The following is a 66,322-nucleotide window of genomic DNA, read 5'->3' as shown; positions in this document are numbered from 1 at the left end:
TCCAAAGGTTCAACCAGTTTCTATGCTGGGTGCTGGGGAAGTGCCCAGCGTCGCCCTTCCCAGCTGCAAGGCCACTGTTGGGCAAGGTCCATCCACCCCAAGGCTGAAGAAACCTCAAGTTGCCCAATTTTTGCCGCCAGCTGGAAACCGGCTGAGCTGTGCCAAGCTTCAAGTACCCCAAAAGCCGCAGCTGAACGATGCTCTTCTGCCTGAAGCCCTCTCTTCACCCTCCCGTTGGGGCTGGACCCTAAGGGGTAAGTACTGCAAATATATTAGCCTGTAAATAACTTCATTCCGATTCAGTGCCGCTATGATGGAGAAAAAAATTAATTCCTCGGCTTATAAGCTTGCAAGATGGTCCCGTCAAGGCAGCTGCTTCTGGAGTGGGAAACCCCTCCCTCATCGATCTGTCCCGTATCGCTGTCCCCCCTTGGCGGGAGGACGCAGGGGCGGTGGTACGGCTCGAGCGGTCCAAAGGAGGGAGGATGAAGAATGCCGTTCCCTTCGCAGCGGTGGTGGGGACCCTTCTCCCCCTCGCTCGGTGGGGATGTGGGGCGGCATTGCTGTCGGGGATGGAAATTACAACGTGACAGCGGCTTCCGGAGAAATGCAACCGTTTCCTGCACAGCAAACGGCGGTGGGGAAGGGGGAGGGACTTGTGGGCGGTTTATTCTGGTGCAAAAAGGTCTTGGCTACATCTTCCCCATTAATGGTCCCAGGCCCGGGAAGGGGAAGCCACCCTTCTTTAGTTTTAGTTTTGTTCCGGATCTCTTTCCAAAGCCACGAGTCTGGTGAGAACCGGACTGGGAGTAAATGTTTCCAGCCCTCCGGTATCTCCCCACTGTAGTTTTCAGCTGGACGTGCATAATTTCAGCAGCGTTTGGGGAAGGAGCGTAACACGGAGAGAAGCTGGCTGGTTTCTGGGCTGGATTCTTTTCCTTTTCGTCAACATAAAGTCAAATATTTGTGTACAAGAACAACAGAGAGAGGTTGAAGTTTGGGAAGGCTTGAGCACTCCTAACCCCCCGGTGTGCACAGTCAATCCTCTCTCCAGGGTAATCTCTGCCTGAAATTATTTTTTCTTTAATTTGCTTCCCTCCTTACCCCCAGTTTTTGACTTAAAACATGCTGCATTTTGAAAAATCACTGAAGTTTTTTGGAATACCATCTCTCTGTTTCTTTCAGAGGGGGATGCTGTACGAGCACCCCCCAGCAGCTACCAGGGCGAGCCGGCAGCCGTGTCCCTGTCCTGCCTGGATCTGTGTCGGGATGTGACAGATTCAGGGAAACTGAGGCAAAAGGAGTGGCAACGGTTCACCGAGGTCACAGGGTGAATCTGGGAAAGCATCCAGCACAGAGAGCGGTTTATTTCCTGGCTGGGGGCCGTAACCGGGCACACACTTTGCAACTTTTATTGTCGGATCAGGGATGGGCACTGCAGCAGGGGACAGACCCTGTGCCACATCCTCAGCTCCTGCATACTAAAAACCAGTGCTCCCTGTCCCCGTGTCACCACACCGTTACCCAGCCTGGTTCCCTTCAACACGGGGAACTGGCTCGTCTCATTCCCCAACTCCCCGCCTTCGGTGACACGGGACTGATGCTGCACCCACCCTTCTCCAGTCCTGACCCCGGCAGCACCCACGTCCTTGGCTGCTATTGAGGGTTCCGCGCCAAATTAAACCCCACGTGCCTTCCCCGCCACAGCCAAGCCTCTGATGACACACGCCTGGAGTCATCTTGAACCCGAGTGAGTCAGATGGTTTCCTGCTCGGCCGGTTCCTCCCCATCCTCGCCCCCCCTCCCCGGGACGGCAGCTGAACCCCACGCCGGAGGTGGAGCCTGGCACCCATGGCGAAGAAATCACGCTGTGGAGCATCAGCGGAGGCCGGGGACCTGTCCTTGGGTGACCCCGCAGCCCCACGAAAAGCCCAATTGAACCAGGAAAACATTCTGGTTTCCAGCTCAGGAGTCGGAGACGTCAAACTGCTCCCAGCTCCCACCGGCCCTGAGCAGCCCCAGTCGGCCTTTGAGCTGGCCCCCTGCCCACGCACCCTCTTTCTCTCCTGTTTGGAACCCAGAAGGTCTCTGGGGCAGACAGAAGGGGCACTAGACCCCTCGTATGCTGATGGATCGGGGCGCCCTGCTGGCACCGAGACACACACACCCCCCCCCCGAGATGCTGGGAGCATCCCACCGCGCTTGGGGAAACTGCGGCTGCACCCGTGGCAGCTCAGAGGAGACGCCGAGGAGCAAGGGGATGCGCGACAGCTCCCCAGAAATGCCAAGGGTGGGAAAGGCCATCCTCCCGCTGACCTTGGCACATTTAAGAGTTGTTAGTTGGTTTCCAGGAATTTGCAATCAGGCGTCCCTCCCACAGCCGCAGAGGAGCCTGTGAGAGGCAGCCAGGGAGGAATCAGCTAGATAAACCTAATCCACCTAGGAAAGGGAAAATAAAACCAGAGACAAACCTGCCCCTGCATCTGGGAATGGCTACAAATATAGGAAAATTAACTCCATCGCCAGTTTTTCTTTCTTTCAAAGGAACAATGGGGAAGAAGAGCTGCCAGCCCGGTTATTTAGCTCATTCACCTCCCGTCACATGACAAGATTGAGGTTTGGGGACCAGGAAACCCAGCACGAGCCGGAACATCCGAAGGGAACATGGTTCATGCGCGGCAAACTTTCAAGCCGGGATCTCAAAGGACGCGGCTGAGGTTAATTAAAGTTTGCCCAATCCGTTGGGGGTTTAGATAAGTTAGTACGGCACCCACTTCCCAGCTGGGCAAAGCGAAGGACGGGGGTTTGGGGACGTACGTGACATACCCCCAGGTGGGCAGCAGAGCAGGTAAAGCTGCCCCATGGCAAGAATTGGAAGAAAAAATCCTATTTGGGAGGCTATTTTCAAGGCCCTGATGTGAACACAAACCACAGCTGTTGGAAAGAGAACTTTCTTCCCACGGCCGAGCTCCTTTTCTGCCCAATCCAAAGCGAAAAGATGCCCAACTCGAACACACCCCAGGCTACTGCCCTAAAAATCTTTTCCCAAAGGCAGTCTTAAATTCTGGGTGAAGCCTTTGGGTTTGATTAAAAAAAAAAAATAAATCGCAGCTTTCCAAGAATTTCAGTCCGTACATCTCCCTGTGCTGTGGACTCCCCCCTCCTTGCCTGGGAAGATTTATAAGCCAGGAATAATTTTTGCACCCACGGTGAAAGCATCCAGCTCAGAAACCCAGCTGCTTCCCCTCTTCCCCTTGCAGCGAAGCCGAGCTCCGTGCTCTCGCTGGAGGCTGTGCCGACCCCAGCTTTCCTTTACCTGGAGGCTTCACAGCCATTTGTTTAAAAATAACCTGGAGAAATCCAGTTGTGGAGGCAGCTGTTTAGGGCTGGGAGAGCAGAGCCATCTCCCGCAGCAGCCATAACCCTGGATGACGGCTCCTGGATATTTTTTCCCCTGCACGTCTCAGCAACCCATTTTGTTTGGGCTTCAGAGCTGGGAGGAAAATGAAGCCGGTTCCTGAGGCTTTGCACACCCTTTTCCCAACAGGTAACGAAGCTGAATACCTTAAACCAAAACCTTCCCTCTCCATTATTTCCAGCTCCCGATAAGGAACTCGTAAGCTGCCCGGAGCCTGAGAGGCAGAAGTCGGGCCGTGCCGCTGGCCTATTTCTGCCATCGGGTTACACAACCCTTTCCCGTGGATTTGGCTGTTGCACAACCCTGGGACACTCGCGAGCGGAGGGAGAAGCCGAGCCGTATTTCCTTACAGATCGCTTTGCATTGGGAAGTTATTTCTACGCACTTTGCTTGGTGGTTTGCTTTTTTGGTTTGGTTTTTTTTTTTTTAATGATCTTTCTTGTTTTACTTCCTATTTAATGCAGCTGAATGGCCAACGTGGCGAGTTTTGTTTCTCCGTCGGCGTCCCCAGCATTAGCTGATGGAACAAGCTGGGGCTCTCTGCAGCCATGCATTTTGTGTTGTTTTTTTGTTTTGTTTTGTTTTGTTTTTTTGGAAAGGGGGCATTTGCAAATCACGACCCCCCCCACACCAAGGCACCGTAAACCCGGTAACAGGAACCACTGCACAACCTCAGGACTCGGAGCTGAAACCCTCTCTGACATATCCTTAGATGCCCCAAACGCTGGAGGAATAGCCTGAGCCTTCACGCGCAGTCTCCCAGCCAGCATTTTTTTTCCAGGAATCATTTATTTAATACTTGCTGTTTCGAGCCTATGCGCTGTCCTGCCCAAACAAAGGCCGGCTGCTTTGCACCAGCCAGAGGAGAGCAGAAACACTTGCATTTTTCAAGTGCCTGAACTCATGAATTACTGGTGACAAACGTTCCGCGCATCCCAACGGGACACTTTGACTCGCAGTTGCGGTCCAGAAACAGGCTCCGATCGTTCAGAACCCGTAAATTAAGGGAGGGGGAAGGCAAGAAGCTGTTTTCCATGGCAGTGCGGTGGATGGGGGAGCACAGCCCGGGGAAGGGGAGCCCCAGGCGCTGCATTTGCCTCCGAGCTCGGAGCAACACCCGCCCTCCCTCCCCCGGCACCCCCCGCCCTGCCCCGGGCTAACCGGGAGGGCACAGCCGGAGCCAGGGCCCCGCTTCCCCGCAGGGACCTCGTCTCGTCGCCCGCAGGGGTCCCGCCGAGGGGCTCCGGGGGATGCTCCGCGCCCGCGGATGCTGCGCGCCGGCGGGAGGAAGCGGCGACACGTGCTTGCGCGGGGGACCCAACTCCCGCGGGGGCCGCCGGGGAGGGGAGCGAGACACACACACATCCCCCCCCCCCCCCCTTCCTCCTCCTCCCCCCCCGCCCCGCTCCGCGCCGCCGGCCCGCGGGGGGCGCCCGGCCAGGCGGGGTCCCGCAGCCGCCCGCCGCGTCACGTACCGCACGGCCGCCCCGGCGGGGCAGCGGGCGGGCCCGCAGGGCGGCCGCGGCGCCTCCCGCCCGGCCCCTCCGCTGCCCGCTGCTTTTACCGCATTTCCCCTTTTTTCCTCTGTGGCTTTTTTTTTCCTTTTTCCCATTTTTCCTTTTTTCTTTTTTTTTTTTTTTAACTTTTCCCCCCTCTCCTCTTTTACTTTTCCCCCCTCTTTGTTTTTCTGTCTCTTTTTTCCTTTTTCCCTTTTTTCTTTCTTCCTTTTTTTTTTACTTTCCCCCTTTTTTTGTTCCTTTTCCCTTTTTTTCTTTTTCCTCTTTACTTCCTTTCATTTACTTTTTCCCCCCTTTCCTTTTTTCCCTCCTTTTTTCTCCCTCCCTTCCCCAATCTGTCCTCGACGACCCCTTTGTTCCACGCATCTTCCCCCCCCCGCCGCCCCCCCCCGCCCCTCACCTTCTGCGCCTGGTCATGGTTGAGCTCTGTGAAGAAGTACGCGAGCAGGTGGGAGGCGATCATCTTGCGCGGCGGGGTGCGGAGCGGTGCGGAGCGGAGGCGGCCGCCGAGCCGAGCGCGCGCCGCGGTACTCGCTCCGCGACAATGTGGCTCATTGAGGAGGTTCCCCCGGCCCACGAGTGACGCGCCGCCGCGGCGGCTTCTCATTGGCTGAGCCGCGAGGGTGTGTGCCCGGCGCGGGGCTGCCGCCCGCCGCTAGGGGGCGCCGGCGGGAGGGGCGAGATGGGGTGAATGGGGTGAATGGGGAGGGAATGCGGGGTGAATGGGGGGCACTGGGGTGAATGGGGGGCACTGGGGTGAATGGGGGGGTGAAGCGAGGGGTGCTGGGGTTAACTGGTGCGGGGTGCTGTGTGGCGGAGGGGGAACAACGTCTTGGATGGGCACGGGGAGGGTGCAGGGAAGGTGAGTGTGGGTGAACTGGGGAGGGGGGCTGAGGGTGCGCTGGGAGGCGTTGTGCGTGCATTGGGGGCGCACTGGGGGGTGCGCATGAACTGGTGTGGGGTGCTGGGTGACGGGGGGGCGAACAGGAGGGTGCAGGGGAGATGAGTGTGGGTGAGCTGGGGGGCGTGTGGGTGCACTGGGAGGAGGGTTACATTGGGTGTGTACCGGGGGTGTGTGCGTGAACTGGTTCGGGGTGCGGGGTGGCGGAACAGGATCTTGGTTGGGCACTGAGTGGGTGTGGGGGAGATGAGTGTGGCTGCACTCTGGGGGGTGTGGGTGCACTGGGGGGGGTACATTGGGGGTATTCGGGAGGGGTGGTGTGTGCATTGGAGGGTACTGAAGGGGGTATGCATGCGTTGGGGGTGCACTGGTGGTGGGTGTATATGCACTGGGTCTATACTGAGGGGGTGCATAGGGGGTGTGGGGGGGGTTGCCTGCTCTAGGGGAGCGTGCACGGGGCGCGGGGGTGGATGTATGCACCGCTGTCTGTGTGTGCACACTGTCATATGTAGACCCGGGAGGGCACACAGCGGCCGTGTGTGAGCGCGTGCATGTGTGTGCATGCACGGCCTGGTGTCCACACGTTGGCGTGTGTCCATGAACACACCCGTGGCGGTCACCGGCATCTGCGTGTGCCTTGGTGTGCTCCTGCAGCTGCCGGGCTGTGCGCGCGCACACACACACACACTTGCAGCCCGTGTGCATGACATCACATGCGCATTAACGTGCGCATCCGTGTGCACCCGTCAGTGTGCATCCGTCAGCCCACAGCCCGTGGCAGTTCCTCTGCCTGTGCGCGTGTGCTCCGCTCCCTGTGCACAGGGAAAGGCTGGCAGGGGGGTGCTTGACGCACCCCGAACCTTTGGGAAGCCTCCCCCCGGCGTTACCCCAGGGATCTGTCTCCACCATCCCTCCTTCCTCCATCCCACCTCTCTTCTCCAGGCTCCGGCTGGGAATGGAAGGGCCGAAGCCCTGCAGAGTCCGGCAGCTGGGTGCTGTCAGGAGCCCTACGAGGGCCGGGGCACGTCCTATGCCTTCCTGGCCCTCTGGAACAGCTCTGGCTGCCCAGATCCTGGCTCCCAGAAGAGCCGGTCTCAGCAGCCCTGGGGCAGGAGTTACACAACCCGTCTGCCTGCTCCTTGTCGCCCTTTCCCAACCAGTTCTGAGCAGCTCAAACCCTTCATGGCTTTACATTGTAATATTTCTTTCTAAGTGGCCATTTACATCTTTCTTTCTTTTTTTTTTTTTTTTTTTTTTTTCCAGGGGTTGAAACTCCATTTCAAAGAGAGAAGGGGGAGAAGCAACCGAAATAGAGCCAGGGAAACGGAGCCGAGACAACTCCACTGCCAGACTCACTTTCCCGGGTAATCCAGTCCTGCCGGACCCTGCCTATCCCACCCGAGCTTGGCCGGGGTTTTGGTTAAAGCCCTGTATCGGCAGCTGACGCTTTTTAATCTTTTTTCGGTGCACCTCCATTTCCATTCACCCTCTCATCCAGCTTTTTTTTTTTTTTTTTTTTTTTTTTTTGCTAAATACCCAAATTCTCAGTGGTTAAGATGAAATTAAAGCGGCGTTTATCCTAAAAATAGCTGGGCGCATCTGTCCACCTTCCCCATCTGCTGCCTGCCCAGCTGGATGAAGGAAGCGACTGTACGTGCAAAATGAGGGGTCTGTCTTGTCCTTCCGTCCCACTCGGGAGCTCAGTTCACCTCTGCAAAATCAGTTTATTCAGGGAGGCATATTCCCCAACACTCGATTTATTTGCTGGATAACACCCTAGCCAAGAAAAGGCAGGAGGGGCAGGTCATCCATCCGTGTGTTCCTCTAAACAGCACTTGCTTTTAAAGTGATTTTTTTTTATTATTATTATTATTATTATTATTTAAAATGAGTTTTTCTAACACATTTCATAATTCCTTTCACGTAATAAACCTCAAAATCTAAATCTTTTCAAGCCGTCCCTCCCAGCTGCTTCCCGGCTCTGTACGGGCTTGTAATAATCTATCGGCATTTAATGCCGCGTTCCTTAGCAAAAGGAAATGAGCTGATTGCAGGGATTGAATTTACAACCGGCTCTAATTTCTTTAATGCGATTCTTTAAAAATGAATGACTGCGGTAATGACAACGTCGGAGCTTGAAAGGAAGGGCCATGCCCAGCGGTCAGAGGAGGGATGGAGCATCCTGGAGTCCTGGGACAGGCTCTGGATGCCAGTGAGGCCAACCTGAGCCATGGCGCAAGGAAAAGCCCCCCGGAAGCGCTGCCGTTCCCCAAGGGAGAGCGCTGTAAACCTGGCGAGGGTGATATCCCCCTTTAATACCAGGGAAACCGAGGCATGGCTCAGGATGGGGATAGAGGAATTGGGAACCAGCTCGGGCGCATCTGATTTTTCCAGGCCGCTGCGCAGCATGAAGCAACCAGGATGATCTTGGAGCTGGAGCCGCTCCAGGAGAGGCGTTAATTCATCTTAGATCACCTGCCCTGTGATTCATTGCTCCATCGGTGCTCTACATAGTTTCCAACAACGTTTCATTTAACGCGCGCCCGCGCGCACACACACACATCCCAAATGAACCCATCGGCAGAAGAATGACACCGGTGACCACTTATTTACTTTGCCTGGTCACCCAAAACACCGGAAACCTTGAACTCGGCTGGACCCAACCCTCACACAGGGCTGGGAATAGAAAACCGGTCCGAGAACTTTTCTTTCTTCGGCAGCCGGGGGATGGAGCATGTGACCTTGAGGCTGAGCTGGGTGAAACAGCCTTTCCCCAGCTCCGCGGCGGGGGCTGAGGTTCACCCATCCCAAACCACTCCACCGAAGGTGGAAGAAGAGGGGAGGATTGCGCTGTGTCTTGGCCGGGTGGAATCCGTCCATCCATCTGTCCTACCACCGCTCCTCTGAGGGTCCTCGTAACCCCGACGTTGGCTTCCAACCCCCCCATCCCAAAATGTCCAGCTGCATCCCAAGGCCATCCCCCTCCGAGCAGCCAGCCCTCCCCAAAATGGCTGGAGGGAATCCCCGCCAGTCAGGTGGGGACCAGGAAAGTGGGTGCCCCCGAGCTGGTCCACCCCGAGCTTTTGCAGCCCAGTCTTCCCACCCCTGCACAACCAGGTTAATCTCCATTATACAGACGGAAAAGGGGAGATTAAATTAGATTAGATGTAGCCACCTAATTTTAGCTTCCTCACATGTTCCAGGCGCCCTGCTCTGCTCTTGCCTTGCTCTCCTCAAACGCTTTCGCTCCCCTCAAAGCCATGGGGCCACCAGCCAGGACAGGAGGAAACCAGACAGGGTTTGGCCGGCAAGTGGCAATCGGTGGGGGGTGCGAGTGTGTGATATGGGGGGGCACTGGAGGTCAGTGGACCTCTGCCGAGAGGGGACCAGTGGTAATGACAGTCATCGTCTGTGGTTGATGGCCACCTTCCGCGGGTGATGGTCACCCTCTGCAGGTGATGGCCATCCTCCACTGGGTTATGGCCATCGTCTGCTGGTGATGGTCACCCCCTGTGGGTGATGGTCATCTTCAGCCCTGGGAGCATCTCCATCCCCACACCGCCTCCCCTGACCAGGAGGATTTTTATAGTGGGAGCTTCAGCACTGGCAAATCCAGTTTGCCCCCTCCGTGCCAAGCTTCAGCCGCGGCCTGTCCCTCTGCCTCCTGCTGAATTACTGCAACATGAGGTTGACATTTCTTTTCTGCGGCCTGCCCTGACCTCCCTCGTGGTGGTGCCAGCCCTAAGCCCTTGGCTTGTCCAGCTGCCATGGATTCTGTCATCTCCATCAAATGTCTCCTGATCTGAGGGGACATCAGATCCCCCATGGGACCAGCCTGGAGCGCCCCAGGATCAGCCCCGTCATGCAACGCGGAGAGGAGACATCTGAGCCCCCTGCATTTCCACGAGCTGCACTGTCCCCAAGTCCTAGCAAGGTCCTCAAGCCCCAGAGGGGATGTCAGAGCTGGCAGGAGCCCTGGTAGGAAGGATGGTGTCCCCAAAATCTAACATGGCCAAACTTAGGGAGAGCTGGGGACCATCCAGCATCCCAAAGCGGGTCCTGGGGCTGGCAAGGGCTGTGCCGGGCACATGCGAACCTGGCACACCTCTGAGGTCAAAAGCCCTGGCCGGGACACAGGATCTTGAGTCACGCCACCCTGGGATGAATAAGTCGTGCGTGCGGCACTTTCTCAATCGCAGCGGAAAGAGGAGGTTTCTCCAGCCTTCCCCAGGCGCTTTCCTGGCAGCTGGGTCACCGCCACATCCCGCAGCGTGGGGCAGGCATAAATCCCCGGTGTCACCGAGCCGGAGCTGGGGCGTGAGCAGGGCGAGCAGCAGCAGGCAGGCTGCTGAAAGAGCAGGCAGGAGCAGGCAGGGGGATGCTCAGCGCCAGGGGCTTTTCCCTCGCCTCCTCCAGGGGTACAAGCAAGCCCAGGGGATTCACGGCCTGTGTTAAGTGTGCGGATTTTGGATACTCAAAGGTCCCCTGTTATTTTCCCCCGCCACACCAGGCTCCCTGAGCAGGGTCTCAGGGGTCCCACCCTGGAGCGTGCTGGCAGCGGGATAACCCTGCCATTACCCAGGACCCCCAAAATGCGCCTGTGCCATGGCTGCATCCAGCCCAGGCTGGGTGCAGGACGGGTCTTTGAGCCCTGGCCAGCAGAAGCTGGGAGCACGTGGGAAGCCTCTGGTTCTGCCCCAAGGTGCCCCCCGGAGCCTCCCCCCTGTGCCAATCCCTGCAAAATCCTTTCAACCCAGCACGGACGATGGGAGGAAATAACCCGAAACCTGGTGTTGAGGAAGGCGTGGGGGCACAGTTATGGCAAGATCCCACCCTTTAGCCCTGCCAGTGCAGGGGCAAGGACCAGCGTCCATGTCACGGCAACGAAGCCGCATGCGGATAGATGCACTTCCCAACCCATCCTTGGTGTTTTGGTGAGACGCTGCCGGAGCCGGTGAGGGAGCAAGGAGCCGGGCAGCCTCTTAAAACCTGGAGCACAACAGGGGGGATCCCCATCCAGCAGCTGGGGGGCTCCTGCTCTCCCAGCCCTTCCCGCTGCTCGGGTGAAACGAGGAAAGGTTGGAAATGAAAAACGGCTTCTTTTTTTTTTTTTTTTTTATTGCGCTTTCCAGCGATTATGGTTTTGAAAGAGCGAACAGCTGCTGAGGCACGGGGGAAAAGCTGCTTTTCCAGGGAAACTTCCCAAACAGTGGAGAAACTGCCGGGCAGTCCCAAACCAAGCACAGATGCTCAGCATCCTGACAGGGAAACACTGCTGCTCCCTTGGCCGGTTCTGGGGTGAGAAAAGCAATCCCTAACCCTGGCCCACGGCCTTGCCGGCTCTCCCTGGGATGCAGGAGCAGAGCTGGGCTCTCCCCCGGACCCTTGCTCACCCACGGCAGCATCTCACATCTTGCCCCTGAGGTGAGGACCATGTCTCAAAGCCCTCACTCACATACTTTTCTTTCAATTCACTCCACCAGACAGAAAAACACCCCGAATATTACATCCCGCCTTGCTCTGACATCATCCCACCTGGCTTGGGGCCAGAGGTTTGGGAAACAGCTCTCCTACACCCGTCCACAAATTATTTTGCCGTCCTGTGATCCCCTGCTACCCGCAGCGACTCCCGACGAGCAGAACTGGCCTCGCATCCCTTCGCGCCAGAGCCCGTGGCGGCTGTTTAGCCAGGTGCAAAGAGAGAGAAAAAAAAAAAAACCCAACAAACCTCAAGTCCCAAATCCAGGGAGAAAATCCCCTTACCTGGCTGAAGACTTTGCTGTCCATCCTGTCCATCGCGTGCTCAGACGTCATCCTCAGAGCAGCCGAGCCCGTTTGCTAGGATCTTGTGCCCCACGATGAGCCGGGACCGGGAGAGCTTTATCATCTCTGATCCCTGTGGAGGTAGGTCCTGCGCGTCAGTCCCCAGGTCATTGGCTGGGCACCGCAGAGATAAATATGGGATTTTAGCAGCACCAGGGTAATCTTGGAGCTGCGAGATGAGCCTAACAGAGCTGCCTGGGATGTGATGCTTCACGCGCAGTGCTGGTGGGTTTGGGCTCCTCCTGTCCTGCACCACGCACCATCACCCCCGCCAACACCTCCCGCAGAGCATCCCTCCGTGCCGTATCCCTTTGCACGGCAACAAATAGCAGCCGGATCATGGACCAGCCCGTGGGCGACCCCCACAATGCCCCGTCCTCGTGGGGGGATGCCTTGGCTTGCTTGCCCCCAGCCTGAATTTTGGTGCGGACAGTTTTACCAACGAATCCTCGCTCCTTTTTCCCGGCGAGGGAAAATAAAATGGGGAAATTAAGGCTGGGGCAGGATGGAGGTGTTTGTAAAGGGGTGTTTGCTTGGGGCTGGAAGCTCCAAGCTGTGCCAGGTCCAGATGGCCCCAATCCTGGTAAGACCCGTGGAAGTGGTCCCGGGACGCCAGGTTTCATGCGTGTGCATATACGTGTGCACGTGTGCGTGTTGCATGTGTGTGTGCACGTGGGGCAGGGACATGTGGCCACCCACGTGGCTCTTACCCAGCGAAGGGCTTAATCGGGATCTGTGGGCATCTGGCACGGCGGCGGCGGCGGCTCCTCTGCTTATGCAGAGCTCTGGGGCCCTGGACAACCCCAAAAGACCCAGACGAGATGCAGAAAGACGGGGGGAAGAGCTGCTGGGCTGGCCTGGCAGCCTCCCGAGCCCCACGGCTCTGTCCCTACGTGACCATGGGGACATGAGTCCCCCTCTCCCCGCCGCAGGAGAGGAGCCGCAAAGCAAAGAGGTTTAAGGTTGATGCACTTACTAATTCTATCAAACGGGGATTATCTGGCACGGAGGGCCGGGCAGCACTGGCGATCAGCGCCAGCGTGGTTATCTGTGACAGACAGGCAGAACTTGCTGTTGGGGAGGAGGACGGAGCTGAAGTCCCGGGTTTCCCTGTCGCAGGTGGCTGGGCTGTGACAGGGGCTCGAGAGAAGGGGCCAGGCAGGTCTGGGGGAGGCAGAGTCCCCGTCCGGGCTCAGGCAGCGCCTGGATGTGCTGAAGCCTTAACCCAGCCCTAAACCTCAGTCCGGCCTCTAAGCTCGGCACCTTCCCTCTGCAAGGTGCTGCGCGAGTTGGGGAGAGCGAGGCAGAGCAGAGCCCCATCCCTTTCCGTATCCCATCCCTGTCCCCATCCCGACCCTGTCCATCCCTGTCCCCATCCTGGTCCCTGTCCCAATCCCGTCCCCGTCCCTGTCCCATCCTCATCCCTGCCCCTGTCCTTCTCCCCATCCCTGTCCCCATCCCCATCTCCAGCCTGGTCCCTGTGCCTATCCCATCCCCTTCCCTGTCCCATGCCCATCCCTATCTTGGTCTCTGTCCCCATCTCATCCCCATCCCCGGGGCATGTGGCCGACGGTGGCAGCCCAGGACTAAACCAGACCCTGGGGTGGCTGCGGGACCCCCTGTGCTCAGAGCCACGCTGGCTGCGATGGCAGCCATGCCATCAGCCGCTCCCCTGGCAGCCACCTGCCTCGTGCCGGGGCAGTTTGGCGACACCTTTGGCTGTCGTAAACTTCTTTTAACTCTGAAAATTCCTTGGATGGGGAAAAAAGCCCTCCACCAGCCGCCGGCTTTTACAAAAAGACTTCTTCAAGTGTGGAAGGACAGAGCTGCCTTTGTGCCGTCCCTGCTCCTTTTGCTGCCGGCGCAGAGGAAACGTCACTGAGCCCTCAGCGAGCTCGTCACCGAGCTTTACAATCCACTTCCCGGCACATCTGTGCTGGGAATCTCCAGGAAGGGGAAAATAAAATGAACTGCGAGCATCGGGTGGTGGGAGATGTGCCGGGGAGCCAGAGGGACTGGGGGGGCCAGGAGCGCCGCTGGGGGTGCCGGCAGGTATTAGCTCCCTGCTGCCAGTCCCAGAAGGACTTTATTTATTATTTTTATTTAATCGAGTTGGAATTGTTTCATCTCTTGCCGTAATAAAGGATAGGGTTGATGGGAGCCAGGCGTTGCTGAGCCCTGTCACCCGGCCGTTCCCAGCCCATCCCTGCCGGAATCCTTGTCGCGGTGGGTGCCAGAGCTGGCCAATAAACCCCGTTATTGTCCCTCCTGACTCATGTTTAACCCAGCACATGGCGGGGGCGAGACCTGCCCTTTCCCAGCATGGGACCCTCCCGGGGGACCTCAGCGGGTGGCCAGGGACTGTCCCCACTTCACCAGCGTGGCACCTCCTGCTTTTCATTAAACTTCTTTATAATGAGGCGGTGGCGGCGCGGCCGGGATGCAGGCAGGACGGCGGCGCCCCCCAGGATGTCCCCCAGCCCCCCAGGCATCACACTGAGAACCCGCTGGCTGCAACCCCGGCAGCGTCCAGCTCCGGGGCTGGGGGCAAAAGCAGCCTCTGGACTTTTCCTCGCAAATACGCCTTCACATTTCCAGCTCGAACAGCCGGATGAGCCAGGAAACCTCAGCCGAGACGGAGCTCTCTGCCTCCTGCCGGAGCCCGGTCGTGTTTTGCTAAGATAAGGCATTCAGGAGACGCAGATATCAGTATCGCTGTCAGCATTGATGGCAGCGAGAGAGATGATTTTATGGCTTTAATGGCAGGATAAAAGCTTTTAAGGAGGCCTCGCCGGCTGCATGGCAACCCACGCTCCCCCGTTTCCCACACTGTGAGCCCCACTCCCAGGCACCAGGTGGTCCTGATGCCGAGCGGGGCTTGGACCCCCAGTGAGCTCAGGGACTTGGATTTGCCGATTCGGCGGCAGCAGCCCGGTGAGGAAACCTGGCTGCCAGCGACGCCACCAATTCCTGGGTGCAGCTGGCCGGGAGAGAGGGCGTCTTGGGAGGTTCGATTAAGTGTTTTATGAAGGCGGTGGCCAGCCGTGGCCAGGATCTGGCCAGCCAACCCATCACGGGCGTTCGTGAGCAGCACGGAGCCAGCATGAGGCCGGTGGCTCCGGGAGGGACTGGCCATGTCTGAGGCGTTTGGGGCCATGCCAAGAAAGATTGGGCTTAATCGCACGTCAACAGCTGCCCCGCGCCAGGAGCCGGCCACGCCGCAGCCCTGGCACCAACCCTCTTCCCTGACCTTGCCGGCACTGACCCCGCCGCAATAATTAGAAACTTTTTCCAGTCTCGTGGTAGTAATTTTTTTCCGGTCTTGTGATAATGGCAAATATCAGATCCTGCCGGAATGTCGGTGCTGCCAGTTGGGCTGGGGGCGGGATGGAGAGAAACTAATGGGATAGGGAGAGCCAGCTTCAGGGAGCAGCCCAGGGCCAGGGCTTTGGGACCTGAGCCTGGCTCTTGCTCCGGCCGCACTCAGTGCAGGGAAAATAAACGGGGTAACTGGGCATGTTTTAGCCATAACGGTTGGAAAACAGCCTTGTCCCAAAGCGTTCCCGACGGGCAAACAGTCCCCGGGCTGCCGGCATGTTGTTTTCCGGGAATTCAGCCCATATGCTTCCCAAGCTCCCATCCCTGCCGGAAGCAAAGCAGACCGCGACCCTGGGAAGGGAAATTGGGGTTAATCCCCCAAAACTCAGAAATCCTGGGGTTGCCCTGAGCCCCGGTTTGGGGTGACTCGAGCCCTTATCCGAACCCTCTGGAGAGGCTGCGCTGCTGCAGGTGCTCTGCCCTTTCCCCTCGGCCTTTCCCTTCTGCTCTCCTCCAGCTCACCTCGCCTCCGCGGGGCTGCTGCTGGTTTTAGAGGGGCCACGTCCCAGGCTGGCAGATGCAGAAAATGAGGGGGGGGGTGTGTGTGTTGGGGGGGGGATAAAATAAACTCCTGTCTGGCTTTGCGACATCCTCGTCCACTGCAGGTGGTCCCCAGCGCTTGCTGCGAGCAGGGGCTGATAACTGTGACCCCCCCCTAATAACTGTGACCGCTGAGAAATATGATCTCCAATAACCATGAACCCTAAGAAATACGGTCCCTAATAACCGTAACCCCAATAGCCGTGACCCCTAAAAGACGTGGTCCCTAATAACCCTGACCCCTAATAACCCTGACCCCTAAAAAACACGGTCCCTAATAACCCCGACCCCTAATAACCCCGACCCCTAAAAGATGTGGTCCCTAATAACCCTGACCCCTAAAAAACATGGTCCCTAATAACCCCGACCCCTAATAACCCCGACCCCTAGAAGACGTGGTCCCTAATAACCCTGACCCCTAATAACCCTGACCCCTAAAGAACACGGTCCCTAATAACCGTGACTGCCAATAATCATGACCCCTAATAACTGCGACCCCCTAAAATCCACAGTCCCTAATAACTGTGACCCCTAATAATTCCGCCCCCCTGCCCCCCTCCCCCAGGTCTGCTCCCATCCCCATGGGGTGAGGCTCCTGCAAATCCCATTTGCACCAGCAACCCCCAAACCCTTACGTCGCCCACCCCCCCCTGGAGCCTCCCCCCACTTCCCATTTTCCCCTCGATTTTTTCATCCCAAACCAGTCAAATCTGGACAATTTTTCCCAGGTATAAAACAAGGGGAACAGAGCGATCCCCTGGGAAATGGATTCCTTCCACCGTTGAATAAAGGCGAGCAGGCGAGCACAGCCCCTGTTTTGGGGGCAGCTTTAAACCCACCTGCCCTCGGATTAATTAGGAAGATCCGCTCCCCCCCCCCCCCCTCCCCGATTGGGGCAGTAATAATGTGATTATCCGGATCCAGCTGCAGGATAGGGAAGCTCATTATGGAGCATTAAAGAGGGTAAAATGGGGTTTTCTGAGGTTCTATTAAAAGTTCGTTTGCCTTCAAGGCATCTCTGAAGCTCATTTTGGGGCTCACTTGGGTTTTTTTTTTCAATTTGCTGCTCCAGCCCCGCTCTCCCTCTGGGCAAGGAGGAAAGTGATAGGACCCCGGTGTTGCACCAAGGGATGGTTTTCAGCCCCCTCAGGTGCTTTTGGCTTTGGGGAAACTGAGGCACGACGGCCACAGCCCTGCACGGGAGAACACGTCTGTCCAACCCCCGCAACCCATGGGGCAACTGCGCTCCACCAGCAGCCCCCAAGCCCCCCCTGGGAAAAGCAGGCCAAGCTGCTTTGGTGGGGTTTTCTCCCCAAAAACATCGGAGGGGTGGAGGGACAGAGTCTCAGGAGGGGGAAAACCATCCTGGGCATGGGGCTGGGACGAGGTTCCCCCCGGTGAATAACCCGGGGTGACTGCTGGCCTCAGTTTTTAGTGGGAAAAGGGGATTTTTTTTTTTTCCCCCTCTTTCCAGCTGCGCCGAGGTTTCTGCCCTCGCAGGGACTAACACTGCCATCTACCGAAACGGCCCTTGCCGTTATTAAACATCTCCCATTTTTTTATTTTCCCCACCCAAAAGCGCTTCCCACATTTTTCAGGAGGCTCGAAGCCTTCCCAGCAAACCCCTCTTCCTCCCTGGGGGGAAAAAAAGGCCAGTTGACCATTCCCAGGGCGCCAGGCCTGGTCCCCCGGGACTGTTCCCCCCGGGGGGGATGGTTTTGGGTCCCTTTTTGAGTCAAGGCTTTATGGCAACCAGCAGTTCGGGGCCCCTGCTGTGCCTCAGTTTCCCCACTCAGCAGCTGAGCCCCTACCTCTCCCCGCACCGCCCCACTCGTTATCCCCCACTGGGCCCCACCTGCAGCTCGTTGGGCTCCCAGGGTATTTAAGGCCCCCCTTTTTTTTTTTAAAAAAAAGCAGTTTTCCATCTTTTTGGGTTGTGGTGCAGCTGGGTGAGGTTGGAGCGTGGGATCTGTCCCTTCCCTAGGTATGGGGGAGGCTAGCAGAGATGGGGGGCGGCCGGTGGGGGTTCTGCTGCCCACCCCAGCCCCTGAGGTGCTGGAGATGGTGCTGAGCCAACGCTACGGCCCCCTGCCCCACGCCGCCGCCATCGCCCGCCTGCGCAGGCAGCCAGCTGGGGGCTACCAGCCGGCCGGGGACCTGGCTGAGATGCTGGAGCGACGGCAAGCGGCCAACGCCAAGGAGCGTGAAAGGGTGAGGGGACCCCCACAAAACCCCTCTGCACCCCCCCCAGATCCCGGGGGGGTGCAACTGCTGCTATCCTGGGGCTGTTCTAGTCGAAGGGTAAACCGGTAGCAACACCCTTGGCAGCAGGTTATGGGGGGGGATTGCCTTTGCCTCTGTATTTGGGGGGTCCCCGGTTTAATCCTGGGGTCCCTGTTTTAATGGGGGGGAGGGGAGGGGGCTGGCTTAATCCTGGTGAGCCCAGTTTAATCCTGGGGGGTCCCCGGTTTAATCTGGGGCAGGGCTGGGTTAATCCTGGGTGGGCCTGGTTCGATTCTGGCAAACCCAGCTCTGTCCGGGGGGGTCCCCGGTTTAATCGGGGGGGTGGTCTCAGTTTAATGCTGGGGGAGCTCTGTTTATAGAATCATAAAATGGTTTTGGTTGGAATCCTGGGGGGGGGGAGTTTAATCCTGGGGGGCTGATTTAATTCTGGAGGGGCCTAGTTTAATCCTGGGGTTTGTCCCGGTTCGATCCTGGGGTTGCCAATTTAAGAATCGGGGGGGGGGTGAGGGGGTGGGGTGTTCCCCTCGTTTAATCTTGGGATCCCTCAATTAATCCTGGGGGGGGAGCCCCGTTCAATCCTGGGGAGCCCAGTTTATAGAGTCATGGAGCGGTTTCGGTTTGAATCCTGGGGTGGGGTGTCGCGTCACCGGTTTAATCCTGGGGGGGGGGGCGGGGGGCGCGCCTGGCTCAATCCCGGTGAGTCCAGTTTAATCCTGGGACGCCTCATTTAATCCTGGAGGGGCTGGTTCAATTCTGTGGTCCCTGATTTTAATAATGGGGGGGGATGTTTAATCCCGGGCTTCGTCCCAGTTTAATCCTGGCAAGACCTGTTTAATGATGGGGGGGGGCGGGGGGGGGGGGGGGGGTCCAGGTGTAATTCTGGGTGGGGCTGGTTTAATCCTGGGGTCCCTGATTTTATTGGGGGGGGGGCAGTTTAATCATAGGGGTCCCTGCTTCAGTCCTGGGGTGGGGGGGGTGGGGACGCTGGTTTGATCCTGGTGTTTAATAATGGGGGGGGTCCCCAGTTTGATCCTGGGGGGTGGCGGCGGGGGGGGGTGGAAATGGGAGGGCTGGTTCAATTCTGGCAGGTGCAGTTTAATCCTTGGGGGTCCCTGTTTTCATCCTTGGGGGTGGGGGGGCAGTTTAGTGCCGGGGTCCCCCCCCCCGTGTTCCCACGGGGCGTGACTCGATTCGTTCCTTCGTTCCCGTTCAGATTAAAAACCTGAACAGCGGCTTCTCGCGGCTGAGGACCCTGGTGCCCCTCGTCCCCCGCGACCGCAAGCCCAGCAAGGTTGACACCCTGAGAGCGGCCGCCGAGTACATCCGCCTGCTGCGCCTGGTGCTGGATGAGACGGGGGGCTTCGAGGTACTGGGGGGGGTGGGATGGGGTGGGTCACCCCCAAAATAGAGCCCCTGCATCCCAACCCCCCCCCTTCTTACACGTGCGTGTAAGAATGGGCTGATCCCCGTTTTCTTGCTTGCCGTTTTTCAGGGTGCGATTAATTTTAAAATTAAAAATGAGAAATGAAATTAATTATTAGTCCGGGGAGGGGGGCGGGAATGTTATTCCTCATCCGAGGGTCCAGAACAGGGGGGGGAAAAAAAAAAAAAACAAAAAAACCCCAAAACCTCAAAATAGCAATTTGTGATTTTTTTTTTTTTTTTAAATTTTATTTTATTTTTAATTCCCCTTTGCCCTTTTCTCCCCCGTTTTCCCAGCGGCAGGACAACGATGCTGAGCAGGAGCTGGGTGACAGCGGGCAGGGGGACCCCGGGACCTGGCCTGGCGGTGTCCCCACCCCATGCCCGTGGGGTCCCCCCGTCCTGCCCCTCTGCACTGGGCTACCAGAGGAGAGTGGGGGGCCGGTGAGTTGGGGGTCACCCCCCGAGGGTGACTGGGTTGGGCGCACCCTGGAAGCGGGGGACGGCACCCATGGGCCTTGCAGGGAGCCCCCACACATGGGCTCGGGGGTTTTGGGGAGCCTCTGGCTTATATCAGCATAAATGGGGGTTGCTTCAAATCGGCTTTTACCACCCACCCCCCCCATCCCCCCAAAAAAAATCCAAAGGAGGGAAAAATCTTTTTCTTTTTCTTTTTTTTTTTTTTGAAGGTTTTCCCAACCAATCCCTAAAAAAACCCGAGGTGTCCCGCAGAGACCCGCGGGGGAGTCAGTGTGATGGCCAAGTTCAACGCTCCTCAAGCAACAATTTTTTTTATTTTTTTTTTTGGCGGGGGGGGAAGGGATGGCTCCTGGCCCAGGGCCGGCTCCAGCCCCCCATCCCATTAAACCCAGCAGCCCAACCTGCGCTGTCCCTAAAATGGGGGGCGTTGGGGAGGGGGGAGGGGGGAGGGTATCCATCACCCCTAAAATGCGGGGGGGCGAGAGCTGTAATTAGTTGCTCTATGCGAATGTAATTAGCACTTGGCAGCGCTGCTCTTCCCCTCTGCCAGGTAACGGCTTATTTCATCCGGGTCCCAATTAACGAACTCGCAATAAAATGGGGGGGTTTGGGGGGTGTCTCTGAGGGTTCTCTGTGTTTCCCCTCCGTGTTTATCGGCGCTGGTGGAGTTTACCGGGGGGGGGGGGGGGTGGGTATGTGTTGTCCGTGGGCTCCCCCCCCCCCCACCTTGGCTAGGGCGGGGCCAGGCGTGGCGTGTCGACAGAGGGAGCTGGACCTGCGCGGGGGGGCGGGGGGGGTCTTTGTCACAGGATGCTCTGAGGAGGAGGTGGGTGATGGCAGCATCCTCCCGGCCGCAGCACCCCCCGGGGAGGGTGGGTTTTGGGGTTTTTTTTTTTTTTTGGGGGGTGGGGGGGTGGGTGTAGGACCAGCTGGGTGCCCCCGCCTTTTTTTTTTTTTTTTTTCTTTTCCTTTTCTTTCTTCTTTTGTGTGTCCGCGCCCCCCCCCCTTCCCCCCCCAAGAGGGCTGCATGCAGATACGGGGGGGCTGCAGCGCATTCCCCGCCCCGGCCCTTCATCCTCCGAGGGCGGTGGGTACCCGACCCCCCTCCCCCCATCCATCCATCCATCCATCCATCCATCGGGGAGGCGCAATGCTGCAGCTCCCCTCCCCCCCCCCCCCCCCCCAAAAAATAAAATTCCGTATTTTATTTTTTTTTAATCATCGTCCGCCATCCCTGCGGCTGCCGCAGCGCTGGGTGCGGCGAGGGTGGAGGCGGCCGGGGATGCTGGGGGGGGCGGGGGGGGGTGTGTGTGTCTTCGCCGGTACCGAGTGATGGGGGGGCCCTTAGAGACCCCTCTGCTCTCTCCCTCCTCCTCTCTTGGGGACCGGGGGGTGTGTGGGGGGGAAAATCCTACCGGGATGCTCAGGACTTCGCCGCCGCCTGTCGCTCACCCGCCGACGTGGGCTGGGGGCCACCGTGGAGACCCCCCCCCGTGAATTTCACCTTGGCGAAGGCTCCCCGCTTCCCTCTGAGCCAGGTGGGTCCCCAGGCAGCAAAACGGAGGGGGGGGGGGCTTTGTTGGGGGGTGCCCCCCCGCCCCCCCCCGTATTTTGGTGGGGGGGGAGAGGGGGGTGGTGAGTGGTGACCCGAAACGCACCACAGTGTCAACACCTCGACGTCACACGGCCCCGATTCGGAGCTGGGCGTCGCTGGTGCTGCTCCCATCGGTGCACTGAGCTGCAAGTTCTCAGCTGGTGCTTCTCCCGGGGCGGGGGGGGGGGGGGGGGTGGGGGTGGTGGGGTGTGATGGGGGCCAGACAGCGCAGGCAGCGGGGGGGGACGTTTCCCCTGCTCCCTGCCAACTCATCACACCGATGGGTCATGCCTTCAGGCAGGGCGGGGGCTGGCTGGGCTTATCTAGGTGGCACAGCTGGGGCTGTTTTCGGTGGCGGCAGCAGGGACCGACGCCGTCCGTCTGTCTGTTCAGGATGAGCACAGCCGCCAGCCCGGAGCCCCTGCCCTCCCCCCCCGCCCCTGGACCCCGTTACTTGGAGCGTTTGGCCGAGGAGGACCCCGATTTCCTGCGGGCGCGGAACATGGCGGCCGACCTGCGCCAGGACTTCAACATGATGGAGCAGAAGAAGCGGGTCACCATGATCCTCCAGAGCCCGGTGAGGGGCAGCACCTCTCGGTGACCCAACCCCGTCCCTCTTGGTCCCCAACCCTGTCCCTCCTGTCCCTTGCCCCAGTCCCTCCCATCCCCAAGCAAATGCCACCATGCGTTGCCTTGGGGCACATCCCCACCTGGCTGGTGGTGCCACTACCGTGCCACCAAGCCGGTGATGTCCCTGCCACCAAGCCTGTGGCGCTGCTATCACGCAGTTGCCAGCGCTACCAAGACAGCGGTGTTGCTGACACCAAGCTGGCGGTGCCACCATCACCGTGCCACCAAGCTGGCAGTGCCACCATCGCCGTGCCACCAAGTTGATGGTGTCACTGGCACCAAGCCAGCCGTGCCGCTACGCCAGCGGTGTTGCTGCCACCTAGCTGGTGGTGCCATCGTCATCACGCCACAATGCCAGTGGTGCCACTTCCACCAAGCTAGTGATTGTGCCACCACTAATCCGGTGGTGCCTCCTGCCCCGGTGCCACCGGATGGTCCCTGTTCGGTCACCACCCCCCTTCCCTGGGGGAGGTGACACTGGCGGGGCTGGGATGCCGCAGTCTTTCAGGGAGGAGCTGGAGAGCCTCATCCAGGAGCAGATGAAGAAGGGAAACAACTCGTCCCACATCTGGGCCCTGCGACAGATTGCTGACTTCATGGCCACCACGTCCCCTGCCATCCTCCCCACCTCCCCCATTGGTACGACTGCACCTGCCAAGGGCTTTTTTGGGGGGGGGGGGGGGAAACGCAACAGTTTGGTGAAATTCTTGATTGTTTTTCCTAATTTGTGGGGTCGTAGGGGAGAAAACATCCCGCAGGGCTCCGTTTTCTTGTCATTTCTAGTAGAAAAAGCGGGAGAGGGCAAGGGGAGGGGCGAGGTGATCGGCGACTGTGGGGACAGAGGCAGACCCCCAACCAACCCCCCGCCCCCGCCGAAACCTTTGGGGACCGCCAAATGTGTGGGGCCAGCGAACCCGGCTCCACAACCCTCCACTGCCCCATCCCTGGGGAAGCCCCTGGGGTTGGAGGCTTTGGGGGAGGGGGGGGTCAAACCCACCCCTCGCTGTCTCCGGCCTCACCAGGGGGGTGGCACGTTCCCAGGGCTGGCGGCCGTCACCCCCATCAACGACCTGCACGGCCCCGAGGTGCCGGCGCTGGCCAAGGGCGAGCGGCTGATGCGCTGCAAGGTGGGCAGCATCCACCGCCTGCTCGACCTCTACGGCTGGGCCCAGCTGGGACACGCCGCCGTCACCGTGAGCACCCCGGGGGGGGCGGGGGGGGGTAGGGATTTTGGGGGAGTTGGAGGGAGTTTGTGTGGGGTAGTGTTATTTGGGGGGGGGGGGGAAGGTTTTTTTGGGGGGATTTAGAGGGTGGTTTTTGTGGGGGGGTGGGTTTGCAGGTGGTTAGAGGGTGGGTTTTTTTGTGGGGGTGGGTTTGCGGGTGGTTAGAGGGTGGGGTTTTTCTTTGGGGGGTGGGTTTGCGGGTGGTTAGAGGGTGTTTTTTTTTGGGGGGGTGGGTTTGCGGGTGGTTAGAGGGTGTTTTTTTTTTGGGGGGTGGGTTTGCAGGTGGTTAGAGGGTGGGTTTTTTTGGGGGGGTGGGTTTGCGGGTGGTTAGAGGGTGGGTCTTTTTGGGGGGGGTGGGTTTGCGGGGGGTTAGAGGGTGGGTTTTTTTTTGGGGGGTGGGTTTGCAGGTGGTTAGAGGGTGGGTTTTTTTTGGGGGGGTTGTTTTGCGGGTGGTTAGAGGGTGGGTTTTTTTTGGGGGGGTGGGTTTGCGGGTGGTTAGAGGGTGGGTTTTTTTGGGGGGTGGATTTGAGGGGGGTTTAGAGGATGTTTTTTTTGGGGGGGAGTGGGGGTTTTGGAGGAGGAACTGGGTTTTGGGGGGAGTTTTTCAGGGGGTGGGGGGGGTTGAGGGGTTTTTGGAGGTGTTGGTTTTTTTGGGGCTTGGGGTTTTTGGGGGGCGCAGGAGTTTGGGGTTGTTTGGGGAGAACGGGGTTTTTTGAGGGGCGTTGGGGGGTTCTTTGGGGGAGTTGTTTTTTTGGGTGGTGGGGGGGTGGTTTTTCGGGGGGTGTGAGGTTTTTGGGGGGGCAGGAGGGTTGGGCTTTTTTGGGGGGAATTGGGGGTTTGGGGGCTTTGGGCTTTTTGTGGGTGTTGGGGGGGTTGAGGGGGTTGGGTTTTGGGGGTTGGTTGGTGTTTTTGGGGGGACACGGGGCTTTTGTCTTTTTGGGGGGAGTTGGGGATTTGGGTGCCTTGGGTTTTTTTGGGGGGGTTGGGGATTCTTTCGGGGAGTCAGGCTTTTTTTTGGGGGCGGGAGTTTCAGGGGTTGGGTTTTTTGGGGGGGTGAGGGTTTTTGGGGAGGAGTTGAGGGTTTGGGGGCTTTGGGTTTTTTTGTGGCAGTTGGGAGGCGGTTTGGGGGCGTCAAGGAGGTTAGGTTTTGGGGGCACAGGGGGGTCGGGGCTTTTTCGGTGGAGTTTGGGTTTTGGGGGGGGGGCTTGGGGGCTCTTTGGGGGAGTTGGGTTTTGAGGGGTTTGGGTGGTTCTTTGGGTGGAGTTGGGTTTTGGAGGGGTTGGGAATTTTTGGTGGTTTTTTTTTTGGGGGGGGGTTTAAGGTTTTGGGGGGGTTTGGGGGAATAGGTGTTCTTTTTAGGGGGTATGATTTTTGATGTTTGGTGGGGTTTTTTTGGTTTTTGGGGTTTTTTTTTTCATATTTTTATACCTATTTGGGCTTTTTCCCCGGTGCAGCTGCGGGTCAGCAAGGAGCAGGAGCATTTCTTGGTGGCCCCCCAGGGGCTGGCATGCAGCGAGGTGACAGCAGCCAGCCTGGTGAGCAACGCCTGCGTGCGTGCCCCCATCCCCCTCCCCGGGCAGGGGGGAAAAGGGATGCTCAGCCAGCTCTGAACCCCAAAATCCTCCTCCCCCACACACACATGCACCCCCCCAAAGATCAAGGTGAACGTGCTGGGGGCCGTGGTGGAGCAGGGCAGCACCGGATTCACCCCCGACGCTCGCAGCTTCAGCCTCCATGCCGCCATCTACGCCGCCCGCCCTGACGCCCGCTGCATCATCCGCCTGCACACGCCAGCCACTGCTGCAGTAAGATGATTTTTTTTTGGGGGGGGGGAGGGGCGGGGGATTGGGGGAGGGTGTTGTCGACCTGCCTGCCCTGCCCGCCCCGCTGCAGGTGTCGGCCATGCGGTGCGGCGTGCTGCCCATCTCCCGCGCTGCCCTGCTGCTGGGGGACGTCGCCTACTTTGATTTCCGCGGGGAGGTGGAGGACGAAGACGATCGGGTCGAGCTCCAAAAGTCCCTTGGTCCCACCTGTAAGGTGAGGGGATGAGTGGGACACGGGGTGGGGACGGCGGGGGCCACCTCTCTGTCCCTGTCCCCTCCTCCTTGCCCCGCTGATGGTCCCCTCTCCTCACACCGGGCGATGCAGATCCTGGTGCTGCGCAACCACGGGGTGCTGGCGCTGGGCGACACCGCCGAGGAGGCCTTCTACAGCATCTTCCACCTGCAGGCCGCCTGCGAGATCCAGGTGAGCACAGGGCACACCCCGAGCCACGTACAGTCACTGCTGCCGGCGCCGTGCCCCCAGGAATAAGCACTGAGCTGCGTACGGTCTCGGCTGCCAGCACTGTGCCCCCAGGAGCACGCGCTGAGCTGTGGCAGGTCTCTGCCTCAGGACGCTGCACTGAACTGCGCTGTGTCTTCACCCCCAGTGCAGCGCTCTGGGAGCATGCACTGAGCTATGCCAGGTCTCTGCCGCCAGCCCAGTGCTCCGGGAGCTCACACTGAGCTGTGTACAGTCTCTGCTGCCAGCATGGTACCCTGGGACCATGCACTGAGTTGTGACAGGTCTCTGCCACCAGTGCGGTGCCTGGGATGGGACAGACCAGCACGGCCCCACCGCCACGGGGGCCACGGGCGGATCTGGGGCTGTTCAGCTGCATCAGCTGTGTCTCCCTGGGCTCGGCCGTAGGTGTCGGCGCTGGCAAGCGCGGGCGGCGTGGAGAACCTGATTGTCCTGGAGCGCGCCAAGCACCGGCCCCACGAGGTGGGCTCGGTGCGCTGGGCTGGCAGCACCTTCGGGCCCATGCAGAAGAGCCGCTTGGGCGAGCATGAATTCGAAGCCCTGATGAGGATGCTGGACAACCTGGTGAGCACCAGCCGATGCCAAAACACGGCAACCTCCCCCCAAATGCAGAAAAATGTCTCTTTTTATCCCTATATTAGTCACAACCAAGTGCTTTTTGCCTTTCCAGGGTTACCGCACAGGCTACACCTACCGCTACCCCTTCGTGCAGGAGAAGAGCAAGCCCAAAAGTGACGTGCTAATTCCCGCCACCGTGACGGCTTTCGTCTTCGAGGAGGAGGCGGCCCTTGTCCCCACGCTGCGGCAGCATGCCCAGAAGCAGCAGAAGGAGAAGACACGGTGGCTCAACACCCCCAACACTTACATGAGGGTCAATGTGGCTGAGGAGCAGCAGGGCAGTGCCAGCAGCCAGAGGACAAAGACGACGGTGCGGGGCTGCCGTGGCATCCTGGGGGGGTGTTGGGTTAATTTGGGAAAGGGTCTGGGAATGGCATCAGCTGTATGGATGATGGGGGGATTTTGGGGTACCAAAAAAAAAAAAAGGGAGATGGAGGGATGCTTGGGATGTTATCGATCACACCAAAATCTGGTGTGCAGAAATGCCCAGAAATTCCAGAAGCGAGAAACGCTTCATTTGGTGCCTTTATTTAATGCAAGCTTTTCTTTCTGCCTCTATTCCCCACCCCGTAATAATATTTATCTTAAAATGTCACCTCCCCAGCCCAGGGGCCAAGCACCACAGGCTTTATGGGGTCTCCCTTCTATGCAAGATGCATTTTTTCGGGGGTCTTCTCTCTCCACAACGTGTGTTTATTGGGGTTTCACCACTCTGACATGCAGTGGCTGAAAGCGGATGAGGTGGAAAAAGCCAGCAGCGGGACCCCCATCCGAATCGAGAACCCCAACCAGTTCGTGCCCCTCTACACAGACCCGCAGGAGGTGCTGGAGATGAGGAACAAGGTATGGGCCCGTCCCAAAAGCCCTAGAGGCTTTCGGACACGGATGCCAGGCTCTCGGCAGACCCCAGGGCAAGGGGAAGGCTTTTTTCCCCTCCCCTCTCTGCATCTCACCCACAGATCCGGGAGCAAAACCGCCAAGATGTGAAGTCGGCCGGGCCCCAGTCGCAACTGTTGGCCAGTGTCATCGCCGAGACCAGCCGCAGCCCTGTAGGTCACCCCCGGTCCCTAACCCGCATCCCCAACGCCACGTCCTGCCTTCCCTCTTCCCCCCGGAGTGTCCAGCCCTTCCCTGGCATCCCACTGGTCGTGAGGTGACACCACTCCGGGGGGGGTGGGGGGTGGTGTTTCAGTCCACAGAGAGTCATCTGGGGGACACAGAGGTCAAAGAGGCATCCCGGGAGGAGGCACCCACTGAGCCAGAGCCCCCGAACCCCTTCAGCCAGCTCACCGACCAGGAGCTGGAGGAGTACAAGCAGGAGGTGGAGAGGAAAAAGCTGGGGCTACAGGGTAGGAGTGGTACGGGGGGGGGGAACCCCAATCCCAAATTCCCCCCTGGGGCCACAGCACCCGGTGGACCTTGGGGCCAGCACGCTCTCTCCGCTGGCAGGCGAGAAGGATGCCACAGCCAAGGAAAGCCAGGCTTCCCCCACCAAATCGCCTCCCGGCTCCCTGCCGCAGAGCCCAGCCCCAACACCTGCCAAGCCCTCGGAGGGTGAGTGGGCTGGTGAGCGCCTGGGCTCACCGGCCAAGCGGAGGTGACAAGCGGGGATGAGGGTGGCTGTAGCCAAACCCCGCTGAAACACAGATGAATGTCACCCCCAGGTCCCTCTGCCTTTCCCTGTGGGGGTCCCCGCTCTGGCGGGGCTGAGCACCGATGGGGATTCGCGCCCCAAGGCACCAAAGCCATCACTTGCCTTCAAGGCAGGAGGACATGAGCATCTGCTGGTGGCTTTGCGGGACACCTCTGTCCCCTCCTAATGCGTTGATGGGTGCGATATTCCCATTATTATGTGTCCTCAAACGCAAATTTGTCATCAACAAACTGCAGCAGGTCTCAGGGGGTGGGAGAGAGCAGTGGGAGCGCGCGGCTTCTCGCTTTCTCATCGTGTCTCATGGTGTCTGTATGTCTGTCTCCACATCTTCCTTTCTTTTTCCTCCACGTGTGGCTTTCCCCCAAGGAGTTACCTCTGACTCTGAATACTTGTCACCGTAGTAAGTACGGAGAGGCCGTCCTCGAGCCTCGCTGCGGGCGGAGGGACGCGGGCGACCACGCTCCCCGCTAGCTCGGGGTGACCTTGCTCTCCGTGCCCCATTTCGGCCACGGTCCTGCAAGGAGTGGTGCCCCGCTCAGGGTTTCGCAGAAGGAAATGCCTTGGGTCGCCTCATTTTCTTTCCTGCCCACTTTATTTCCAGAGGTGAGGCCAGGACGGAGCCCTGCCTGCCTCTTCCTAGCTCTCCATCCCTCTGTCACTTGTCCCGCAGGGAAGATTGGGGGGGAAGGCTCAGGAAAGCGGTGCGTGCAGCAGGAGGGGATCAGGTCCCTGTGCTTCCAGTTGGCAGGGGACAAATCCTGCTCCTGCCCAGGTCAAACCAGCGAGTTGGGGGGGGGAATTAAACCTCCGCAGTGCCGGCTGCCGCTACCCCAACCCTCATCTCTCCCCTTTCCCCCTGCCAAGGTGACAACAAGGCAGACGGCAGCCAAGTGTCGGCCAATTCCACCACCGAGAAGGAGCCACCGGCAGTGGTGAACGGGAAGGACGAGGAGCAAAGCACTGAGGAAAACCTGGGCAAAGGTGGGGGGCGGACGACCTCCCCCGCCAACGCTGACCCAGATGCCCCCAAGGAGAAGGAGACGGTGACCAGCAGCCCCGTCTCCCCCGAAGGCTCACCCTCCAAATCACCCTCCAAGAAGAAGAAGAAATTCCGGACCCCGTCTTTCCTGAAAAAAGGCAAAAAGAAGGAAAAGATCGAATCTTGAGTCTCCTCCAAGGCCTCCCGCTGTGGCGACAACCACAAACCGCTCTGGATGGAGGCGCCAAGGCGGAGGGACAGCTCCTGCGTCGCGCGTCTGGCTGAGACGCAGTCGAAAACCCCGGAGGCGAATTGTTTTCTGGGTACTCCTGGCACAAGGCACCTCGTCCCTACCGTCACCCGCTTTTGGAGACGCTCACTGAGCTTTACGAAAAGATCACGGTCCCTGTTTGCTGCTTGGGGAAATACCCGCTGCAATCTCCCTCCTCCCACGAGTTCTCCCTTCTCCCTTCTGGGCATCAGCCCCTTCCCCACACATGGGCTGAGGGTTGGGTTTTTCTCCCCACCCGCCGCTTGCAGAGCCCTCGTGAAATGTGGGGATCCGCTTGGTTTGAGGTGTGTTGTTGTTATTTTTTTTTTACCTCCTGTTTCAAGCTCCACTGGAATGGTCCTGGCTTCAGCTCCAGGTAAAATTGTTCACCGCTTCGCTGGGGTAAATCGGATCAAGCCAAAGGCGGGGGAGTTCTCCCCGAAGGAGGGGGTGAGGTGGTGGGCCTGGGACCCTTTCCTTCCTGGATTGTAACCTTCCTCTCCCCAGGGCCAGAGAGCCACTTTCAACCCCCTGTTGGTGCCACCGTCTCACAAATTCCCTGTCCAAGAATTTTGCCACACTGCATGAACTGCGCCTGAGAAGGGAGAAGAAAAGAGCCTCCGGGAATTGTCCGTGTTATTTAAAACTGAGCAAAACTTCACTCACTAAGTGCTACTTCGGGATGAACACACGCTGCCAATTCACTTCAGCCAGAGGCACTGCCGACGCTGCCACCCCCATCCCCACCACCACTGATGGCCAAGGCTGTGCCAGGTCTCTGCTGGCACCGACCCTGGGCTCAGCGAGCGCCCGTCCACACGGCCGAGGCCAGATCATTGCTTTTCCCCAGCTCTAGACTCCCAAACACAAATTAAAATCCTCCCTGGTGTTCCCTTCCCACCCAGCCTTGCCTCCCCGCCTCTAGCGTTCCCTACAGCGACACCACCATCGTTAAAACCTGCCGGCCGTGCCCCAAGGGAAGAAGAAAACGCAGCCGCTCCAATGCTGGGATTTAGGGGGCAAAACCCACAGGATCAGCCCCCATCCTCCTGCAAGCCATAGGGGTTTGCCGTCTTCCTGGGGCAGCACTGACCGCGGGGACCAGGCTTCCCTGCCACAGCCCCAACGCCCACCGAGTCCTGTCTGCTGGGGGTCTGCAGGAAACCCCAGAACCCCCCCACTCTGAGGGCGCCAGGTTTCCTCACCCCAATATGATTTTCCCACGTGCCACCGCTGTGTTTTCAAAGCCTTTTTGCTTCTGCGAGGCAGGTCTCAGCTCTTGTTTTCCTCTTCTGAAGAGCTGAAAGCCTGGCAGCAATTTTGGGGGTGGCAGGGAGCAGGCCCTGAGCAGGGTGCAGGCAGGGAGCGGGGCCCATGCAGGCAGCTGTGGGTCAAGGAGAGGAGGTTTGTAAAGGCAGGTTGGGTTTCTTTGCAGGGCTGCGATACAGAGCAGGCCGGGCAAATTCTGAATCAGAAAGTAAAACATAAAAAGCAAAAAATTGCAAAAATACGTACCTGGTGGGTACCTTACTGGAGTCCCAGGGCTAACCCGAGTCCGGTATTCAGGGATAGTGTTTGTCCTGCCCGGTCCGCACTGGGGTTAGAGACACAGCTCCCCATCACGCTCCTGCAAGGACCAGGGGGACCCTGAGCTCCTAAATTCACCATCTGCAACTGATGGACCGAACACCAGCCCCATGGTCGTGCCTATATTCAGTGTCTCTTCCGCAGAAAGCAAATCACAGCTCTGTAACCATTTCCCATGGGGTGTTGTTTACTGCCACTGATTTTAAGGCTCTTTGAGGCCATTTTTGTCATCTGGCCCACGCCTCTGCTCAACCTAGGCCAGGAAAGCCCCACAGTGGCGTCTCTGTTGCCACCCCAAGACGGCACGGTCTCTCCCGGGGCAATTCCCTGAATTACAGCACTGCCGCACACCCCACCACCGGACCAGCTGCAGCCCTTTTTCCTCCGAGAGTCTGTCCCCAGGGGCTTTGCGACCCCTTTTCTCCACAGGAGAGGGATTTATTTTCCCCCTGTGAGCCAGTCTGGGTTGAGCTAGGCATCTTGTTCAGTTTTGGGAAGCAAGAGACACTGGTGCCTTCAGCAAGGAGGAAGGCTCAAATGGCCACCACTGCAATGTGCGTCCTTGCCACTTAGCTAGAAGAAAACAGATATAAGGTCACGTCGATGCCACGGTTTCCCCATCCGTCAGGGCACCCTCGGGACCGCCCCACCGGATAATTTTCCCCCTCTCCCCTGCCAGCATTTTGCTGCCGGCTGCTTGCAGGCAGCTCCTAGGCTCGCTGCTTCCTTCTCACCTCCTTTGTGCAAGGCTGCCTGTGCCCAAGAGCCCCAGGTCAAGCCCTTGGTGTGGGTTTTCAGTGGCGGGGAGGCAGGGACGCATCCCTGGCTGCGAGGCAAACCGTTCATCCAGTGCCCCAAGAGGCCTGGTGCTCCTCGCCCTCCATATTTGCATCCTTAACTGAAAAGAAGAGAGGCCGGATTTCCATCTTTGACCATGGATATGCCGACACACTGCGGGAAACGAGGGCGATGCTGTGGTTCCAGCTGGATTCAGCACCCTTTTTGCCACCTGGGGCTGGTGGACATGCCGTGGTCGCCGGCGAGGATGCGGTTGCTGAACACCCACTGACATGAGGCCGAGAGGAGGCTGCTTAACGCTGGGTTTGCCGCCATGGCCCGGGGGAGCATGGTGGGGAGGGGAGCGGGGTGTCCCCCACCTGCGGGCTGGCAAGGGCAATGGCCGGTGTCTGACAATCGTCGCTGGAAAGTGCTGTGTAACGCCTGTCTGTAAATAAACCCCGTGTTTGGCACACGCTAGTGCTGTGGCGCTTGGAGGTGGATGAGGGGGTGTCATGGCCTCCCTGGGGAGCTGGGGCGGGGCTGGGGCTAGGCTGGGCCGAGGCTGGGGAAGGCGCTCGGCTGGGGCTGGGGTTCACGGCCTCATCGACCCCCTGTGCCCACCCCCGGCTCTGGATGCGGAGCGGAGCCCGCCGGGGAGGGGGATTTCAACCACCCCGGGCCCCCCTCCGGACCTTTTTCGCTACGGAACCAAAGCGCTGCTGCTCCGGTTCCGGGGAGGATCGCGAGGCGAGGGGCCGGAAGTGCGCAGTGCTGGGCGGCCGGAAGTGCCGGCGCTGAGGGTCGGCCATGGGCCGCAGCCGCTCCCGCTCGCCGCCGCGGCGCGGTGAGGAGGGACAGAGGGGACACCGGGGGGACACCCTGGGGCGTCCGGCCGCGACAGGGCGGGGTTGCGCTGAGGGGGGCGGGATCCGGGCCCTTGGGGGAAGGTAGGCCCGGCGCAGGCAGCCCAGGGCCGGGGTAGGAGCGGGCCCTGGGAGTCCCCCCAACCCTTGAGCGAGGGGGTGAGGCCCCTCCAGGGTCTGTGTGGGGGGGCGGTGCTGGAGCCTCGGTTCTTCGTTCTGGGGAGAGCAGAGGCTCCCTTCCTCCTTCTCCTCTTCCTCCTTCTGGACACTGACTCCCGCCTCTTTCCAGGCACCTCAGCTTTCAGGCACCGATTTGCCGACAGGTTCATTCCCCTACTCCCGGGTGAAGGGCTTTTCCTGCTCCTCCTCCCGCTTCTGCGGGTGCTGGGCTCGATCTCTGAGCCCAGCCAGGGAGGGAAGGAGGTGGGAGGGAGTTGTGGGGTCGCTGCTTGGGACCTGTCACAATGTCGTAGGATTTTCTTTGGAAAGCAGGAAAGACGTGAAGAAGCAGAAGCTAAACAGAGCCATGCCTTTCTGCAAGCAGAGCGCAGGCGTTCACGGTCCACCTCACGGGAGAGGGAGAGGAGGCGAAGAGAGCGATCCCGGTCCCGGGACAGGGACAGGAGGAGGAGTCGTTCTCGTTCCCCCCACAGGAGACGATCCAGGTGAGGGGCAGAAAAGGCAATGCCGGGGTGGGGACAAGCTGGAGAGCCCGGGCAAGACGAGGTTCGGGTGGTATCGGGACAGCGGGAACTCATTAACGCCGTAAAACTGGTAATGGCACAGCTGGGAAGTTGCAAACCCTTCTGCGTTTGCAACGTCAGGTCGCCGAGACGGCACCGATCCAGCTCCTCCTCCCCACCACGGCTGAAGGAAAGGCGAGATGAAGAGAAGAAGGAGATAAAAGATTCCAAAGGCAAAGAACGTCAGATCACAGGTGAGTCCAGGGATTTTCCTTGTTCAGTACGTCCTGGGCACTGAATTTCCTGCTTGGGTTGGGACCAAGGTGACACCGGGGTGCTTATTTGAAATGCTTTTGGTGAAACCTGACGGCTGTCTTTGTCAAAATCTTTCTTTTTTGTTGTCTCGGCAGAGGAAGATTTGCAGGGCAAGACAGAAGAGGAAATTGAGATGATGAAGATGATGGGCTTTGCCTCTTTTGACACGACGAAAGTGAGTGTGAATTGGCGCGGTGGAGCCCACAGCTGCCTCCAACGGTCCCTTTTTGGGGATAATATGCTGAGTTTTGGGACCGTTTTTCTTAATGTTTTTCAGGGGAAGAAGGTGGATGGCGCCGCAAATGCCTATGCCATCAATGTCTCCCAGAAGAGGAAATACAGGTTTGTGCCCAGTCTTTTTTTTTTTCGGGTAGAAAGAATTTCTTTGATGAGATAACGCAGCGTGGAGGAAACTCTGCAACTGTATGTCAAAGGCACCATCTCTCGGTGCACGCAGGGGGGTGGTGTGGCTTCTCGGGCCTTTGGAAAAATGCGAAGTTTGTGGTTTATACTGTCAAACGGAGGTAAGAAGCCTCTGGTTTCTCCTGGAAATGGTGAAAGCAGAGAGATGAGGAACAAAAGAGCGCATTGTTTGTGGGCGGGATGTCCCAGGTGTGGCCTGGGTGGGTTGGAGCAGTGGGCCTGCGAAAGCAGCGCGGTTGGCATGTTTCTTCCGCAAAAACTCTGCTCAGTTTGCCAATTCTGTTTCCTTTTTGATGGAAAGTGCCATCAAAAAAGAGCATTTTTGATGTACAGCCACGCTGTGTGCTGGGCTTCGGCTCAGACCTCGTCCTCAAACAGCCCAGCCTCCGCTGATGTCTCGTTGGTGGCAGATTTGGGCAAATCCACAGGGAATTCGATCCCCCGCGGCTGCTGAGGGTTGTCGCGGGCCTCCTTTGGGTGTGTTTGTGTGGATTTGTTCTGAGCTGGCCGCCCTGGAGCTGACACCGGTTCCTTCCCTCCGGCCGCAGGCAATACATGAACAGAAAAGGAGGATTCAACAGACCCCTGGATTTCATCGCTTGACGCTGGGCTTGCTCAGGGCGGGAGAAACCACCCGCCGACAAAGACTTCGCTTTGTCGGAGACCGGATTTCAAGAGGAATTCGGGTTATTCCCAGCAAGTCCTGCCGCGTGCGCCTGGCCCCGCAGCGGGTACATGTTACTGTTTCCCGGAGTCTTTGGTTATTATTGTTTTTTTGGTTTTTTTTTTTTTTTTTTTACAGTATCCCTCGTGGTTTGTTCCTCGCTGGGATTTCGTGCCGTTTTTCCTGTCATGGTTTTTTGACACAGTGTTTGTTCCCCGTTAACAATAAAACCCCATATTTATTTTTCCTTTTTATTTTCATAATTTGGGAATAACGTGCGGGGGAGCAGGCTGCCACGAACCTCCAGCTGTTTCCCCGAGCTGCTGCAGTGGTGCGGGAACCTGACACCCCAAAATGCTTCAATTCTCGCCTCACACAAATGCATATAAATTTAAAGTTAAAAAGCTCACAACAACGGCAGCACCCATTTGGGGCCTTTTATTGCAGAAAACCACTTTATTTTGCTTATTTTTTGGCGGCCCGGCTGGGTATTCTCTGACAGCATGGTGTTCCACGCGCTAGGCGGCTTCCGCCGTTTGCTAATTAACGTTTTTTTGCTAATTAACGCCCGGCTCGCCCCGGGGCGGGTGGGGGGGGAACCGCTGAGGGAAGCTCTGGGTCAAAATGGCGGCGCTGGGGAGGCGGGGCGTCGCGAGGGGGCGGGGCGAGGGCGGGAGGGCGGGGCGCTCTTGGCCAATAGGTGCGAGGGCAGGGCGTGGCATCGGACACGGCCCCTTTGCCTCCCTCCCGTGCCGGTGTGGGGCGGGACCTCCCGGCCCCCCTTCCTCCAATGGGCGTCGGCAATTGGGGGGCGTCGCCCAATGAGCGGCGGCGGGGGGCGGGGCCTGGCGGAACGGCCGGGCGAGGCGTACAAACGACACCGCCCCGTCGCCGCCGCCGCTCCCGGCCCGGCCCGGCCCGGTCCGGCCCTCACAGCGCGGCGAGATGGCGGCCTGCGGCGGCCTCAACATCCAGATGCTGCTGGAAGCGGCCGAGTACCTGGAGCGGCGGGAGCGAGGTACCGGTTCCCCCCTTGCCCACTCCCCGGTCCGCTGCGGCCCGGTCCCCCCCCGGCCTCAGCCGGGCCCGGCGATGATGGGCCGCCCGCCGTTGTGTCTCCGCAGAAGCCGAGCACGGTTACGCCTCGCTGCTGCCCGGCGGTAAGGACGGGGAGACCCTGCGGCGCCGCGCCAAGGCTAGGAAGAGCGGTGGCGGCAGCAGGTAACGGCCGGTACCGGGCGGGGGGGGGGGGCCGGGGGGAGGGGCCCTGCACCGGCAGCTGGGGAGGATTCGCGGGCGGACGGACGCTCCCGAGGCCTGGCGGGGCCGGGCCCGGCTGTTGCGGTGTGTTCGGATCTGTCAGGGTCCCACCTGGCAGGCCTGGGGGGGACCCTTCTGTCACCAGGGACCCTCCTGTCACTGCGTGACCAAGCCTTGTAAGGTCCTGCTGTCACAAGGCGCCTGGCAGGCTGGGGGCCCCCTGTACCAGGGGAGCATCAGGGGTGCTCGGGCTCCAGTAAGGTCCCACTGTCAAACGGTGTGTGGCTGGGCTGGGGACCCTCCTGTCACCAGGTGGCTGGATCCAGTAAGGTTCTGCCATCATGGGTTGCCTGGCAGGGCTGGGGGCACTCTGCTGTCACTGGGTGACCAGATCCAGTAAGGTCCTGCTGTCGCGGAGATTGTGGCAGGGCTGAGGGGGACCCTTCTGTCAGGGGGTGCCTGGGATCCAGTAGGATACTGCCGTCAACAGGGTGCTGGCAGGGCTGGGGCGGACCCACCTGTCACCACGTACCTGGATCGGACAAGGTCCAGTCATCACAGGGCGTGTGGCAGGGCTGGGGACACTCCTGTCACCGGGTGAGTGAGCCCAGTTAAGGTACTGCTGTCACAGGGCACTTGGCAGGGCTGGGGGATCCTCCTGTCACCAGGTGCCCAGATCTGGTAGGATCCTGCCGTCACAGGGCGCTGGTAGGGCTCGGGGACCCTCCTGTCATGAGGTGCCCATATCTAGTAAGGTCCTGCCACCACAGAGTGCTGGCAAAGTTGGGGGACCCTCCTTTCACCAGGAGGCAGGTCTGGCAGGATTCTGCCATCATGGGGTGCTGGCAGGGCTGGGGGACTCTCCTGTCACCAGGTGGTCGGGCTCTGCCATAATCCTGCCGTCACAGTCCGTCCGCCAGCCCCACAGTCCCCCACCATCACCCTGCCACCCCTTTCTCTTTCACGCCTCTGCCAAGAGATTCCTACCAGCACCCCCATCCCCAAATATGGATCATGCCAGGCCTGTGTCTCTCCGGAACTTCCCAGCGAGACGTGAGGGGAAACCTCCTGTTGGGCAAACTTGGGTAGGAAGCGTGCAACCGTCTGACGTGGCAGAGGGGTTTGCTGAAGGGAATGTGGAAGTTGGGCTTTTGATTTCAGACTTGCTTATGCCAAAGCTCAGGAAGTGAAACTGCTCTCGATCCGTGAGGATTCTCCGTAAAGAAAGCAAGATTTTTCTACTCCCAGACCCATGGATTAATTACTTAATGCTCCTGTGTCGTTTTATTTGCTCGCTTTTCTGTTTTGTACAACAGAAACTGCCACCTTGGAGCCAGTGCTTGTGTCACGGTGCAAACCAGAGTCACTGTGTGAACTTCTTTCTTTCCAGCGCCCGCCATGGTTTATTCAGTCACTTTAATAACATTAAAATCACTTAGGTGTCGTTGAGGGGAAATTTTCATCTGACTTTCAGGAGGGCTGGCTCTGGAATGCCACCTCTGTGGCAGGATATGCACGTCCAGCCCCTTGAAACAGCTACAAGGGAAATTTCGTCGGGCAGAGCGAAGTCTGAGCAGGTTCATCCCGACACGTCACCGGTGGCCGATCACTTCCTTTCCCGCTGGCTTATTTTAGGCTGTTTGCCCAGGGAGGAGCAAGGTGGCGATGTCACCAGATATATCACATTTTCCTGGTTGGGAGTAAACTCATATGCGTGACGCAGTGACAGCTGACCTTTGATAGCTGCTGTAACAGCAAATATGTCCCGGAACGCCCCATGAGTTTTGTTCGTACCCTGAATCCCAGTGTCTCCCTGAGATGAGGCGTTTCGATCTCCTCCCACGCTGGGGTTTTGGGGCTGCTGGGTTCCCATTAGGGGGGCAGAAGGCAGCTGAAGTCTCTCAGTCTTCTCTCAAGCAGGCTCTGAGTGAATCCGTGGATGTTTGTCACGCCTGCACACGCTCAGAATTTTCTTTTTGGAAGATTTGGAGCTTGTTCTTCACTTAAGGTGAATCATAACAGCAGAGCAAAGGTCTGCATTGTATTGAAAAGAGAAGGGGTAGCTGCAGCTCTTGCTGTTACCTTCTTTTTTTGTTATGGTCTGCAGAAGAAAAGACCACATTTCAGGCGATCAGGTGAAGTTTTGGGGCTGACAGGCAAGGTTTCAGCTAGTGGGAGGCACGATCGGTGCCTTGGTGGGCAGGACTGTGCTCAGGAAGGGCTTTGGGGGCACATGGTAAAGCAGTCTGCCAGCCCCGGCGTGAAGCTGCAGTCCCCTCTGATCCCCTCTCCCCTTTTATTTTATCCAAAATTAAAATCCGTCAACTAAGGAACCTTCTTCTAAATATTAGCAACTGTGGATGCAAACGAAAAAAAAAAAAACCCTCAGGCTAAGAAGGATTCTGAAACAAAGCTGCAGAAGAGGGAAGGAATTTGTTATTAATAAAAGTGTAGTAGTGATGGGAGCCTTCATCTCTGTCAGTACTGATGCTCGCGAAGCATTTGGTTTATTTACGACCAAGGGGAGAGCTCAGGCTCGCTGCAGTCCACCGCCTTGCATGAGGTTTGCAAGAGCTGTGTCAAAGGACGTGGGACTTTTTATACAGAAAAAAGTTTAATGGAAAGATAGATCCCACGGGAGCCGAAGACCTGAGTCCTTCCCGGCTGTTGGCAGGTGCTCTGCTCAGGAGAACTCGCTGTTCCCTTGCATGTCAGGATAATGCCTGTCCATTTAAGTGAGAAGCGGTTCCCCTGGAATTGAATGGTTTTGGACTCTGTGATCTCCTGCGAGCGGGATGCTGGCCATCAGGAGCAGATTTCTTCAGCCAGCGCCACCGGAAAGCAAACAGAAGGAGCTGGGCTGAGATGAGTCTTGGGAGAAAGACGGGAGGGCTGCGATGGCTTCCCGAGCGATGGCGATCCATTGTGAAATGCTGCTGGCAAAGTGAAGAAGACCCCGACGAGCGTCTTCAACTGGCGTGTCGGTGACATCCCTTGTTTTCCCTTTCGCCTCGGGGCCTGGGGGCTTCCAGGTAGGCGTCCTTATCCGAACAGCCTGTGGATTTTCCATGTCTTTAGGTTTTCAGGCGCATAACAACGTTTTTCCTAAACTAGAGTAGGTGGCCTCTCAAGCTGTTAAGGAGAGCCCGGGCAGGGAAGTGGCTCTTCCCTAAGAGTCGGTCTTGGTATCACAGGCAACGTGGCCTCATGCGGCTGTCCCGGGTTTCAAGAGAGAGAAAATATGTAGTAGCTTGTATTTTCTGTCCTTTCTTAGCATCGAAATTAGGAGCTTCAGGGGAATTTGTAAATGGACGTAACGCCTGCCTGAGTTTCAACATCACGTTGGGCATCTCTCGTTAAGAGGTGCTAACCCATTGTTGGACATGGGGAATCTTTTCTTTACCCGTTGTCTTCCTGGCAGCTCGCCCCAGTTTTGCAGAGAGATGACTGGCTGAGCAGCAGACACAGGCCCGAATGTCATCGAGACTCTGGGGGCTCCCTCCTAGTCCCCATCTTGTGTGGCTGGCGTGTTCTGAGCTGGTTTGGGGCTCCTGGCGTGAGACACAACCTCTTGGATGCCGTGCAGCCTTCAAAAAGCAGTGTGCTTTCCCCAAAGGTGGCACCAAGCACCTGAGCTGTCGGCCCCTATCTCTTTGCTTTACGTGCCGAGGATTGTAGGTTCTCCTTTTGCTTTCTCTGCCCTTCTTGTGCAAGAAGTCTTTTAAAAGCCGCATTTAAAAAAAGCTCTTCAGAGCACCTGCGCTGTCTGAAAACCTGCTTTCTTTCCAAGAAAGGCTTGGTTGCAGGTTTTGTGTTGCGATGGAGCAACTTCCCTCCCCCTGCCCGGAGATCAGCCCTTCTGCCCCGTGCTCTCGGGGCTGGTGCTTCCCCTTCTACACCAGGAGTCCAGCAAACACTCACTGGTGGGTGGTGTACCCTCTCTCTTGCGTCATGGCACTGATACAGCTGCTTAATCTTAGTCCTTGTTCGAACTTCTCCACATTAAAATCCCATTTTATGGTTTTACTGGCCTTTTTATTACCATTTATCTGGCAATTTCACCATTGCGCCGGGCTGTCTGCATCCCTTCCACTGTTATTGCCATCCCCGGGGTACCGAGTGGCTCTGAAAGCCCCTGAGGTTGGCAACTTTTCCAGGGAGCATTTACTAAATCACGCGTGTTAATCCTAATTGCAGTGTACTTAGTCAGACGGAGGAGTTAATAACTTGTTCTTTCTTTTTCAGGTCGACACACAACGAGATGGAAAAGAATAGGTGAGTGCTGGAGGCTTGTGAGGAGTGGGGTTTGGGCGAATCGCTGCTTTTCCAAGGGTTGGGAACCAGGGTCGAGGAGACAAGGTGGCGTTGAAGTCGGGAGCAGGAGGGAATGGACAGGATGGCTGGATAAAGTGGTCACTGAGAAGGTTCCCGGTGTTGCCCAAGGTGAGTGCTTGGACTTGAAGCATTCGCTGTCCTTGGCTGCTGGAGCAGCTGTGCAATAAGGAGGTGGGAACGATATGTCTCTCCTGTGCCAGCTCCAGTTTGCTGTCAAAACCCTTCATCCCACTTCTCAGCTTTGCTGGGGAGAAGGGTTTCCAGGCCTCTCCCAATTCCTGGGGGCAATCCCATGCCGGTGGAATGGCCAGCATCCTCTGCTCACCCGCAGTCGGGCTGTAGGTACACGGCTGGAGCTGTGCACACAAATAACTGGGATTATTTGCGACAGAGCGGTGCAGTCTTTGTGGTCCAGCTGAAAGATGGCTTTGTGGCCTCAATGGGCTGCTCTTTTTCTCGGCATGGCTTGGATGCAGCTCAAATCTTGCCATGTCCTGCTGCCAGCGAAGGATTCATGTGAACTTGCTTGGTTTGTATCTTAAGAGGCAGCGTCCCAAGTGACATGGCTTAGAAAAGGCCAGGGCCGTTTATTCCTCGTTTGAAAAGACCAAGAAAATTAGAGTTTGATTACTTCAGGCTCACCTTGCGTCCCTCTCGCCTTGTTTAGACCGGAGCCATGTCGAAATCCCATTGGTAACGTTGCATAAGCGAGTGCAGTAAATGCTCCATCGTTTCCACCCCTTCGAACAGGGTGGCTGGAGAAATGAGCTTCTGGACAGGGCTTACGTACCCCTTCGCTCCTCATTAGAGATAACCTTAATCTTGTCGAGCCAGTGGGTCTCGACCAAAATTTGCCAGCTTCCTACCCCGGCATGAGGAGCAGCTTGGGGAGGGAGAGCGATGAGAAGATGAGTATCTCACAGAGTGTAAAGACAAGGGCAACGAAAAAAGCCGATGGGCTTGGAAGGTCCTTTGCCCGGGAAATGAATCCTTTGAGGGTTTCTTTTTTTATTATTAATATGAGCCAGTGGGATTTTTAGGGCTTTTTAAGCGTGGCAGCAGTTTCAGCTGGGCGAAGAGTGGCAGAAACGCGCTTTTATATGTGCTGCGCCTCTGACTTTGAAGCGGAAGCCCCGGTTTTGACTCTGGCGTTGGCATTGTGTAATCCAGAAACTTGCTCAGCACGGGGCTGGTTGCTGAGCTCCCCTCTGCATAACTTCTGCTAGGCGGGGGGGCTGGCTTTTTGCCATTTTTTGGTTGGTTTGTTTGTTTGTTTTCTGGTGTGAACAACCAGCATGACAAGGCATTATTTTGTAGCAGAGACGGCCAAGGATTTTGATTTGGCTGCCACAGCCCTCGCAGAGCGTGGCTGGGCTAGCTCCTTATCCATAGATCTCGCAGGTAAATCACTTGTAAGCTGGCACGGCACGTTTGGACAGGTCTGCACCGCTCCAGGCAGCTCTTCCTCACCCTGCTCAGGAAAATAATCTTTGGAAAGGCTCATCTTTGAGCCCGTTGGTGTTTGGGATTCACCCGAAGAATGAAGACCACATGTTTTGCTTGCATTGTAATTCAGGAGGTACTTTGTGTAGGCAAATGCCTGTTTACTCCTAGCGCACCCGAGACAAGATAGGCAGGTACTTGCAAAATCCCATTTTGCAGCTGCCTGTGTCCATTGGGTGTTACAAAGGCAGGTGTTGCAACCGATGCCCAAGAATGTGACCTAAATCTTGGGATTGGAGTGGCGAACGCAAGGGAAACCGGCCTACGCTGGGAGCATCTCGGTTATCCACAGATAAAGGGACTTCCTCGAGGAGCCAGAGCTTCCCTCGGCAGCGGCATGCACGCAGTAAAGCATCGGCCTGTGTATTAATGCAGACAAAATCCGTGTGTTACAGGGAGGGAGGGATTCCTGGCAGGCTCCTGGCAGCCAAGGAGTGTGATGCCGCTTGGGGCTGGCGTTCCCATGGGGAGCTGGTTTTGTTTTGACCAGAGCCACACGTGCCAAGGCGATGGATCCGAAACCAGACCGATCCTACTAAAAATAGGGAAAAGAAGCGCTCCCAAGGGAGGTGCTGGGTTTACAGCTGTGTGGCGTCAGCCCACATGGCTTCAGCTGTCGGTGGGGCAAGGCAGTGACCAAACAGCATCCCTGTAAGTGAAGCTTTTTGAGAGGAGAAAGACCAAAAGCAGATACCCTCACCCAAAAAATCGACATCTTTGGCAGCTCTTTGCCAGCAAGCGTCCCGACAGCCCAGCAGGGTTTTGTCAGAGTTGGCCAAAGCTGGAATGGGGATTTTTGGAGAAGTCCTTTTGTCTGGCTGCAGTTTTTGCCCGGTGTATGGAAGCTGCCAGAGGGTGGGGAGGCATCTGGTTCAGCTTAGCTTCCAACCACCCTGATTATCCGCGCTCGCGGGAGTGAAATGCTGTTTGGGAAGCAGGTACCTGACCGCTCAGCGCCTTGTGTGTTCTTACAGGCGTGCCCATCTACGGCTGTGTTTGGAGAAGCTGAAAGGGCTCGTACCGCTCGGACCCGAAGCCAGCAGACACACCACCCTGAGTTTACTAACGAAAGCCAAATTGCACATCAAGGTGAGCGTGGGCTCGTTCGGTGCTGCTGAACCCACCCGCAGTGGGAGACACAAGAAACGGGGTTCCGTCCCCCTTGGTTAGGTGCCAAGCTCGGTTTCGAGAGCAGCACCGCCACCCGGGGCGCAGGGCTTTGGGCGTCTGGATCCTCAAGTGGGATGAAGGTAACAGCCGGGTCAGGACATCGTTTTGGAAATACTGACAGAGGTTAATGCTGTTGCAGGTCAGTATTGCCCTTCTCGCAGCTGGCACAGCGAGTCCGTGTGATTCTCCTTATCAACGGGGTCATAGAGGACGGCCACGCTGCTTTACAGCCAAACTTCCGCGTTGTATCCTACACCGCAGCGATGCCTGGAGGCCTTAGGGATGAGACTGGCTGCAGGATTGCAGGACACCTGTTTTTTTGCCTTTCTTTTCTAGAGTATTTCCTACTTCACTCTTTGTCCTTTAGACTTTGACTGAGAGGGCTCTCCTCACTGGGTGTGTTCAGGCTCCATGAGCTGAGAGATAAACCAGGGCATCGGGCTGTGTTCCACTCCCTGGTTATCAAAAATTCTAAAAATCTATAAATAGGATGGGGCCGGTTCCAGCGTAGCTGTGCGTGTAAATTGTTTGGAGAGGAAAGCGTCCTTTATGTGCCTTCCCCAGCGGCCTCGGGGCAGGTCCAGACCTCTCCATCCCTAGGCCAGAGGCTGCACCCTGCTTCAATGTCCGTTGGCTCGTGGGAGGATGAAAGTTGCGTCCATATGACTCATGTGCTCGACGTCCTGAGCATGGTGAAGCCAGGGAGCCCCCCGGTAGCTGGCGGCAGTCGCGTTTGGGTGGCTTGGGTAGGGAAAGCGATGTTTCACATGTGGCTGGCAACTGGGCAGCTCAGGATGCCTTCTCTCTCATCCTCTGCAGAAGCTTGAAGACTATGACAGGAAAGCCGTACACCAAATAGACCAGCTGCAGCGGGAGCAGCGGCACCTGAAAAGGCAGCTGGAGAAGCTGGGGATAGAGAGGATAAGGATGGACAGTATTGGATCCACTGTTTCTTCAGAGCGCTCAGACTCGGATAGAGGTGAGACCCTGCACTCAGGTAGGTCGTAGCGGGGCTGGCTGGGAAGAAGTCTGGCCGGCCGTGCTGTAATGCTTAACCATTCCTCTTGCAGAAGAGATAGATGTGGACGTGGAGAGCACGGATGACCTTCCCGCGGACCTCGACTGGAGCAGCAGCAGCCTGAGCGACTCGGACGAAAGAGGGAGCCTGCAGAGCGTATGTAGCGACGAGGGTTATTCCAGCTCCGGCGTGAAGAGAGTGAAGTTGCAGAGCAATCACAAGCCTTCTCTCGACCTGTAAGGAGCAACTCCCGTAGCTGTTTCACCCATTGCCGTTTCCCTTTTGGATCTCGTTAGGTAGCACACCAGACCGTCCTGCCATTCTCTTGCACATAAAAAAAATCTTAATGAACTGCCGACCAGAACGAAGCTGAGCTTTGCCCAAGTCCCAAAACCCGGCGCAGGGCTGCGGGTGGCAAGCTGCTCCCCGGAGCTCGCATCTGCCAGCTTCTCTTCCCGTCTGAAAGTCCTCTCTGCAAGACCGTACATTCCAGCCACGTTTTGATGCGCCCGAGACTATCCCAGCAGTAACAGCAACCTCAAAAGCCCTCCGCTGGGATTTTTGGCTTGCTGTCACCACCTGGTATTCCCAATCTACTCCGCATCTGCCCGGCAACATCACGTACCCGATAATCGGCAGCAGGGCCCAAATGTAAGAGTTTGTGGGCAAGTATCCGAAGGCAGAGCCAACCTCTTGCATAGTTTAGATCCAGGAGAGAGCAGAGGCAAGTCGGCAATCGGGAAGCGGAGCATTTCCGCCGCGTCACGTCTCGGACGGGCGCAGGGATTGCACCCGCAGCCGCCGGCACATTGATCAGAGGGCTTCTCTCTGCCGACTCTAAATATTCCGGGTGGCAGCACAGCCGTGTACAGCCCAGCCCAGCCCAGCCCTGCCGTCATCCCGCAGCTGGAGCCTTACTGGCATGGGGAACGCCACTCAGGAAGGGCTGTGGGACTCGGCACTCGTCATTTGGGGTCGGACGCCTTCGGTCTGGGAAGTTTTCTGTCCTACCTAAAATCAAACGGTCCCTGTTCCCATCCTGTGCGACGTCCCACCTCCTGCTTCGCGGCTGCACAGTGCTGTTCCAGGCGAGCGCTCCTGGAATTTTTTTCATGCTTCTTGTCTCTGGGACAAATTTTTTCTACCTCGGAGAGATGAACAAAGATTATCTCCATCCCTTTAGCACAAAAAACAAAGATGATGCCTCATTTGTTTTACAGAAGCGATGCCCGGCCCCATTCAAATCCATCCCATGACAGTTTAGCAATAACCCGACGGTGAGGGGGAGCGGGGCAGCCTCTGGCCGTCGGCGCCCGAGGGGACCCCACAGATCTTCACTGAAGCACTTCTCCGGCCAGCGGGGATCTTTTCAGGCACTCAAATGGGCTCGCGAAGGATTTTGTGGCCGCCACCTTAGGGAGAGAAACCCAAACACACCACGGAAGGGCCAGAGCCCTTCCCACTGCCCTGACAGCGGAGGGGTCCCGACCTGAGAGCACACGGAAATGTACAGAAAACACACGAGCTATAAATAGTATTTATTCCTTTTTCTATGTACTGGAGATAACATTCTTATGACTTTCTGCTTTTATAGATGTTCTGGAAACTTTGATACGTAGAGGTCCGCTAACAGAGATGTTTCTTTTCCCCTTGAGCCAGGCGAAGGTCCTTTCCGCCCCCTTGGCAAACCTCTCCCTCGATCCCTGTCGGCACGCGGTGAGGAGCCGCTTCGCTCTCCAAGGGCTTTTTTTAGCAGTGGGAGACAAAACCGAGCTTCCCCACGCACCCGCGGTCTGTACCAATCCGTTCAAGAAATGCAGTTTCCAAAACGCCGGAAGCCACCGAGATGCTCCATAAAGTGAGCAATATAAAACTCAATTTCTTTCTGCCCCCCCCGGCTTTTTTTTTTTTTTTTTTTAATATCCTCAATCTATTTTTGGATCGTTTGAAATCTTGGAAGAAGCAAGAGGGATGGGAGATGGGGCTAACGAATTGCTAAAAACTCCCAAGTCTCAGCTCTTTTTGCACCTTCTGGGTTTCAAAAGAGAAAAAAAAAAAAAAATCAAAACCACGAGGAATTTTTTTGGGGGTGTGTTCTTTTTTTTTTTTTTTTTTTTTTAAAGCAGACGGAGTTTTCCAACGCCCGACGGATTTGCACTCACCCGCAACTCAGATGCCTTTAGCGCCGGTACGCCCGAGGCAGCCAGCCTTTGCCACGCGAGCTCAAAACCCCTGCGCTTTCAAAAATGGGGGGGGGGGAAGGCAAAAGGATGAAAAGCACAGAGAAAAGGAAGTGGAATATCAGCACTTTGAGGCATTTGCCGAGCGCTCTCCCTCACCCTCTTCCAAAAACCACCTCGGGATTCCCTCCGGAGCGGCGGCTCTTGCTGCCTTTGAGCAGGGAAGGGTGACATCCAGCACTGGGAAAGCACCGTCGGGGTTCAATGGGAGGCAGAAAACAGTTAATTTTTGGTTGTCGTTTAGGTAGGCTGAGTCTTAAGGTTTCGATTCGGTGTAAATTATTAATTTTTTTTTTCAGTGTTGTGCCTTTTTGAGTTACCCGCCTTCTTCTCTTGGTGAAGGGCTGCGTGGGGGTTTACTCCCCGCCCCCCCCCGCCCCCCTCTTCTTTTTTGTCCCAAACTAATAATTATCGGACCTTTTGCACTGTTGGGATGTGCTCCTCTCCAGCCTGAGGGCGAAGAGAAATGGGAACCCTCCAAAATGATGCACTAACCTGGAAGGAGGCTGTAAATCCGGCGGTTGCTTCCCGGCGAGCGGCCGGGACCGTCTCTGGCAGCTTTCGCTCTCTCCAGGTCCCCCACTTCGTCGGCCGAGGCGCCCGGCGGCTGTGCGAGCCTTTTCCTGGAATTCACTGATCCACCAGCATTCCTAAGAAATAAGCTGCAGGAAGGACATTTTTGTATATTGTGATTAAAATAAAAAGGGGATGCGAGGAGCCACTCGCGCGCCCCACGTTTACAACGGATCGTTGCACAGACGGGCGTGAGTCGAAAACACGCTTTTTTGGGGGGGTTGTTTTGTTTTGTTTTTCGTTTTTCGTTTTCTTTTTCCTTGCGGAAGGCAGATCCCAAACCGCTGCTTTGGGTGGCGAGAGATGGGACCCACAGCCGGGCAGAGAACGGGAAGCTGCTGGGAACGGGGCCCTACCCCAATCCCTCTGGAGCCCATCACTGCCCTGGCGCTTTGCTCCCTGATTTGTCCCCCCCGTGTAGAAAAAGGTTGGGACATCGCCTGCCGTCACTTGCTCCCTGGAAAACGTCACGTCCTTGCTCTGCCACGGCTGTGGCTGAAAACCGCGACGTTTCTTTCATCCTTTTAATTTATCCAGCGTAGCGGTACGCGAGCCGTCCGAAACGTCTGATCCAGAACCATCTGGGCATTGCTTGTATTTCCTTTGACGCATTTTATTTGTGCTTTTCCATCTTTTTCTTCCTAACCTTTTGCTTCCCGAGAAGCAAACCTGTAGAGCATCGGCTTTATTTTAGGCATTCGAGAGCCGGGGAGCGGCAGATGGGAGAATAGGAATTCTGTTTCCAGCCGTTCGGTTCCTGCTGTAAATACCCCGTCGTCATTCAGAATCCTGTGTCAAGGCCATCTAATGGTGCTTTTTATTACAGTTAGCACACGCGTTTTTAGAAACTACATGTTTTAGGAGACCTTTGCTGTGTATATGGATACTTCTGTATTGTTCGACTGTTAGAAAATAAATTATTTCATTACGAAAGAGAACCGGCGTGCTGGCCGCTGCCTCGGGAAGCAAGCGGAAGGCTCTCGGGGATGTTCCGCGGATGAGAAACGGCAACTGGGGGGCGCCTCCATCCTGCTCTTCCCAGTCCCGCTGCCCAATCCCATGTTTTCGGCACCCAACGGGATAGAGCTTTGCTGCCGGAAAGGGTCCAGGTCCCCCCGGCCTCCCCCCACGTAGGTTTTGCCCCACGACCAAGGGTCCCTGGGAAGGTGGAGCTCTGGTTTCGGGTGCTGGTGGCCCTGGGGGGGTGGTGGGCCCCCTCCCATCCCCAGCCGGAGCCCCCGATACTGCAGGGCACGAAGGGCGCGTATGACCCCGGCTGACTCCGAGCCCTGCCGGGGCTCAGCACCCCCGAATCCAAACCTCGGGGTTCTCCCCAGGCGGATCTGGCCCCCGTGGGGCCGGGGGGGCACAAAGGCTGTCACACACCCCCACCCCACCCCCCCCGTCAGGGTGCTGGGGAGCGGGGCTCAACGAGGGGGCAAAGGGTGACCTCGCACCCTGGAAAGTGCCGGGGGGGGGGGGGGACGGACACAAGGTGTGACACACACGCACACCCACCCCACCCCCGGGGGCGGGACCGGCGCAATCGGGACCCAACGCCCCCCAGCTGGGGGGGGCAGGACACCCCCACCCCCCCTCCCTCCCCGGACACAGCTGTGCCCCATCGCGGGCTTAGGCACGCCCCCCCCCCCCCCCGCGGCCTCTTAAACCCCCGGGGGGGCTGGTGGGAGCCACTGGGGGTTGCTGGGATGTCTCCGGTGGTGACTGGGAGCTACTGGGAGCTGGCTGCTGCTTACTGGGAGCTTCTGCCTGCCTACTGGGAACAACGGGGCTGGGGGGGGGCACACTGCTGGCTACTGGGGGCTTGCTGGGAGCAATGGGGGGCTAACGGTTGCCTGCTAAGAGCTACTGGAAGTGACTGGGACCTTCCTGGTGTCAACTGGGAGCTTGCTGCTGCCTGCTGGGAGCAGTGGGGGCTACCTGTTGCCTCTTGGGAGCTACTGGGGGCTGCCGGGAGCGACTGGGAGCTTGCTGGTTCCTACTGGGAGCACTGGGGGGGCTAGCTGCTGCCTACTGAGAGTTGACTGGGAGCTACTGGGTGCTTACTGGGAGCAGTGGGGGGCTAACTGTTGCCTGCTAGGAGCTACTGGGAGCTTGCTGCTGCAGACTGTGAGTAACTGGAAGCTTGCCGCTGCCCACTGGGAGCAACTGGGTGCCTACTGGGAGCAATGGGGGGGCTAGCTGTTGCGCACGGTGAGCTACTGGGAGCTTGCTGGTGCCTACTGGGAGCGACTTCCCCAGCCCAGGTGCTGCCCCCCCCTTGATCAGGGGCTGCCCTTGGGGTGATTCCCCCCCACCCCCCCCCGGGGGGGTTGTCCCTGGATGTGTTGTCCCCCCCAGCCCCAGGGGTGTCTGTCTGTCCTGGGGATTGGGGGGGGTCTCCTGGATGCACCCCCCCCCCCAGTGCTGCCCTGGAGGTGAGGGGGGTTCTGGGTCCCCCCTCCGCCCCACTGTTGTCTTTGGGGTGTCCTGCATGGGGACCCCAGTGCTGGTCTGGGGGGGGGGGGGGGGCCTGGATGCCCCCCCGCCCCAGTGTTGTGTTTGTCTCTGTCTTGGGGATTGGGGGGGGTCCTGGATGAGGGCCCCCCCAGTGCTGTCCTGGAAGGGGGGTCTTGGCTTTGTCCTGGGGATTGGGGGGGTGCCCTGGCTGCCCTCCCCCCCTGCCAGTGCTGTCCCCGGGGGGTGTTTGTTTCTGTTCTGGGGTTATGGGGGCGTCCTGGCTGTGCGCCCCCCCGCCCCAGTGCTGTGTCTTTATTCCAGGCTGGAAGGTTGGTGTTGGGGGGGCTCTGCTGGAGGAGGCGGCAATGGAGTGGGGTGAGACTGGGGGGCAGAGGTATGGCTGCCCCCCCCCCCCCCCCGGGCTGTGCTGAGGGGGGCTCCCCCTTTCTGGGGCGGTGCTGGGGGAGGGGTTATGTTGTCTCAGCTCTTTCTCTCCCCCCCCCCCCCAGACGAGGAGCAGCCGCCGGGCCGGAGCTGAGCCCTGGAGCGCGGGGAGAGGTGGGTCGGGACCCCCAGGGTCACTTTTGGGATGGGGGGGGCTTTTTTTCCCCCCTCCCCTCCCGTGGGAGACTGGGTGCTGCTCCCTGGGTCCCCCACCCCCCGGACACCCCCCAACCCTGGCTGGGTGAAGCCCCCCCCTTTGAACCCAGGGCTGGTGGGGGCTGCCGTTGGTGTGAGGCCCCCCCCCGCCCGGGGTGGGGAGGGGGGGGTCCCCAGGCTGTTTTCCTCCCCCCACGCTGGGTGCAGGGAGCCTCCAGGCACCCAGTGGGGGGCGGCGGGGGGGGGGGGACACACCTTTTATTTTCCAGGTGTTTGTGTTTTTGCCGGAGCGGCGGCGGGTGCGCCATCGTCCCTGCGGGTGCGTGGGGCGCAGTCCTGGGCCCCCTCCCCGGGGGGGGGGTGTCAGGGGAAGGCAATGGTGGCCAGAGGGGCGAGCTCGGGGGGTGGGGGGAGGTGGTGGTGGCGGCGGTGGGGGGGGCCGGGGCTGGTGGGCGCTGTGGTGGCCGTACTGGAATTTGAGGCGCAGTTCGATGCGGGAGCGGGGCAGGATTTTGGGGATCCACTCGATGATGAAGGTGTGTGTGTGTGGGGGGGGGCTCCTTCTGTGTCGGAGGGGGGGCAGACACACAGAGGACTAATTATTCCATGGGGAATTTTATTTTCCAGTAAGGTCTGCTTGGGAAACCAACCCCCCCCCCCCCCCCCGCCTTTTTCGAGGACTCTGGTGCCTGAACTGGTGCCACTGTTCCCTTTCCAGGTAGCTCCGGGTGGCGGGGGGGTTCAAGGTCTGGGTGTTTTCCAGCCCCCCCCCCCCCCCCCCCACCCCTTCAAGGTGCAGGGATGAGGAAGAGCGAGAGCCGGGCACCGGCCTCCGGGATTATTTCATCCCAGGAACGACACCTTGCAGGGAAATGAGGAAGTTTGAGGAGTTTTTCTCTCTGGGATGAGAACTCCGGAGCCCTGAGCCCTTCCCTCCCTCCCGCAGGGTCCGGGCCTGACTCTTACTGGTGTATTTCATACCACTGTGGGGCTCCATGGGGGCTTTTTTTTTTTTTTTTTAATTATTATTATTAATAAAGTGACTTATTTAGCGTTACCCTCTGAAAAGTGTTTTATACTTGACCTGTTTGGGTGTCGTTGTTGTTATTGCCCTCCCCTGGGTGGGAGAGGGACCCATTGTCCAAGTGACACTGGCTTGTGGGTGCCTCAAGCCTCACGTTCCCCCTCCCCCCCCCCGCCCTTAGATCGCTCCCTTTCCCCTGGTGGGTGGGCAGTAGAGGGGTCCCTCCCCTCCTGGGGTGTTTTATGGGGGGGCTGTGGGATGTTTAGCTGGTGTTTGTCTTTCAGGTGACTGGGGGAGCAGCTGGGGGTTACTGGTGTGGTGAGTGTTCAGGGTTTGTGGTTTTTTTTTTTTCCTTTTTGTTCCTGGGTGGGGGCTGGCAAATCTGGGAAGGGCTCTGGCAAGTGTTTGAGATTATTTTTATTTTTTGGGGGTGGGAGGGTGGGGACCAACGTTGAGCTGTGGCTTTGGCAAGGTGTAGGACCCTTCCCCAGGTGTGTGTGTGTGTGTGTGTGTGGGGGAGCCCTTTTGGCTTCAGGGCCCCCCGGGTGGGGGTCTGGGAGAGCCCCTTATGAGTGAGGCTCCTATGTGGCGGGGGGGGAGGAGCGGGGACCCCCTTAGCACTGGGGTCCCTTGTGTCTTGTGCCTGGACTGTTTTGGGGGGGGCACTTCTTGCCATGCTCCCCCTCCCCCCATCCCAGGCAAGGAGAAAGGATGCAGCACTTAAAATAATTCGGGGGGGGGGGGTGGGGGGTTCTGGCCCTCCCCTGGTCTGCAGCTCCCACAGGGGTCTCACTCCAGGCTGCTGGGGGGGGGTGCTGCTGCTCCCATACTGGGGGGAAGAGGCTGCTGGTGGGGCATTTCCTGGTCATGGCTGGGATGAGGTGGGGGGGTTGCAGCTTGCCCCCCCATTTACCCACTTTGAGGAAAGTTTTGAGCTCCAGGGGCTGGATGGCCGGCTGCTTCTCCAGCTCCTGCACGAAGCTGCGGGTGATCTCCAGCAGCAGCAGGTGAAGCGGTGGGGGGGTTAGGGGGCAGTGGGGGGCTGCCTTCCCTCCCTCCCATACCTCAGGCGTGTAGAAGATCTGCCTGATGTTGGTGATGTGCCACTTGTCCTCGGGGCAGGTGCCCAGGGGGAGGGCGTCCTTGCAGACAAAAGCTGTGGGGAGGGAAAGGCGGGTGGGGGGGCGAAGAGGGTCACTCTGTGCCTCTTTCTTCCCCCATTTTCTCTGCAGCGGCCTCAGCTTTTACTCCACTGTGTGGCTGTTGGCCTGGGCTGGGGGGGGCAACTCCTGAGTATTTGGCTTTGCCCTTGGCCGTCTGCTTCTCCCCAGGACTTGGTTTTGGATTAACAGCGAATAAATTGAATCTTAACTGGTGCCGGGCTGGGGAGAGCTGCTTTGGCTTGTGCTGCTGGTCAGCTGGGGGGTTGTAGGGGCACAGGGGGTGGAGAGCAGGATGTCTTTGTCCTAGGTGACAAACTCACAGCACTCCTAAATTGCTTGCAAAGAGCTGCTTCCCTTCTGGCATTGTTTTGGGTCCCTCTCTTCAGGGCAGCAGCTGCCCAGCTCTCCCAGCAGCCCAGAGACACACAAAGTCCATCCCCAGTAAGGATTTTCACAGACCCAACGCAAACTGCCGCCTCTCGGCTGGACCCCGGGCCAGAGCCGTGCCCCACTGCCAGCTCAGAAGCGGAGTGGGGCAGGCGACAGGTATTGCGGCCACGAGCCATCGCCCAGGGCCGTACGTGCCCAGGGAACGCTCGGGCCCTGCCTTCGGGGCAGGCAGGGGGCCGGGGGGGAGGGCAGAGAGTTCCCCGCAGCCTGCAAAGCAGCCCCCCAGCCCTTCTGAGTCGGGCAGCTCACCCGCCTTTGCCTCCCCAAGCTTGAATTCGAGCATCAACCACCTCTTGGGGAATTTCTCCCTTCCCCGGGATAAACCCCGGCGCCTGGCTGCTGCTGAGCACCGAATCAGGAAATAAATCCCAGCAGACAGAAGCTTCCCCAGGGCAAAATATTGTCTCCGAACTGGGTAAAACCACTTCCCTCCCTGTTAAGAGTTATTTAACGCTGCCAAGAGCTGAATGACAGAGGGGAGCGGAGCGGTGCAGAGAGGCTCCCCCCAGCCTTACCCTCAAACTGGTAATGCATGGTTTGGTGGATGCGTTCGGTGACGCTGGCCAGCCAGTCCTGGAAGCAGAGGGTCACCTGCACCTCATCCAGCAGCTGGTTACAGCCTGCAAGAGAGAAAGGGCAGGAAAAATCAGACTTAGAACCCGAATCCAAATCCGCACCCAAGTGAAGCGCCAAGCCCGACGGGCAGGAGAAACAACTCGGGGCAGGAGAAACAACTGGGGAATAACAACTCGCCTCCCTGTTACCCCTCTCCCCCATAATCCTGACCCCCCTCGAGGCACTTAGGGATAACCCAAACCCAAGGCCTTCAAGCCTTAAACACGAGTTAAAGCCTCTCAGGTTCTGCTCAGACCCACGGGATAACAACCTGCATCTTCAGAATCCAACCCAGCCGCTTTCATTAAGCCTTTCCTAGCCCGACAAGCCCGGATGCCCTAGAATTCCAGGGAAGAGCCAGACGCCTAAACCAGCAGCCTTCTCTCCACCGGACCCCAGTACGCTCTTGGTGTGCACCGATGAGCTTGCAGCTCGACAGGAACGGCTGCCGTGGCCAGCTGCAGTCCAGTATTCCCCATTCTACCTGCACCAATTCCCCCAGCAGCGCCAGCCGCAGCTCCCTGTGTTAAACTGAGCCCCGAAAGGCAGCAGGACACCGAACGCGACCCCGTCCGTCAGCTCGATGGACGAGACGCTGCTGCCTCGGGCACCTCGCTCCCAGGGCTGGGAAACGCGGCACCGCTTGAATCCGCTTCCAAACCCCCCTCTGCTCTCAGCGCTGCCGTACGGTGACACCCGGGAGCTGCCTCCACAGCCCCTGGCCCCAGGAGCGGGACCCGACACCTCCTCGCCCCCGGCCCAGAGCACCGCAACCCCCCAGGGCCGCGCGTGGGCATCTGCGGGAGCAACACTGGGAAAGAGAAGGGATTTGTACCCCTTTCTAGGCCAACGCTAAAGCCGGGAGGAACAAAAGCACTAAAGCACAGCCCCAGACCACAACCAGCCAGGAGAGCGGCTTTCTCTGAAGGGCCCCGAGTCGCTTTTCGGGTTCCCGTGGCATGGGGCTGACCCTTCCCTCCCCGAACATCACGGCGGAACACACACAACCACCCGGCCGCCTGCTCAGAGACAAGGCATGACGCCGGTGCCCACAACCACCTCCCCGGGGGGACCCCAGCTCCCGGCTCCTCCCCCGCCGGCACACTCCCCGCATCAGACCGTGCTTCCTAGCAAAGATTTGCCACTAGAAACCACAGGGGCTCTGGCCACAACAAGTTCCCCCCCAGCAGCTCTGGCCATTCAGAGACGCTGCAAACACCAGCAGCAGCAAAAAAACAATGGAAACCAGCTCACAACTGTGTCTGACCCCATTCACCTCCTCATTTTACCTGGGAAAGCACCTCATGGCATTAGGAGATACTTACCAACACCTGCCCACCCACAGCAGCACTAGCACTACCAAAAGCCAACTTTTTTAAGCTTCTCATGCCCAAAAATCCACCAAAGAGCCACCCTGGGAGGACGCCGGCATTGTCCTTCTCTAACAACAACCACGTCTATGGCCAACCAGAGCCATGTCAACGCCCCAAGCCATGCCAGACACACGGCTACCAGTAACACCAAGCTGCCCGAGCCCAATTTCCACCTCCTAGAGCCAGCGAAGGATGGCAAGGGCTCGTCTGTCCCCTCCACGGGGGTCACAGTGGCACAAATGGAATGGCTGCGAGCATCCGCCCAGTCCCCGAGCATCCTGAGGCGCGTGGCCAAGGCTTACCTTGTTTCTTCAGCGAGGAGGCGATGGCCGGCTTCTTCAGGCTGCTTCTCCTGGCATTGCCATGAGCCAGGTCTTGCGCCAGGAGGGGGCTGGCCACCTGTGCCCCTGAGGGATGGGTTCAAAGAGCGTCAGCGCACAAGTCCCAGGGGTCCCAGGGCACCCCATGCAGGATGGGATGGAGAAATCCCCTCTCTCCTCAGAGCCGGCTGTCACCACAGCTCTTAACATCACCAACGATCGTTAAAAGACCCACTGGACTCAGGGCAGGGCTGTGCCCAACACCCAGAGCCGCTCTGAAAGCTGCCACCGGCACCAGACATGAGCCCAGCAGGTCACGGCGGGGCTGCTCCTCCTGCTGGACAATGGCTTTTGGCTTTGGCTTGCACCCCGGCTGTCCCACAGAACCTCCCGCGGACACTCACCTGGCATGACGTCCTTTTTCCTCTTCTTGGCCTTGGCAGCAGCCACCTCCCCAGCCTGCCCCGGGGACTCGGGGCTGCCCACCAACTGCAGGACCGACAGCCCTTTCAGCCCTAGGAGAAACAAGACTCCGTCCTTAAAAGCATCTCAACCACGCGCGGCAGCACTGCGGAGATGTGGGGTCTCGTGTCCCCCTTCCCACGCTGGCACTTCACCCCCAAGACATCCTCAGAGAACCCCCAAAGCCCTCCTGGCCCCCCCAGACACACTTCTTGGGGGAACATTGAGGTGAGCAGTGACTTTAATTCACTCACGTCACTCAGGGCACTATCCTCAGGGTGGATTTTCACCTTTGGGTGCCTAAAACCAAGGCAGCATTATCCAGGTGCGCCTATCGGGGCACACAACCCCTGGGGGACTGAACCCCAGAGGCTGCTGCCATGGGGGAGGGGGTGGTTCACAACGAGCTGGCCTCCCCCCAGCGCTGCTCCGGCCCAAGGGAAGAGAACACCCGACTCACCCCGAGCACCCATCACAGCAAAACCCTCCAGCTCCCACACAGCAGGGGGGAGCTGCAACCCAAGAGGAATCACTCCCCAAGAAGCTCTGTCCTTGCAGAGGGAGGGGGCAGGCAATTAAACCCCAGCTAACGAAGCCCTGATGGGGAGCACATGCGAGGGCAGCCCTGGTGAAGCGAGGCAGGTGAGCAGGAGGGGAGTGGGTGGCATCAGCCCCACACATGTTCCCCCCCACCCCCCAAAAAAAAATCCTCCACGTGTTGCTTCCCCCACCTACCACTGGCGTCGCAGCTGAGGAATTTGGCGAACTCCTGCGCCAGGCTCTCATCGCTGGTGAAGGCGCAGAGGCAGGCCAAGAAGTGAACGCAGCGCGGCAATGGCGGCTCCTTCTCAGCCGGGCCACCCTTGCTGGGCTTCGGAGCCTGGCAGGAGCAGAAGAACCTGTGGTCCGTCAGCATCTTGGCATTCATCTTCTGGGCAAGTAGGCAGGCAGGTTGCCGAGGCTGTGCTTCTGGCTGGCCTTGCACTTCACCACCAGGATGTTCTTGGTGATGCGCTGCCAAGCAGGAACGAGGATGCTGGATGTGCTACTCACAAACCAAGCCCACCTGCCTCGTAGCGCCTCAGTTAGTGACAGCCTCGGCTGCAGTCACCTCAGTATTGTGGAGTCTGGGATCCTGCCGGGCGCCCTGAAGGTTAGCACTGAGGCAAAGATTTCAGATTTTTGAAGAGCAAGGTTCAGCTTGCTGAGAGTCCAGATGGCAGGGATTCCATGGGAAGCTTCCCCGGAGGAGCAAGTGAGTGCTGGGAGTTTTTCAAGAATGCTCTCCTGGAAGCACAAAACCAGTTTATTCCCAAGAAAGGGAATTCCCTTCGTTGGGCGGCTGGCCTTGGGAACAACAATCCAGGCTGACGTAAACACAAACCCAGGGAGAGTTGGTATAGAAGCTATTACAGGAGCCTGAGCCCTACACATCAATGGGCCCTGACGATATCCACCCGAGGGTGTTAAGAGAGCTGGCTCCTTTTCAAACTGGCAACCTGTCTGTCCTGGTGCCGGTAGGGTTAATTTCCCCAGGACCTGGCAGGGACACAGGTATTCCATCCCCTGTGGGCCATGCCCTGGGAGCTGCCCCTTCGCAGGGCTGGGGGTTCCCAGGTCCCGTCAGTGAGCGGTGCTATCGTAGTCATGTTTTGTATATTCCTCTCTCAGTATTCTTGTTGTTGTTTTCTTCTTTTCTTTGCTGTAATGTTAAACTGCCTTTACCTCAACGCGTGAGTTTTGCCTTTTTCTTCCAAGTCTTTCCCCATTCCATGGCTGGGGGCTGCGTGATGATGGTCCCATCCACCGTCTGGATGGCCATCTCCGAGACCCCCAGCTCCACAAAGCACCAGTAATCCGGTCCCCAGTCCCTCTGCTGCACTGAATAAACCTGTAAGTCTGAGCCACTGACGATCTTGACAGCATCAACGCTGGGCTGCTTGCGGGTGCCGTAGCGGAAGATGGTGCCGCAGGTCTTGTTCTTGCGGATGAGGCCTCTGGTGCCATTGTAAGTGCCGCAGGGGGGACATTTCCGGATGCCCCGCAGCGTGGCCTTCCCCAGGTCCGACAGGAAGGAGGGGACTTTGGTCCTCACCGATGCCAGTTCCATCCTCTGGGAAACCTGTAAGGGCAGAGAGAGGGGGGTGAGTTACCCGCCTGGGGAGGGACAGCGGGGATGCGGTGCTCCTCTGGTGACACCCACAGGATACGCAGGTTGCAGTGGCCGTCCTCAGTCCCCAGCAGCCACAGAGATGGAGGGGACAAAGAGAGAGAGGGGGAAGCGACTGGCTGAAAGGACATGGGACGTAAAGCTGGGTGGCCTGACACCATTGCGGGGGGACACACGGTGAGGGGACACACAGAGCAGCTCCTCGGAGGGACACCGGAGTGGAAACCACCATCTGAGGCAGCAACAATGGGAGAGAAAAGCTTGCGTGGACGGGACAGAAACCGAGCGATTTCCCCCTAGATCCACCTGGGTCGGGTTTTGGCAGCAGGTTGGCAGCCGAGGAGCACGAGCGACTCCCGGCGAGCAGCCCTGGTGCTGCTGGACCCACAATCCTTGGAAAAGGCCTTTCAGATCATCAAGTCCAACCATTAACTCAGCCCTGCCCGAAACACCACTAACCCACGTCCCTCAGCACCACGTCTGCCCGGCTTTTAAATCCTTCCAGGGATGGCGACTCCACCACTGTCCTGGGCAGCCTCTTCTGATGTTTGACCACCCTTGTGGTGTAGAAATTTTTCCTAATTTCCATCCTAAACCCGCCCTGGCGCAACTGGAGGCCATTTCCTCTTGTCCCATCGCCTGTTCCTTGGGAGAAGAGACTGACCCCCCCCGGCTACACCTTCCTTTCAGGGAGTTGTGGAGAGCGAGAAGGTCTCCCCTCAGCCTCCTCTTCTCCAGGCTGAACACCCCCAGCTCCCTCAGCCACTCCTCACCAGACTTATGCTCCAGAGTCCTCACCAGCTCCGTTGCCCTTCTCTGGACCCACTCCGGCGCCTCAATGTCCTTCTTGGAGTGAGTGGCCCCAAAATGAACACAATATTCGAGGTGGGGCCTCACCAGTGCTCAGTACAGGCGGACGGTCACTGCCCCAGTCCTGGCCACACCGTTCCTGACACAATCCATAAACATTTCTCCCCTGCCAACCGCATTTCCCCCTTCCCCTGCCCCACCCTGTCCTGGTGTGAGACACCAGGCGGGCTGGGAGGGCTGCCCGGCTCCCCTCGACCCCTCGGCAGAGCCCTCCGCTCACCCCTGCCTCCTCACCACCACCACCAAAACCCCCCTTTTTGGGGCAAAACCAGGCACTGTGTGAAAAGCCACACGCAGCCAAGCCTTCGAGCCAGCGTCCCACAGACGCAGACAGCGGCAAAGGGACATTTATTGTCACCGCTGGAGCTGAGCGGTGGGCGTAAGGAGAGGCCGGGGACGTTGAAAAGCAGCTCCCGGTGCCCCCGTGCTGACTGAAGCTAGTCCCAGACCTCAGTGGGTATTTACACTGGATAAACTGGTGGTACTGGGAGCTCCCGGCCCAACTGCAAAGGACAGGGCACAGCTCAGGGAATGGTGGGTCTATGCCAGGTGGGACAATGCCTCGACACCCCCCTGGGTGAGCAGAAGGGCCCTCACCGAGGGGAGCGCAGGGGCAGGGACACCCACATCCCAGCAGGGCCCGGGGGCCAGCGCAGGAACGAAGGGCCAGGCTGGGCCCTGGGTGATGTGGGACCAGGATGGGGGCACCATGCTGGGCCGGGCACTGGGAGCAGGGCCTCCCCTTGGCCACTGTCACCTCAGAACTGCGTCTGGGGCCTCCCCACAGCTACTGTCGCCTCAGGAGGGGGCCTCCACTCGGCTACTGTCGGCTCAGAGCAAGGGCTGGGGCCTCCCCTTGGCCACTCTCACCTCGGGTCGGGGCCTCTCCTCCATCTCCGTCGCCTCAGGAGGGTGCCTGGGGCCTCCCCACGGCCGCTGTCGCCTGAGGACAGAGCCTTCCTCGGCTGCTGTCGCCTCAGAACAGGGGCTGGGGCCTCTCCATAACCACTGTCACCTCAGGAGGGGCCCTGCGGCCCCCCCATGGCCTCAGTCGCCTCAGAACAGGGCCTGGGACCTCCCCTGGGCCCCGGTCCCCACACGACCAGGCCCGGGTTCACCTCCGTAGCAGGCCCGAGCCCTCCCCCCGCTCCCTACCGTGCAGCCTCACCCACAGCCCCTCGCCCACCTCGTCACTAACGCGGCCTCACCGTGTCGTCGGCCCCTCACCCCCGCCACCGTGTCACTTCTTCCCCTTCCCGTTCCCTGTGCCGTTTTCCCGCCATCCCCCCCGCCCCTCTGATGTCACATCCTGTCCCGCTCGCGCGCGGGGCCCTCCCTCCTCCCCCCCTCTTTTTTAACCTGCGCTGCGGCGCGTGAGCCCGGCCCCGGCCACCGCGAGGGACTCGGCTGTGGCGCCACGCCCCTTCGCTCCTATTGGTCGGCCAGTATCACGTGGGGTGGCGCGCGAGCTCCTGGCAAGGCGCCAGGGCCGACAACCCGGGCCTGTTCTCACCCCGCGGGCGAAGGAGCCAGGAGGGAAAAGTGTTGCTTCTTCTCACCCTCTCTGGGGACAGCTTTCCTTGCCCCAGTAACCTCTGTGCTAACGCTCTCCCCTGAGCTGGGCTCTACAACTGCAGACATCTAGAGATTGCTCCATAATGGGAAGTGCCAGGAGTGCTCTCTGTCTCTGGGAACAGCTTTCACTGCCTTGAAAACCTCAGTGCTACCACTCTCCGCTCAGCTGGGCTCAGAGAGAGCAAGTATATAGAGATTTGTCCCACTGCGAAGGAGCCAGGAGGGAAAAGTGTTGCTTTTTCTCACCCTCTCTGGGGACGGCTTCCATTGCCCCAGTAACCTCTGTGCTAACGCTCTCCCCAGAACCGGGCTCAAAACCATCAAACCTCTGAGAATTTCTCACACAGCGACGGTGCCAGGAGGGCAGAGTGGGGCTTTCCAGAGACAGTGGGAAGAAGCCTCTCTTTTCTTTATGGGATTTCCATTCTTTATGGAAATTTTTGAGGCTGGACCTGGGGCGAGTGAGAAAGGGTGGTTCTGAGGTTGAAGGCGCCAGGAAAGTCCAGAGCCAAAAGGTCTGACTTTTGGCAGACCAACGGGATGTCTGGAAGTTTGCCTGCTGCTGCCTGTGTGGTCCACATGCCAACCAAGGGTACCCCAAATTTACTGTGGCAGGATGACTGTGCTAAGTCAAGCGCTGCCCACGCAACAGGGGCAGGAAAATCTCACCCAGCAACCGCATCAAACAGTGACTGGCCGAGCCAAGACGACCTGCACACTGATTGATCGAACTGCGAGCCGACAGGGACTATAAACTAGTGCCAAGCCAGAACACAACTGGGACCCTCACCACCGTCACTTGAGACCTACGGATCAACGGGAAGCCATTGAACTCCAAAGGACCAATGAGTTGCCATCGGGCCTGTGGTGGTGACTATACTCTTGCTGTGCTCCGTAATACTGCTTCCCCTGGCCTGTCGACGGGTCCCGTGCCCAGCTCCTGCCTGCTGACACCGTGGGCATCCTCGTCCCTGCCTGCCCCGGTATGAACTTCAGCCCAGAATTGCTGAATTCCTGGCATTGCTGCCGTTATGACCCGGAGAATGGAGCGACTGGTCTGTATTTACGGCTACACCTTTATTCTGAACTCAGAATGGTCGACCCCTGCAGCTGTCTGTCGGGAGCCTTGTGGCAGCCCAAACCCGTACCGCTGTCGGGGCCGCCTGGCACCCTTGCAGGATGATGAGGGCGATGGTCTTGGGGGGCAGGTGGGCGGTTTCAGTTCCTGCGGGGGCTGGAGGGCGCTGGCCTGGTCCCGAAGGGCCGTCTGGCTGCGTTGGGCAGTGGGGGATGCAGGTGTTGAGTTGGGAAGGTCCGGGCTGGTGGGGGCCGGTTCCCAGGTGCTCCCTGGCAGGTGGGCCGGTTTCCCAGGCAATAGGTGATGGCTGCTGCGGTTGGGGTCGGCTGGCCGGGCAGGGCAGCAGGGGAGGTGGCAGTGGGATCAGGAAGGCCAGGCAGTGTCCAGGCTGGTGCGGGCCATTCCTGGATGCTCCGTGGAAAGTGGGTGTGCTTTCGAGACACAGATGACGGCTGCTGGTGTTGGGGACCAGGGCAGCGCTTAGTCAGGCAGCAGGGGAGGTGGGGCTGGGGTTTGGCAGGCCAGGCGTCTATCCGGGCTGGTGGGGACCTCTTCCTGGGTGCTCCCTGGCAGGCATGCAGGTCTTTGAGGCAGAGATGATGGCTGTCAGTGTTGGGGTGGGCAGCAGGGGAGGCGGCGGTGGGGTTCGTAAGGTCAGGCGGCTGTCCGGGCTGACGGGGCCCCTTTGCTCCATTCTCTGTGGAAGCCGGTCCGGTTTTCAAGGCAGAGATGATGGCTGGTGGTGTTGGGGCCACATCTCTGAGGTGGGCAGCGGGAGAAGCAGTGGTGGGCTCAGGAAGGCCGGGCAGCTGTCCTGGCTGCTGGGGCCCGTTCCTGGGTGCTCCCTGGCAGGTGGGGCCGGTTTCCCAGGCACAGGTGATGGCTGCTGGGGTTGGGGCTGTCTCTCAGAGGTGCTGGGATGGGTGGTGCAGCTGTCCGGGCACAAGGGGTAGCTGCTGGGTTTGGGATGGGCTTTTGAAGCTGCAGTGAGGTGGCTGTGGAGAGAGGAGGCTGCTGAGGCTCTGACGCTGGCAGGGCAACGTGCGAACAGAGCAGGCCTTGGCGCCGTGCAAGCAGTGTTCAGCAGCAGCCAAACCATGGGTGTGCTACCCACACTGCTTTGGTCACAAATCCAAGACTCTGCACCAGAGAGGCTGCTAGGAAGAAAATTAAGTCCCTCCCCGCCAAAACCAGAACAGACGGTATCTCCGTTATGGCTTGAGAGCAGCTTTGTGCCGCTCTGTGTTTTCTTTAGGGCTTTGCCTTCTGTGGTATATTTGTGTGCACCCAAGGCAGGGGCTGGGCTGGGGCTGGTACTGCCCTACACAGGAGCCCTGTCCTGTGCACCCCAGGACAGAGCTGGCACGGGGAGCAGAGGTGGGGCTGATGACCTGTTGACCAGCCCCATGGCTGCTTCAGGGGCTCAGAATTTAGCGGGCCGGTCCCACCAGGGAGGCTGGGTTCCCCTGACCCATCAGTGGGTCCCGTGCCCAGCTCCTGCCTGCTGACACCATGGGCATCCTCATCCCTGCCTGTCCTGATATGAACTTCAGCCCAGAATTGCTGAATTCCTGGCATTGCTGCCGTTATGAACCGGACAACAGCGCAACTGGTCTGTATTTATAGCTACGACTCTATTCTGCAATCAGAATGGTCAAGCCCTTCAGTTCTCAGTCGGGAGTCTTCTGATGTCTGAAACCCGTACTGCTGTCGCCAGCGGTGGAGGCACAGGTGGCGTCGGGAAGACCAAGTGGATGTCCAGTCTTTCGGGGGCCCGTTTCTGGGTGGTCCCTGGCAGGTGGGCCGGTTTCCCAGGTGCAGGTGATGGCTGCTGGGGATGGGGCTGGCTCTCAGACGTGCTGGGACTGGTCGTGCGGCTGTCCGGGCACGAGGGGTAGCTGCTGGGGTTGGGCTGGGCTCCTGAAGCTGCGGAGAGGCGGCTGTGGAGAGAGGAGGCTGCTGAGGCTCTGACACGGCTGTGGTGCCGGGCGGGTGCGAGGGTGCGGGACAGCGACGGACGACCCGGGGGGTGTGGGCATCCGGCTGCAGGTGGGGAGCTCCGTGCAGGAAAATGGGGCTCTGCGCACCCCTGGGCTGGGGCTCCGCTCGCCTGCCCGTGGCTCGTCTCCTCTCCGCCCTGGGCATCCTGACCTGGCTGCTCTGCACGTGCCGGGAAGGAGACCCAGGGGACCAAAGCTGGGCACAGCAACGCAGGGCCGGGAGAGCCTCTTGCTCTCCTTTCTCAGCGTGCCTGGCAAGGACCAGCACTCGCCTCCCCTGCCCATCCCTGGCCAGACAAGGGGACAGCCTGGGCTCCCTCTTGGGTGAGCTGCTCTCCATCCTCTCTTCAGAATACCTGTCTGCAGAGATACACACCCCTGCCCAGACAAAACCCCTGCCCTTGCTGAGAACACGCACGCTGGCAGCGCTGGGGTGCAGATGGGACAGCTCTTTCTCCAAAGCCGGGATGATAGCTGGGAAGGTTCCTCACCACATCCGGAGTTGCTGGGACACGTTGGCTCATCTGGGATTTATGGCATCACCTGACGGACTTTGGCCCGTACCTAACTCGGCACTCCAGAACACCCTACCCCTAAATGCCTCATGGCTAATAGCAGCCATCTAATATAGGAGCTTGGCACCTCCTCCCCCGCAACAACTTACGTTTTTCTCTCCCTCCACAAATACATCGCACAACACAGTCCCATCCCAAACAGCACGGAGCCTAAGATTGTCATGGTGCCTTCTATCCAGTACTTCTGGAAGTCTTCAGGATTTGTGGCATTTGTGTTTCTGTTCCCATCCACACCTGGAGAAACAATTCCGTACGTTAGTGTGTCCTGCGCACCACTCGCAGTCTCACAGGAGGTCTGACATTGCCAGCAAACATTCTTTCGCACTTTGTTAGCATCCCTGAAGGAGGGAACACCCTGGGGCTGCGTTGTCTCCTTGGTTTCGGTAGAAGCAGAGGCAACTCCCACAGCCGTCGCAAATCAGTGCACTCTGGAGCCTCTCTTTCTCCTCTCGCCCCCAGCTCTCCTGCCCTAGCCAAGCACCCACACCCCGAAGGGACGGAGTCAGGCCCTCTCGGGAGACACCCCAACCTCCCTCTCCCCCTTTGCCTTTTCTTCAGCGTGGGCACCGCTTGCATGCCCTGAGTTTTCAGGAGTTGTCTCCCACTTCTGGCCCCCTGCAAGACTGCTCAGTACCTGCGTTCTTTGGAAGAACGTCATCCATCCCGGCGTGGCGGGCTTCCCCGGGGGTGGACATCACTGCCAAAAATCCCAGAAAGGTAAAGCCTCAGCATGGCCCAGGCACAGAGGGCGCAGAAGGACGGTGCAGGTTCCCTCTAAGCCGTGCCCCATCTGTCAGTGCATCCCTTTGGACCTCAGGTCACAGGAGGGATAGCCCGCTGTTGTGCCTAGGGGGACTCACGGCGAGCTCTGGGGTGCAGCTATTGCGGGAGGTACATTCCATTAAGAGCCACATTTCCCATCATCTGCTGAGGCTGGTTCAGATGGCCTCCTTCCCAAAATGGCAAAGTTCTGAAACTCGGGTGAACTGGGTGTGGTGGGCGGTGAGCATCCCCCCGCATCCAGAGAGGGTTAGGCGCACACTGCTGGCCATAACCTCCACAGCCCAGAGGTGACAGTCATCCTCAGAGAGCCCTTCCTGGCTTCTTTTCCATAGTTTGGCTGCTGACACGATGTGCAGCAGCGGGCACCAGGGGAAGAGCCTGCAGACACCCAGGGATTTTGATTCAGGACGCTGGATGACCGAGGGACGGCAATTACCTGGCACGCCTGCTGATTGAATTGCCCTCGTTGCTTCATCAGAGACTGGCGCTGCCCGACTGCCTCCTTCCTGAGGCACCTCCTTCTCCACAGGCCCCCAGTCCCTCACTTTCAAAAGAAAGCAGGTCAGTTGAATGAGATAGAAGTAACCGCTCCTCATGGGCAACATGGTGTCTTCAGGAGGCGATACTTCCCAAAATACATGAGTATCGCTTAGACACAAAGCCTGGGAATTTGGGGGTGCACCAGGTCACTAGTCCAAACAACGTGGCCTTCATGGAGAAAAATCTAAACGCGAGACCCTCTTTGGTTTCCCAGTGCACACAAGAGCCCACAGTCCCCCAAAAGAAGCGGAAAAACACCCAAGTTACCTAAAACACAACCGGCAAGAGACAGCTAAACCACCCGAGGCTGAATTCACAGCCCTTCATTTGAGCTGCCTTCAAGTTAGGTGTCCGGCCTCAAGCCGGGTGTCCAGCTTTCACCTGTCCCTGAGCCCGAGGTGTCCCCGAGAGTCCTCAGACATCAAGGAGAACAACGGGGCTGGACCAGGCTGTGAAGCTGGGGCTGCTCCGGCCCTGGCCGAGTCTGCCGGTCCCAGCAGCCCCAAGCTGCCTGCGCATCCTCTCTGCCACCCAGGGGCACTCTCCTCTCTGTTGACTTGCAGAGAGGGCGCTGGCCCTCTCACGGCTTCTCTGGGATCAGCTCCTCGGCAAGTGGCTCACGCGCTCAAGACGCGAGCACCGCCAGTTCCTGCCAGCTGGACACCACCGTCTGCCCAGAGCAGCTCTGAGGAGTAACGCTCTAACTGGGGCAGCAGCTGTCCCTGGCACTCAGCTTGGACCACACCTGGCAGCAGAGACTCTGGGCCGTCTCTGTCTGCAGCTCGCCAGCGCCTGCAAGGCGTGAAATTGAGTGTCACCGCAGGGAGGCTCTGCTCCATCCCTTCCTGCTGTCTAGGCTACGGCTTGTCCACACAGGCAGCTAAAACCTCGGCTTCCCGAGCCTTGTGCTTAAGAGTGAGATATGCCCACCATGTGCCGCTTCGTCCAATTCTTTCAGGAGTTCCTTTAGGACTTCTGATGACTGCTGTGAAGATTTTCTCTTTTCAGCTTTGGACTTTGCTCTTTGAGGAACTCCAGCCATGTCTGTAAACAAACACAACAGAGCAGCTTCTGTGAGATATTTCAATAGAGTTCTTCCCACCTGAACGGCAGCGAAAGCAGTTCAAACACGGGATTGACCCGTGGCACGCGTCTCTCCCTTCCACGCAGGAGCATTGTGCACAGCCACTGGGCACCTGGACCATGCCCCTCTGAAACAAAGCACGCACCGAGCTGTTGGGAGACGGGACTCCCTGGAGCTCACACCAGCTCTAAACTCAAGCCCAACAAGCCCGCTGGCTTTGCAGCAGGTGCTGGAAGCAGCGCAGGGTCGGAGAGGCTGGGAAGGAACGCTTTGCAAGGCCGAGTCCCTGGGGCACATCACTGAGCCTGACCCGTTCCCCCTCGGTTCTTCTGCACGTCTGAGCATCGTCCAACAAGATATTAAGTCAGACTTTGTATCAACAGACTATGAAAACCTAAATGTGCACTCATTCAAGCGACAGACCTGTGGGATCGCCCTGAGGCTCCCGGACGAGATCCGGCAGAGAAGTCGGGTGGCTGTCGGCTGCAGGCACAGCTGTAATAAAGCACGTTTCCATGAGATGTGGTGATCTACTGCTTTCTCAGTGACCTGCAGTGACTGGAGGGGTCAGGTACTGTCGTGGGACCCAGACGTGGCTGGAGATTTCCGAAGCTGCAGAGGGGCCTGGGTGACCCGTTCGCTGGCACCTGGCAGCTCTCAGGATACTGTTTCCAGGCCAAGTGCACGTCCATCCTCAAGGACCGGATGGAGAAACATATGGCCCCTCGGGGATTCCTTCCCAGGAGATGTCTACCGTGCACAGAAGCAGC

General features: G+C 58.5%; 6 protein-coding genes across 10 annotated transcripts in view; 4 read left to right on the top strand and 2 right to left on the bottom strand.

Annotated features, from left to right (window-relative positions):
• Window positions 1-5,511, bottom strand: part of LOC141733445 (hexokinase-2) — a 30,775-nt gene extending 25,264 nt beyond the window's left edge. Inside the window, exon 1 of the mRNA XM_074563804.1 lies at window positions 5,336-5,511. Within this exon, the coding sequence (XP_074419905.1) occupies window positions 5,336-5,398 (63 nt within the window). The 5' untranslated portion in view covers window positions 5,399-5,511. The remainder of the gene's footprint in view (window positions 1-5,335) is intronic.
• Window positions 5,512-17,509: 11,998 nt separating this feature from the next.
• On the top strand, window positions 17,510-21,262 carry FIGLA (folliculogenesis specific bHLH transcription factor). The gene is made up of 5 exons (XM_074563512.1): window positions 17,510-17,788; window positions 19,035-19,187; window positions 19,541-19,687; window positions 19,933-20,549; window positions 21,151-21,262. The coding sequence occupies exons 1-4, from the start codon at window positions 17,564-17,566 to the stop codon at window positions 19,951-19,953; spliced, it is 546 nt and encodes a 181-aa protein (XP_074419613.1). The 5' UTR covers window positions 17,510-17,563; the 3' UTR covers window positions 19,954-20,549; window positions 21,151-21,262.
• Window positions 20,629-31,837, top strand: ADD2 (adducin 2). Its single transcript, XM_074563511.1, has 15 exons — window positions 20,629-21,261; window positions 21,711-21,894; window positions 22,448-22,586; window positions 22,989-23,140; window positions 24,625-24,705; window positions 24,826-24,975; window positions 25,064-25,207; window positions 25,319-25,417; window positions 25,862-26,038; window positions 26,145-26,402; window positions 26,816-26,935; window positions 27,052-27,141; window positions 27,285-27,441; window positions 27,542-27,646; window positions 28,611-31,837. The coding sequence occupies exons 2-15, from the start codon at window positions 21,712-21,714 to the stop codon at window positions 28,910-28,912; spliced, it is 2,157 nt and encodes a 718-aa protein (XP_074419612.1). The 5' UTR covers window positions 20,629-21,261; window position 21,711; the 3' UTR covers window positions 28,913-31,837.
• A 262-nt stretch (window positions 31,838-32,099) lies between these two features.
• SNRNP27 (small nuclear ribonucleoprotein U4/U6.U5 subunit 27) lies at window positions 32,100-34,558 on the top strand. 2 transcript variants are annotated; one of them, XM_074563510.1, is made up of 6 exons: window positions 32,100-32,207; window positions 32,771-32,891; window positions 33,051-33,163; window positions 33,320-33,399; window positions 33,502-33,566; window positions 34,196-34,558. In XM_074563510.1, exons 1-6 carry the CDS (start codon window positions 32,171-32,173, stop codon window positions 34,248-34,250), a joined length of 471 nt encoding a protein of 156 aa, XP_074419611.1. In that variant the 5' UTR covers window positions 32,100-32,170; the 3' UTR covers window positions 34,251-34,558. The 2 variants fall into 2 exon arrangements, with proteins under 2 accessions (XP_074419611.1, XP_074419610.1); XM_074563509.1 differs by having other exon boundaries at window positions 32,143-32,207; window positions 32,516-32,891.
• A 591-nt stretch (window positions 34,559-35,149) lies between these two features.
• MXD1 (MAX dimerization protein 1) lies at window positions 35,150-47,348 on the top strand. 4 transcript variants are annotated; one of them, XM_074563506.1, is made up of 7 exons: window positions 35,150-35,329; window positions 35,436-35,532; window positions 39,817-39,846; window positions 42,384-42,498; window positions 43,399-43,558; window positions 43,650-43,833; window positions 45,257-47,348. In XM_074563506.1, exons 1-7 carry the CDS (start codon window positions 35,257-35,259, stop codon window positions 45,315-45,317), a joined length of 720 nt encoding a protein of 239 aa, XP_074419607.1. In that variant the 5' UTR covers window positions 35,150-35,256; the 3' UTR covers window positions 45,318-47,348. The 4 variants fall into 4 exon arrangements, 3 of the variants coding, with proteins under 3 accessions (XP_074419607.1, XP_074419608.1, XP_074419609.1); XR_012584262.1 differs by having other exon boundaries at window positions 35,242-35,329; window positions 43,650-45,455; window positions 45,721-47,348; XM_074563507.1 differs by having other exon boundaries at window positions 35,156-35,329; window positions 43,650-47,348.
• A 2,868-nt stretch (window positions 47,349-50,216) lies between these two features.
• Window positions 50,217-59,045, bottom strand: LOC141733266 (uncharacterized protein C2orf42 homolog). The gene is given in 8 exon segments (XM_074563402.1): window positions 50,217-51,650; window positions 52,623-52,727; window positions 54,398-54,502; window positions 54,820-54,930; window positions 55,613-55,819; window positions 55,822-55,984; window positions 56,616-56,999; window positions 58,788-59,045. Coding segments are annotated over 8 exon segments (1,641 nt in total). The 5' UTR covers window positions 58,812-59,045; the 3' UTR covers window positions 50,217-51,108.
• Window positions 59,046-66,322: the final 7,277 nt, after the last annotated feature.

Source organism: Larus michahellis, chromosome 20, assembly GCF_964199755.1.
Source record: "Larus michahellis chromosome 20, bLarMic1.1, whole genome shotgun sequence".
NCBI classification, from domain to species: domain Eukaryota; kingdom Metazoa; phylum Chordata; class Aves; order Charadriiformes; family Laridae; genus Larus; species Larus michahellis.
The sequence above is the reverse complement of the archived record's forward strand: the minus strand, read 5'-3'. Positions and strand labels throughout refer to the sequence as shown.

Excerpts from the sequence above, each read along its gene's own strand:
- MXD1 (XM_074563506.1), top strand. The coding sequence starts at position 35,257 with ATGGCGGCCTGCGGCGGCCTCAACATCCAGATGCTGCTGGAAGCGGCC. Across the intron at positions 35,533-39,816 it reads AAGAGCGGTGGCGGCAGCAG|GTCGACACACAACGAGATGG; the intron begins GTAACGGCCGGT and ends TTTCTTTTTCAG. Across the intron at positions 43,559-43,649 it reads GCGCTCAGACTCGGATAGAG|AAGAGATAGATGTGGACGTG; the intron begins GTGAGACCCTGC and ends TTCCTCTTGCAG.
- SNRNP27 (XM_074563509.1), top strand. The coding sequence starts at position 32,171 with ATGGGCCGCAGCCGCTCCCGCTCGCCGCCGCGGCGCG. Across the intron at positions 32,208-32,515 it reads CCGCTCGCCGCCGCGGCGCG|GCACCTCAGCTTTCAGGCAC; the intron begins GTGAGGAGGGAC and ends GCCTCTTTCCAG. Across the intron at positions 33,400-33,501 it reads CCTCTTTTGACACGACGAAA|GGGAAGAAGGTGGATGGCGC; the intron begins GTGAGTGTGAAT and ends AATGTTTTTCAG.
- ADD2 (XM_074563511.1), top strand. The coding sequence starts at position 21,712 with ATGAGCACAGCCGCCAGCCCGGAGCCCCTGCCCTCCCCCCCCGCCCCT. Across the intron at positions 26,039-26,144 it reads TGAGGATGCTGGACAACCTG|GGTTACCGCACAGGCTACAC; the intron begins GTGAGCACCAGC and ends TTGCCTTTCCAG. Across the intron at positions 27,142-27,284 it reads CCGAGACCAGCCGCAGCCCT|TCCACAGAGAGTCATCTGGG; the intron begins GTAGGTCACCCC and ends GTGGTGTTTCAG.
- FIGLA (XM_074563512.1), top strand. The coding sequence starts at position 17,564 with ATGGGGGAGGCTAGCAGAGATGGGGGGCGGCCGGTGGGGGTTCTGCTG. Across the intron at positions 17,789-19,034 it reads ACGCCAAGGAGCGTGAAAGG|ATTAAAAACCTGAACAGCGG; the intron begins GTGAGGGGACCC and ends GTTCCCGTTCAG. Across the intron at positions 19,688-19,932 it reads CAGAGGAGAGTGGGGGGCCG|GTTTTCCCAACCAATCCCTA; the intron begins GTGAGTTGGGGG and ends TTTTTTTTGAAG.